Source organism: Vombatus ursinus, unplaced genomic scaffold (genome assembly GCF_900497805.2).
Source record: "Vombatus ursinus unplaced genomic scaffold, bare-nosed wombat genome assembly UNPS02014778.1, whole genome shotgun sequence".
In the NCBI taxonomy this organism is placed as follows: domain Eukaryota; kingdom Metazoa; phylum Chordata; class Mammalia; order Diprotodontia; family Vombatidae; genus Vombatus; species Vombatus ursinus.
This window is the reverse complement of record NW_020954556.1, coordinates 6,473,055-6,545,143: the sequence shown is the minus strand read 5'-3', so window position 1 is coordinate 6,545,143 and position 72,089 is coordinate 6,473,055. Positions and strand designations below refer to the sequence as shown.

The 72,089-nt window shown below is 38.8% G+C and overlaps 3 protein-coding genes and 1 pseudogene across 6 annotated transcripts in view; 3 read left to right on the top strand and 1 right to left on the bottom strand.

The window, feature by feature from the left end:
• GOLGA7 (golgin A7) overlaps positions 1-4,468 on the top strand; it is an 18,360-nt gene extending 13,892 nt beyond the window's left edge. The window contains exons 5-6 of one of the 2 annotated variants that reach the window (XM_027865526.1): positions 537-599; positions 3,431-4,468. In XM_027865526.1, the coding sequence (XP_027721327.1) occupies positions 537-584 (48 nt within the window). In that variant the 3' untranslated portion in view covers positions 585-599; positions 3,431-4,468. Of the gene's footprint in view, positions 1-536; positions 600-3,032 lie in introns of both variants that reach the window. The other variant, XM_027865525.1, reaches the window with a different exon arrangement.
• A 26,670-nt stretch (positions 4,469-31,138) lies between these two features.
• GINS4 (GINS complex subunit 4) lies at positions 31,139-50,096 on the top strand. 3 transcript variants are annotated; one of them, XM_027865357.1, is made up of 9 exons: positions 31,139-31,203; positions 31,498-31,619; positions 33,726-33,831; positions 39,212-39,298; positions 39,768-39,881; positions 40,504-40,601; positions 44,024-44,112; positions 48,040-48,130; positions 48,239-50,096. In XM_027865357.1, the coding sequence occupies exons 3-9, from the start codon at positions 33,736-33,738 to the stop codon at positions 48,333-48,335; spliced, it is 672 nt and encodes a 223-aa protein (XP_027721158.1). In that variant the 5' UTR covers positions 31,139-31,203; positions 31,498-31,619; positions 33,726-33,735; the 3' UTR covers positions 48,336-50,096. The 3 variants fall into 3 exon arrangements, with proteins under 3 accessions (XP_027721158.1, XP_027721160.1, XP_027721159.1); XM_027865358.1 differs by having other exon boundaries at positions 31,154-31,198; XM_027865359.1 differs by lacking the exon at positions 39,768-39,881.
• Positions 50,097-63,652: 13,556 nt separating this feature from the next.
• On the bottom strand, positions 63,653-68,041 carry LOC114045329 (annotated as a pseudogene).
• Positions 68,042-71,496: 3,455 nt separating this feature from the next.
• LOC114045549 (protein phosphatase 1 regulatory subunit 3C-like) overlaps positions 71,497-72,089 on the top strand; it is a 1,569-nt gene continuing 976 nt past the window's right edge. Inside the window, exons 1-2 of the mRNA XM_027865634.1 lie at positions 71,497-71,583; positions 71,842-72,089. The exon at positions 71,842-72,089 is cut by the window's right edge and continues 976 nt beyond it. Coding sequence (XP_027721435.1) covers positions 71,884-72,089 — 206 coding nt within the window. The 5' untranslated portion in view covers positions 71,497-71,583; positions 71,842-71,883. The remainder of the gene's footprint in view (positions 71,584-71,841) is intronic.

The window sequence follows — 72,089 nt, the reverse complement described above, 5'->3', positions numbered from 1 at the left end:
ATAGGTACACTTTACAGATGACAAAACTTGAGGCAGACAAAGGTTAAGTAATTTACCCAGACTCACACAGCTAGTGTCTGAGGTTAACATTTGAACTCAGCCTTCTTGACTCAAAGTAAATCCAGCACTTTGTCCATTGCGCCATCCAGCTGCCTCTATCCATTATTCTCCCACTGCCTTTGAAAAAAAATCCCAACCCTTTTTTGTTAACCATTGCAGACATTTCACTATACTCTAGAGTTTAAGTCTTATTTTTAATCATGATGTTTTGATACTTTATAGGAAATAAAATTTAGAGAAATAAGTCCAATTCTCAAAGTAATCAGTAAGTGTGAATATTTAAGTTAAGTAGAAATTATCTCAAAGAACATTTAATAAGTAAATTTTATAAAGACAAAAATAAAGCAGAGAGTGTAGAACTAATGCATTTTTTTTTAAATCAACAATAGTGCTGACACAGGGAAGTGAATTCAACTCATCTTTTATATCATTTAGTCTCCAGTGGTATGTTTTCTTAACAGCTACCCTATATATAGATTGAAATTACCATTTATGAAGACAGAGGCATGAGCAGTGGAAGATAAACCATGGAGTCCAAGGTAAATAACAAACTAGAGTTCCATTTTTAGGTATTTTCTATACATTCAAAATATGTAGGATTCTTCTTTCCTACTCAATAGGCATTTCCACTGCATGGAAACAAAACTTTTAAACCTTGTATGGGAGGTGGTGGATAGTTGATGCATATAGTTGAATGGTGTTTTCTTTAAATGATTGATTATATTGGTATAATATGTAAAAGCTGGCTTAATCAACATTTGATTTGGTTAGATAGAAATCTAAATCTAATTTTGTCTATATTGTGTCAGATTATTTTTATATATTAGACTAGCCTCCTCACATGACTGCTCAGGCCCTGCCATCAATCAGTTCACATAGAAATGTGAGTACCAGCACTTCAATTCAACAAACATTTATTAAGGACTTACTATATGCAGGGCTTTTGGGATATAAAGAAAAAACGATCCTAAGGGCTTTGGGATATGTGTATGTTGCGGGAAACATGCACTTTATTATTTTTTTTTATCTAATATTTATGAATAGATTTAGAGAAGTCACTTGACCTGGTTGGGTAGCAATACATTGACCTAGAGAAGAGGGGCAGAGTGGGTAAAGAGCTGATTCTACTTGGGGAGACCTGGGTTTATATCCTGACTCTGCCACATATTGGCTGTGACCCCGAGCAAGGCACCAAACCTCCTGTGCCCACGGCAGCTCTCAAACCATTGCGGTGAAGGTCCTAACCTGTCTTCGGAGAGAGTTCTCTTAAGTGAAGTCACAGGGCCAGTCTCTGACCTAATCTGCCAATGACATATCACTGTCTGCTCTCCACAAATATCATTAAATAAATGGGTTAATGCTACAAAAAGATCCATAGACCCATTTGTGTTGTGGTTTTCCTGGTATTCTTTTTCTGAGTTCTCCAAAACACTGAGACTGCTCCAGCTGGCCACAGTGCAGCAGTACCAGCTTCAGAGCAGGAGGTGCTGGTATTCCTTCCCTTCTGCCAGTTTCTCAAAGTTATGTCAGATATTTCAGGAGGTTGAAGTCTCATTTCTCCTGGACATCTACTCTTTATGACTTTCTCAACTGGTTTCTGTCACAGACTAGTGCCCTGCACAGTGGCAGAATGTAGCAAAGATAGACAACTTCTCCCAGATGTGGGAGGGACCACATAGAAAGCAGAAACTTTCATGGAGTAAAAATGAGAACTTTTTCCGTCCTTTGCTTCAGGATCTTGTCAGCACTTTTGAAGAACAAAGCTGTTAGTGGCTTCTGTCCAGTTTATTTGCAACTCCTGACAAAGTTAGCCTCACTATTCTTAAACGCTGTCTACTCTGGCACTGGGAAATGTAACCTGAATTTTTCTTAAAACTCAAAGATGTAAATAATGATGCCTGTGCCATATGTTTAGTTCCTATAAAAAGCCTTAGATAGCAGAGTATTTTGGAATATGTAGTGTTACTTGTCCATATAGTTTCTGGATTTGCAATTTCCTAACTGATATTTCTAAAAATGAGCAATCAGAAACCTTGTGTGGCTTTTGTTACATGCCATTGGAATAAATTTGTTTTATCAATTGCAGCTGCGTTGACTTGGCACAAGTCATTTGTCATGACTCATTTTGCAGCTATTATTGCTAAACAATGTTTTTCTGAGGTAGTGTAGGGTTTTGAGCAATTATACACAAGAGGCTAATCTATCAATGTTCAAACAACTGTGAAATTTTTGAGATGGGAAAGATTTACATTAGGAACTTCTGGATAGTTTCATGAATTGCAAATGTTTTTGTTCAGCACAATTGTGTTTTTAGAGCTGTATGTTCATCAGGAGCAGAACCCAGGAAGGGCTGGGAGCTTGTCAAACAGCTGTATGAATGTGTGTGAGGGCATGTGAAAGTGCACTTCATGCTTAACCAATCCCCATACACACACCACCCCAAGCTCCACACCTCAAATCTGCAAGTTGGCTGGAGATTAAAGTTAGTGTTTGGGGATTAAATGTATATTTTAATGAAGGAATATACAAAAGGAAGGTGACCTTCATAAAAAGAACTTTCAGTAAAGTAGCATTTTGTCATTTTTTTGTTAACCTTTTTGTAAAACACTTTGGAAAAGTGGAAAGCATTTTGTAAATGGGCCAATGCTCTCTCTATCCCTCACAGCCCTGTGAGGTACCTGATGTTATGTCTGTCAGGCTTCTCATGTGAATAAGAGAAGCGATTTGCTCAATGTCAGAATAAAATAATGGCTTTTTAAAAATTTTGAGTTCACACTGCTTGATTTCTAGGTCATTGATCTAGATGACATATAAGCTCTTGCAAATCCAGAAAACCTACTGGGTAAAACTCTCTAACAAAATAAAACCACTCTCTTATGTGTGAATGAATGTCAGTTGTTTCAGGAGAGATAAATGTACACTTTAGTATTTCTTTATGGCTTTCTAAGACCTCATGTTGATTCCTTTTTCAGAGTCCATCTCAGAATGGGACTCTCTTCTGTCCACCGGCCAACTGCAGAGTGTCCCCTACCTCCTCTCCAAGCATCATTCCTTTGTATCTGCTGCCAGAGCCATGGTGCCATTCTACTCCAAGGACTAACTTTCTAAAATTCCGCTCCTGGGGTGACATCTTGTCACTCAGCATCCACTTTGTGTCTTTAAACTATGTAGGACTCTGTAATCTTTGTAGTTATTTCTGAGAAAATATAATGAAGCATTTCACTTTTTTAATTCAAAACAATTTAATAAAATGAGCTGTGTAAATCAGCCCAATCCAAAATCCATTTCTTATCTGCCACCAGGACTATTGATTCTGCTCAGTATTTATGCTGTCCTCTCTACCAGGTGGTTTTTTTTTTTTTTATTTCAGCAAGTCATATCCAGGTTTGGTTTCATTTCCCCTGAATTGAAGAATGTTTTTTTTCTTCCGGACATGGTTTTTGATGAGGGGTAAGCTGTGCCTGTGGCCTGCTGACACATTTCCTAGACCTCAAGGAACTCACACGATTGCCAGAAGATCTGTCTCTACTGTTAGTTTCTCATACTGAAGCTCATTGGAAAGATAATGTATAATGCTTTTTGTTTTCAATGTAGCACTTATTTACTAAGTGAACCAGTATTTCATGTGATTTCCAGTTACCTTGATTCTCCTTGGAGAATTTTATCATTACTGCATTGCCATGAACGTTGGGAGGATGTAGTATGTGTTGCTTGTTTTATTCAAACTATGTAAGCACAATAAAGTGGATGCTAAATCAGACCTGTAGACATCCTTGCTCTGTCCCTGAATGTGTAATAAGCAAGTGTAATGAACATTTTCCTTATGGCTTTATTATAAATATAACTTATGGGGAAAATAATTTGGTAGGAATAATACTGTATGTGCTCATTTTTCTTTAACTGTTTCCACTGGCAAAACTTATGAATCATAAACCTTTCTTGAATTCAGTATTCAGGATGCACATAAATCTTGTAATTAGTTCAGGTAAAATAATGTGAATGTTTCCTGAGTAAAATTCCCAAAAATCTAATTTGATACTTGTTTCTCTTCTACCTACATTCTTCATGACAGTGTTTTCCAAGACCTTGAAATTAAGTTAATCATTATGGTTTGAGAGCATTATTCTTTGGAAAGAGCTAAGGGATTTACTAGAAAAGAATGAAAGAATTAAAGTTCTACTCCCAGTGATATTGTAGGTGCTAATACTGGATCTAATCTTCCAGATTTAATTTCTGTTATGGATTTGTTAGTCATTCATCTAAACCCCAGAGGCTTGTTAATATTTTAATTGTATAAAACCCTTTTTGTTTTTCTATAGCCTGTAACGGTATGTCTGTCTGCCTTTCACACCCATTGCAATAACTTTGCCCAAATATTAATGCATTAGTAAAACTTTTCTTAAATAAATTGTCTCTCTGTTATGTTTGCTTGATAGTTTGGTGGGAAATCTCATTCAATAATGTTTGTTGTATATCTTCCTAATTGTTTTTAAGGTATTCTATGACTCCTGAGTTTCCTATTTTAATTTTTTTTAAATAGTTCTTCATGTTTATTTAGCACTTTATACTTGTAAGTCAGCGTATCAAGCTTTCTGTCGGCCAAAAATGCTGGCAATAGAGGAGCATCTTAATGATTTGGTTGCTTTCATTAAGGTGGACAAGGAGAGAGATCTTGTAATATTTGATAGCCCCTGCTTTGATAGGTTGATAGGCAATATTATGTGTATTAATCCTCTTTCACTTAAGGAACCTTATCACCCTAAGTTTCAAGCTTCCAATTCACCTGAAATATCAGGTTATTTAGACAGAAGACATTAGGTAAATGCCCTTCAACATGACGAGTTTAGAATTAGAATTTCTCTGGATTTAAGCCCTAGTTGGAGCCATAGTTTATATCAATGCTAACACTGATTTTTCAGCTGTGTAAATATAGCTTCCAAATAAGTCCTACTTTGTTACCTCATCTGGCATGAAAGTGAACTTAGATCCTTGAAAGTTATGCCATCAGAGGTGTAATCTCTAGCAGGTCCTAATTAATTAGAAAGGTTCTGAGTACCATACCAAAGATGAGCTCTGTTGTCCGAGGACCAGTGTAGCTGTAGTTAAGTTTTAAAGTATCATCACCAGAAAGTTGGCTACAGGTGGCGCTTTTTTTGGCCACAGATACTCGAGGTGTGTCTGCTAATGGGTGGATAAGTTGCACTGGTTGGTGGCAAGCCCACATTAATGAAATTGCCAATCTTTGAAGTGAAATTGCCAATCAATGTAGGGGGAAAGTGCAATAATGCTTGAAATAAACTTCAGGGGAGAAAGGTGTGATGCCATTGTCTAGTACTGACCAGATGTTTGGGGATTAGACCTCTCTCTAATAGTATATCTTTTGCTAGACATAGGATCTTCGTTCAGAATTCTGAGACCCTAAATGTTTGCACACCCAAAAGAAATTTCTAATGCTGAGTGTGTGAGAGGAGAAAATATTTCTGTGGTTTATATTCATTTTTTTTTTCTGGCTAGGCAATGGGGTTAAGTGACTTGCCCAAGGTCACACAGCTAGTAAGTGTTATGTGTCTAAGGCAGAATTTGAACTCAGGTCCTCCTGAATCCAGGGCCAGTGCTCTATCCACTGTGCCACCTAGCTGCCCCTATATTCATTTTAATGAGCTTGGTAGCAAAGGCACTAGAGAGAGAACTATTCCTCAGCCTCTTCAGGGATGAAGTAACCTTAGGTTATAGAGCAGAGGTTCCCAAACTTATTTACCCTACCACCCCCTTTTCAAAAAAATTAACTAGCACCTCTGCCCAAAATCTACTTTCTTTAACCCTTTAACTTTTTTCTTTAATTTGTGTCAATTCCAGTTTAAAATTTTTTTTAAATGATGCATCTTAAATTTAGTAATTTTAAATTTGTGGGGTTTTTCCTGCATTGAAATTTTGATGACACAATATTGTCATGTAAGTGTGTAGTATCGTATTGTAAACAAGTCATTACATGCACATACTCCTGCCATTGCATGCTGGACTTACTGACAATGCACGATGTGCTTGCCTACCAACACTTGCTTGTTAAGACCTGTCAATGAACTTGACCACTGAGCAGTTATAACTTACATTTTGTGTGTTTATTTGGAAAAGGATGTAATCACTACAATTTTAACTGTTAACATAGGTGAAATATGTATGAATGGTTTTTCAAAATTTTCTTATCTTTCCTTATGCTTCCACCACTCTTATTTTTATTTAATGTCCCCCCAATTGTACCCAAGGCTACTACCACCCCCCTGAATTATTCCAGCATACCCCCACCCCTGGAGGCAGTATCACCCACTTTGGGAACCAGTGCCTAGAGCAAGGAAAACGAGTACATTGCTTTTCATTTCTGTAAAGAAATTTGAAATTATGTGAAGAGGAGCTAAAAGGGTCACTGTTAGGCATATACCCCAAAATCAATAATAGGAGAGGCAGGTGTTCTATGCAACAAAATATGTATAGCAGCACTTTGTGATCGAAAAGAATTTGAAATAAAGATACCTGTCAACTGGAGAATGGCTTTGAAGTTCTGTGCTACGTCCATGCTGGGGTTACAAATAGAAAACCTATATAGTTCCTCACATTGTCATAGGAGGACAAAACAGGAGGTTTCAACTGCCTGTCAAGTGGATAGCAGTCTTCAACGTTTTTCCACCGTTACAATTCTATCCACCTCTAATGTTGAACCATTTGGTGATGCCAGTGATCTTGATGGCAGCATTTTGCATTTCTATGGATTGATTTCCTGGATGGTGGTGTCAGGGCCTTTGGTCTGCGGAGACAATACTGTTCCCAAGGTACTTGGGTTTACAGTGCTGGATTGTCTCCATTAAGATCTGAGAAGAGGTGATGGTTGAAGGGATGGGGGTAGCGATTTCTTGGTACACTACACAGGAATATGATGAATATGTTGAAGTTTAGTGTCGTATACTGTCAAACTTCTTTAATGTATTGGTTAGTTTTACTGAACTCATTTTTTACCCTTTTTAACAATTTTTTATTATGAAGGATGGCTCAGATAGGGAAGTAGTAGGAAATGATGTAAAAGCAAAAGAGGAACAAAAAATGTATCTTAAAATATGTAAAATACTACTTGACCTAGAAAGAAATAGTACACTGTTTACTGGAACCCAGTCACCTAAGATTTGAGGATTTAACTGATGTAGTAAGTGAGACAAAGGGACAGGAGATGGATTACATTCACAACTACCTAAGTGGTAACTTGGGAAAATAATGAGCTACCCTCCAACTCACACTTTTCCTTTTTTATGACACCATAAAATCCATTGACATAGCTAATTCATTGTGTTAATAAATCTTGGCTATGATTGAAAGTGAAAATATTTTTCAAGATGTTTATTTCTTTTTTTGGATCTCAAATTGCCTTTTTGTATTTGGCTTTCTGATAGACCTCCATTTTTTTAGAAAGTTTCCACTTTTCAAAATTCTCTAAGGAGCCAATAAAAGCATGACTGATACTTTGTGCATAACAGAGGCCTGTGCTACTTCTTTCCTCTGTGTACAATTGAAATAAAGAGCAGTGTGGAAAAAGTACTGGTTACCCCTTAGAAATAGATCACATGAACAAAACAAGCTTTTAACCTAAACTAAAAAAAAAAATCCTAATCCATGAGAATTAATAGTGAATAAAATGGGGCAAGAAATATTCCTCCCTTAAAGTTTTGCCCCATTTCCAGGCACACAGAAATTTTGTGCTCAAGTTATTAGGGAAAGAGCTCATATAGAGAAGCATGTTTTCTTTAGGGATTGTTAGACCTTTCATCCTTCATGCTTATTAGAGAGGATGAAATGACAACCAATTTCAATTATTCCTGACTTGGCCTTAGTTTGAGAAAATGAAGTAGATGTGAAAGGTTCCATTCTTCCCTTCTGAAGAGCTCCAGTGGGTGCCTCAGATGGACATTGAAAGGATTGCTGATAACTACTTTATTAGACATTTTGCTCCAGTGCACAGAAAGTTGAAATTGCATGGGCTACCAAACATCTGACAGATACTTTATTTTCCATGAATTACTGGTAGAAGCCTTGAGTAGACAGCATGAGTTTTGGAATAACTTGTGAAATCAGTATGTTTTACCATTAAAAGTAATAGGCTAAAGATTGATTAAATTATAAAAATGTAAGTGCTAATTTAGTCTCCCCATGCTAGTCTCATACATCTCTTTTACACGGGAAGTATGAACTACAAATGTGATTTTTTTGGTATAGAGAACCACCAGGCGAGGGACCTCCTTCTCTAATGCAAGTTGACACCTTCTCTGCAACTTATGATCTTAGAGTTGTCTAGAATACTGGGAAGTTAAGTTATGGGCCCAGAGTCACACAGTCAATATGTGTCAGAGACGGAAGTAGAACCCAAGCCTTCCTGGCTTCCAAGTCACCTCTTTATCCACTATGCCGAGCTATCTTTCTTATCCAAAAGGTGCAAGGTTTGAAACAGTAAAATTAAAATTCTGCCCAATAGATTTACTGATACAAATAAATCTCATAAACTAAACCTCCTAGCACCACCACCCCCAAAAAGCAGATGTTTTTCAGAGGGCAGGGAGTGTTACTTTTGACAGTACTGAGGAAAAATTACAACATTAGGAAGCAATGGGGCAAGTTTGGATTTATTTGTGTAGTCCAGTCTCCACCCTACAAAAGGATAGACTAGACCAAGGAATTCAGGAGCCATTACCAAACAGAACACAAGTTTATACTAGCAGGGCTTTTGTATTGATGGGCTATATGAGTAGACTTAGCCTGCAAGTGGGAACTCACTTAACTTAGGCAGTCACTTTGTTACCCTGGTGGTAGGATCTTTAATGTTCAGGTTCATAAATCATTTTGTCTTTGAAGAATTTCTTTTCCTTTCTCCTTACAAAGCTTTTAAAAAAAAAAAAATCCAAATGCCTTAAAAATAAGAAATCTGAAGCCACAGGCCCCCAGAGCTAACTTCCTTGATCTTAATGTTTCTGTTCATGTACATGCTGCCTTACCTCGTGTTTTCACAGACCAGTTTATTGCCAGGAAATGAATGTAATAATTTGTACTGAAAATGTTTTTGCAATTACACTTCTGGGGGCAACTAAGTGCTGAACAACATGACTGTATAACCTCAGATCCTGTGGTATATAGGGGGCTTAGAAACATGGATGTCATTTGGCATTTTCTTTCCAATTAAAGGAATGATGTGTATAGCCTTTGCACATCTGTGTGTCTCATACAGTGTGCAAGTGTTTCATTTACTCTAATGCCTGTGTTCTCAAATACTTAAAGGATTTGTGTTGGAAAAAGGTGTATGTCAAAGTAAGAAATGAGAAGTGATTGAATTACTCAGGTAGCAAAAGAAGGAAAAGGCCAGACTTGGTACATTTAAGAAATTACTATAAAAATTTCATTTTACATTCACATGTGAATGTAAATTAGAGGTAGGTCAATAACTAAGGCAAATTTCAATTTATCGTGCCTATTATTTACTTATAATGTACTGCATGCCCTCATTACTGTGTGTGAATATAATAGAACTCGTAGTTTGCATAATAGAAAATTGGCAACATTCTTCATGTTTCAGGGGAAAAAATAGAGTATTTTATCTAAATGTACCTCAATTATTGACGTACCCTTGGAATATGGTGAGATTACTTGAGTGTGTTAACAAACAAAATCTAACTTTCGCAAATCTTGGCTAAGAAGGCAATACTCCAAAAGGGGGGGGGGGGAGAAGAAATTAAACCACTTGCCATAGGACCATTAACAAACCTAGACTACAAAGATTGTAGAGATGCAAGTGAAAAAGACCTATGATCACTATCAGATTTTCTGAAGGAAAGTTTCTATAAAAACAAGAGTGAAAAGCTTGCTAATGTGGCATAGGCTCTGAGGTAACTACCCCACCCCCACTTGCACTGATAAATCTAATCCCCAGAGTATGACTGTCAAGGGCACTGTATCCTTTCAAGGCTCAAAGGGTAACCCTGAGGGGATTGAGTTTTTTTTAATGCTATATAGTTCATGACCCAGACTGTGCCCTTCCCCCAGGATTATCAGTAAAATAAATTATTCAGTCAGACTTCATTAGTTTTTAGAAAGGACTGTATACCAAAGTGACATAGTAATAACTATTGGCACAAACCTTCCCAACAAAAGTCTGTGACACACTCTCACAAGTATATTACAGAGTCCAGGGGAAGGTGGGCCCAAGCTTAGAGCTTGTTTGGGAAAGGATGCAATTCATAGCTCCTGGAAGTCTTTCTGCTAATATCCTCAAGGTGTTCTCCTTTTGGTAAGGTGTAGCTTTTTTGCTGGGCTCTTTGTAGGACGTGTAGTCTGCGCATGGGGACTCAGGGAAGACATTACTGCAAGCCATTGCTGTTCTGGGAATGCCACTAGGACTCCAAATGAAAAGTCCAAATCCTCCAACCTTCTGATGTTCACAAGGTCATCTTGGAGACCAGGGTAAGGCTAAGACTAAAATATTCTCCTCCAGGGTGGATCCTTCACCTCTCTGTTGCCGCATGTTCAAATTCCCTATTCCAGCTAGCTCAGTGGTTTTTTACAGGCTCCAGAGAGAATGACCAAGTTCCTCAATCAGCCAGACTTCCTTTAGTCTTCGGGGATGTATCCAGGCCATGTTCATATCTAGTGAACCAATTCCAACATGTCCTCACCTAATAAATGTTTTGAAGTTTAGCATCTTATCACTTACTTTAAGGTGGTGTGAGGTAATTTTCTATGCTGATCCCCACCTTTATACTTGTATGTAGTTTTTTTTGATGTCCCAAGTGATCCCAAATGTGACCCAAATGGTTTTACTCACTAGGGAAATATAGTGCTATCTTTAATCTTATACAAAAACTTAAGATGTCCTTAAAACTGCAGAGATTTCAACATTCAAGGTGGGAATTCGCTCAGAACAATTGATTTAATAGGGAACTCCAATTAGGAAATCGATGAATCATTTGTGCAAAAGACCAGAATCCAAGTTCTGTGTTTAAGTGAAATCTTCAGTAGATCGCTGTGCACAGAATTACCAAATTAGGCAATTGGAAATGATTGATTACCCAATGCACTAATTCCTACTGAATTGGGATTCCCACTTATGTCTCCCACTGTCATTACTTGATCATGGTGGTGGGCCCAAGGAGAAAATACCTGTAGGCTTGTACAAGTTTATTATTAATCACAGGGAAATAACTTGTGGACTCAAACAGGTACCAGAAAAGGAGGGAAACAAATGACAATTCCTTGTTTAGAAGACGGGATGATCCTCAAATTTGCAGCCTCAAAAGCAGCCTCTAAGGGCAAAGTTGAAAATCAAACTGCATTTTGGACAAAAGTAAATATGTTTAACAGCTAAGATAAATCCAAAGACAGAATCTCTGTGACATCTTACATTCTTGTCTCTTCAAGAAGGGAGAAACCCAATTTGATTTCAACCCTTACTGAGCTCCATGGCTCCTGTGCAAATTTTGCAGACTGCAGCTGGTTAGCAGCTCACAAAAATGGCAGCTGCAACTAGCAAGGCCATGACAGACCAAGTGACTCAATGCTCTGGTTCTCGTTTCAAAAAATACCAACTTCAGGGGACAATTAACACAATTTCATGACCACAATGTAAAAGTATTTTCAGCTGAAAAGCTGGTCTAAAACATAATCTGAAAAGCTAACAGTTTCCATCACTTTGGGATGCCCTTGAGGTGGAATTGTAACATCTGCCTTAAACTGACTTGAGGTTCACACAATAATCAGATACCCATATGTGACAGAGAGTGTAATTAATCACTCCATCTTTCATATGCCTTCTGATCAGAAGAAAGGAGAATTACAGACTTCATTAATTAACTATGATCTTTAGTTTCACTGATGGAAAAGCTGTAACTGTTCCAAAGAATTTACTGGAGAACTATTCAATTGTGTAAAATTGAACCAAGTGCCAGGAAGTTTTTAGGATTTCGTTTGTGCTTGAAATGGAAAAACTATCCCATGTCAACTCAGGTCATCCATATCTCATTAGAGTTGCTTTTTTTTTTATATTTGAGAAGATATATATTCCCTAGAAGTTCCCTGTAGGAAAGAAAATGTTCATGTTTGTAGATTATAGTACAGGTATCCGTTCCATATCACTGGCTCTAACTAGAATCTTTGGAGCAACAACATTTTGTAGAATGAAGTTTATTGTGTCTTATGAAGTTGAACTATTGGATGCCAGAATAGGAAACCACTGATTACGCCAAAATGTGCCTGAATTCAGTTCAATGTATTTCTTCTAAGAGGAGAAAGAATTTATGATTTCCAGCAAAAAGAGAGAAGCATTGTACTTGTCCACCTCTTCATTTTCCAATTCAGCAAACATTTATTAGGGCATATAGGGCACTAGGAGAACAAAGATAAAAATAAAACAATCTCTGCCCTCATCAAACTTACGTGCAATTTATCCTGTGTATAGCTTAGTTTTACATTGTTGTTTGTATGTTGTCTTCTGCCATTAGACTATGAGCTTCTTGAGAGTAGGGACCATCTTTTGCCTTTTGTTGTTTCAAGTGTTTAGCACCATACCTTAATAAATGTTTATTGACTGACACATATACTGATAATAAATGATAATCAAAGGAGAGAGGGAGCCTTAACAACTGGGGGATAGGAAAAGTTTCTATAGGAGGAAGCACCTGAGCTGAACCTTGCAGAAAGAGAGATGTCAAGGGGTGCATGCCAAGCATGGAAAATAGTTTTGGCATATCCATGAAGGTGGGAAACGGAATGACAAGTTCAGACAATAGTTAGTAGTTCAGTTTGGCTAAAGCATAGGGCATGGAGAAATAAATAATATGAAATGAAACTGGAAAGGTAGGTGGAGCCAGATTGAGGAGGGCCTTAAATGCCAGATTGAGTTTGTTTTTTAGAAGCAATACTGAAGTTGGGGGATTTTGTTTGTTTTTGGTTTTGTTTTTAGCAAGAGAATGACATGGGTCAGACCTGTGACCAAGGAAGACTATTTTGATAATTGCATGAAGGTTAGATTAAGGATTCAGAAAGCTCAGAAGTAAGGAAATCAATTGGGAGCTTATTATAGTATTGCACATGAAAAGTGATGAGTCCCTGAACTAAGACTGGGAACCATAAGACTTAATGCAACTCTGCCATTTTGCAGATGAGGAAACTAAGGCCTAGAAATGTTAATTAAATTGCCTAAGCTATACAAGCAATAAGTTGTAACTGCAGATAGGGATTGAATCCAGAGCTTCTGATTTCAAATCGGGGAGGGGAATGCGGTTATCAGTGATGAGAAAGAATCAGATGCAAGAAATGTTGTGGCAATAAAATTAACAAGACTCGGTAATATATTGGATGAAGGGGGAGATAAAAAGACCCAGGATGGTGCTGAGGTTATGAGCTTGGATGATTGGGAAAATGGTTCACCCTCAACAGAAACAGGGAAGCTCCATTAAGGTGATTGAGTTTGGGAGAGATCCATTCCATTTTAGAAATGTTAAGTATATGAGGCAAAGTGAAATACTAGAACCAGGAGAACATTGTACATAGCAACAGCAATATTGTGTGATGATCATCTATGATTGACTCAGCTCTCATCAGCATTACAATGATCTAAGACAATTCCAAAGACTCATGATGGAAAATGCTATCCACATCCAGAGAAAGAACTAATGGAGTCTGAATGCAGATCAAAGCATACTATTTTCACTTTATTTTTTTCATGGTTTTTCCCTTTTGCAAACTATAATTGTTATGCAAACTGTTTCTTCTTTCACAATGTAACTAACAGAAAAATAGGTTTTACCTGATTGCACGTATATAGCATGTATCAAATTGCTTACTATCTTAGGAAGGGGGGAAGAGAGGGAGGGAGGGAGAAAAGTTGAAACTCAAAATTTTATAAAAAATGAGTGTTAAAAATTGTCTCTACATGTAATTGGAACAATAAAATACTATAAAAAGAAATTTTAAATTTAAAATGCCAAAGGGACATCCAGGTCTAAATGTCCTTCAGACAGTTGGAAAGGCAAGATTGGTGTTCAAGTAATATAATGCAGCTGGATATATAGAGATGAAAGTTGATACATAGAAATTATGATTGACCCCATTGGAGCTGATGAAATCACTAAGGAAGAGTGATCCATGACAGAGCTTTGCTTAGGAAGTGGAAGAAGAATTATGAATGAGGGAAAGGAGACAGAGGAGGAGTGCTCATATAGGTAGGATAGCCAACGAGATGAGAGAACCTAGGAGAGAAGATGACAAAAAAATTGTGGAGAGTTCAAAAAAGATGAAGAATGAGAAAAGTTTGTTGGATTTAGCAAGTAAGACTTTCTTGGTAACCTTGGAAATAACAGTTTCACTACAGTGGTGAGGTCTAAAAATAGATTGCAAGGAGTTGAGAAGAGAGGTATGGGGAGAGGGAAGGAAGAAGAGGTAATCAAAGTAGATTTCTCTTTCTAAAAGATTGACGTGGAAAAGAAGTGTAGATTTTGGACACTAGCTTGATGGGACAGTAGAGTTAAGATGCGAGAGACCTGGGTATGTTTTAGGCAGTGGGAAATAGGGAGAAATTGAAGAAGAGAAGGAATTATTAGTGGGCCAAAAGCCTGAAGGACTAGGCAGGAATAGAATCTTGGACACAAGTAGAAAGGCTGACCTCATCCTGGTGAAGTACCAAGGGAGATCATATAGGTGAAGAGGAAGAGAGACTTTAAGGTACAAAGCAGGAGAGATGAAAGAGCTTACCATGGATCACCTCCGTTTTCTCAGGAAAATACAAGATGACTATCTGCTGAAAGAGGGGGATAACAGAATGGAATTGGAAACCTTTGGAGAGAGGAGAAAGTTCAGAATTCACACCTTGCTGCAAGGTGTGATAGAGTCCATTGAGAGAATAAGAGGATTGCTATACAGCAATGAGAAACTAATTGTGATCTGACAGAAGAGAATGGACCAGTTAGCAGGGTTGTGGGATTCACTCCAGAGTCACTCAACAGCTCTAGAAGAGGACTGAAGAAGGCAGATGGTGGGTGTGACTCAGGATTAATGACTGGCAGGATGTGAATGAAGAAAGGACAAGCAGAAAGTAATTCAGTGGTGAAGGATAATGTTTAGATGAAGTGATCAACCATAGGGTCAAGACTGTGAAGTAAGCAAAGTGAGACTAGGGCAGAGATGACGGATTTAGGGAATAGGGAAAGATTAGAGTCACTGAGGGTCATGGTGATTATGAAAGATAGATAAACAGATAATTTGTGAAGCCCTTACTATATGCCAGAAGAGGGCAGCTAGGTGGCACAGTGGATAGAGTCCCAGCCCTAGAGTCAGGAAAGTCTGAGTTCAAATGCAACTTCAGACACTAGCTGTGTGACCCTGGGCAAGTCACTTAACCCTGTCTACCTCAGTTTCCTAGTCTGTAAAATGAACTGGAGGAGGAAATGGCAAACCACTCCAGTATCTTTGCCAAGAAAACCCCAAATGGGGTCATGAAGAGTCTGACACGACTGAAACGACCGAACAAGAAAAATATGCCAGACCCTGTTCCAAGGGGATACAAATACAAAACAAGATAGTCCCTACCCTCGAGGAGCATACGTTTTAAGAGGGGAAGACAATATAATGGAAGGGTGGAGGAGGAGGTTAACCAAGAAAGCAAAAACGCAGCAGGTGAGGAGAAGGAGGAGAATTCCAAAGAGAGTTCAGTTATGACTGAGGTGAAGCATGACTGCGATACTTCCTAAAGTGGTGATTCCAAGGAAGGAGTCAACAGTGAAGACCAAAATGTTTCTTATGTGGCAATGGGGCAGGTGGGGAAGAGATAGAGATGATATACATACATATCCACACATCCACATGTGTAATATGTGCACATGCATATACATGTGTGTATACATATTTTTATATGTGTGTGTGTATGTGTATATATGTATGTATATATACACATATATATATATCTGTATATGTATATATAATTCGAGAGCTTCTCAGGGAAGATCTCTAGGGCTTATCTCCGGGAGTCAAAGAGTATTTATTTCCCATAATGATGAAATCACAGATCTTTCCTGTATTATTATAATAGTTACTATTCATTATTATTATTATTATTATTAATCTACACTTTTCTATAAGGAACTTTGAAATTACAACTCATTAAGTAAAACAGACAGGTTTGACTGCATCTGATGAGTTTCCTTATCACAAAAACTGGTACAACAGAAAGGAAGTGACTTCCCCAATGATACACAGAAAGTGACTGTCAGAATTCAGAAGGAAAACCAACTTTTCTGGTTCTCAGTAATCATTGTTCTAGCTAGAAGATCTTGAACCCTATCTCTATAGAATGTAGAATGCTTTTCTCAGGTTAATACTAGACAAAAAATACTGGACAAAAAAATGCTATGAGGTGGTAATGTAAAACAGCAGTTATAGAAAGAATTACATATGTTTTGTTATAGATGTTATGAGTGCAGATATCAGAGATTGTATCAAAGCTTCAAGTAAATGTCCTGCAGTCCCTTAAGTGCTTTCCACAGAACCAATAGGACTTAGTAGGACTGAGCTGTGATTTTCTCTTTATTTGAATAATGTAGTACTAAGTTGAAGCTATATCACCATCAATGAGATGAAAATCCATAAAAATATTGACATACTAAGAATCCATTCCTCTTTGACCACTAAAAATACTGAGCTCTAAAACAAAAAGCAGAGGTTTGAAAAGTGTATATATCCCTGATGGGAATGTCCATGACCCAAACGAGAAGGTGGCCAAGTTTAAGAAGAGAAGATTAAGGGATAAAGAGGAAACATTAAAGGGGAAACTAATTAAGGGATTGAGAATACCACAAACCAACCAGGTTTGACATTTATCCTGGAGGATTGGGGTCTGCCCCAATGTGTGCCCCATAGCCCTTAACCCCAAGAATTCTCCAGGCATCTCTGCAGATCTGATGAAGGAAAAATGTTTAATGTTTGGCAAAAGAATGTTGAAATAGCTCACCTTTGAATAGTCTTCTTTGGGGGGGGAGGGAATGAAGTGAAGTGTTATAAAGAACAGGTTTTTTTTTCCCTCCCTTGTTATGTAGTTCCCTTCCCACAATTTTTTATTCATTCAGAAATACTAGGGAATTCACTTAGCTCACATCCTCACTAGCACCTACTGCTTCGACTCTTTTAGGATGTCATGTGAAACTTGGCTTTAACTCACAACAAATTAGGTCCAGTGTGTGCTGGTGCCTTTCAGAAGAAGGAGCCGATGAGAAACAGCTGCTGACCACACCTTGCAAGCAGTGTAAGAGACTATAGCACCTTCCACTCACGGGGCTTTATAAACTAACAGGTCTTTCATCCTGTCAGATATAAAACTAGTCAAAGTTAATTATGCAGGTAGATTTCCTTCTTGCAAAAGTTAACATTCATTTCCTTTGATATCCACAGAAATTTTGGCTCTTTCAACTTATTATTTCTATACTGCTAACTTATTCATTTGTCTTCATTCATCAAGATTTTAACCTAAAACATTAAATGATATCTGGAAACTGCATTAAATCAGTGACTTGCCTTAGCTCCAGGGAGCTCTGGTTTACTTTTGACCTCTCCTCGGTACAGTAGCTTTCTTTTTTTTCTTTGCTATGTTTGTGACTTCATATTTTATTTGCTCTGAAAATAATTTTGGCATGTTCACCTCGTTCTTACAGTCTTTACTGCTGTGGTTATCTCTTTTAAAATCTGCTTTGGCTTTGAAAATTACATGTTGAATTTATTATGTGCTTAAAAGGAAAAGCAAACTGCATATAATAGAAATTCTCAATTTCATGTACGATCTTTTTCTACTCTACTTTGTATTTGGAAATGCTCTTTTTACTTGGTGTTTGTTAGTTTAAAATAGATAAAATAAAAAAAAATCTGCTTCATTGCATTTATGAATCTCAAAATTTATTGTGTTGTGTACAGACCCTGTACAGTTTTTCATATGACAAGTTGTTGATGAATGTCATTTACATTTTGACTTTATAATTGTTTTGTTTCTAAGAGTTTCTTACTAATGGTCTCTCATCAACTAGAAGTTCCTGGTTTTCTCTCCATTCCCCACAAATTGACCTCAACGTATCTTTTCTCCCACTTTCCTAAACTTCTCATCACCTTATCACCACCAATTACTCATTCTGGACCATCAGACCTTTGTCTCTACACGTCTTAGATGTAGTAGTAATTTTAATGTAATAGTAGTTAATGATTAATGTAGTTTTAATTTCTTGCTATTTCCTTAATCTTTTTTTCCTCATATCTTACGGCACCTAATTGTGAGCTGACTTTCCCTTCAAGTGATCTTTGTATGGTGACTTTTGGTTAGAGTTTTAAATCATCTTAGATTTGGACAGGACCTTAAGACAGCTCTAGCTGTCTGCCTCCCGACCTTATTATCCTTCTTATTATCCTTGTTTTGTAGATGAGACAGCTGAGGCTAAGGTAGATTATATGACTTGCCTGCATACAATTTAATAACCACGTGTTAGTGGTCTGAAGTATTAATTTAGCCACATCTTTCTTAATACCTCCCTCTATTGAGGTTAAATAGAAAAAATGAACACATAAAAGTGCATGGATAGCATGAAACTGAAAGCCTGTCTAAGCATTTCCCAAGCACTGCTACCTGACCCTTTGCTATGGTGTCCAAAGGTCTGTGGTCATGATTCAACAGATTGTTTCTGATGGAGAAGAAGTATGGAATATTGGCAAGAGCTATGACCTTGACATCAAATAGATCCTCAGTTTTAGTCCTGCTTCTTCCACTGACTTTTTATATGTGACTTTCAATATTCCTTTGGGCCTTAATGTTTTCCTCTGTAAATTTGGATGATCAGACTAGATAAACTTTTGGTTCCTATCAGCTCTAACATTTTATGGTTTTCAATTCCCTCTCCTTATTTGTTTTGTAATAAATAAGTTGTCATTTTATGAAGGTAGTTTTTCTATTCCAAACTATAATGAAGAATCATTTCTATAAGAAATTGAATTCTGTTGATTATCGTACTATTCAACAAAGGGGAAAAGGATTGAAAGCAAAGAAGGTGCCGTCTCTTATGGAGCAACATCTAGATCTTATACATTTCCATTTCTTTTCTTATGCTTTCTTGAGAGACAGTGTTGTATAATGGATATAGTTCTGAACCTGGAGTCGTGGAGACCAGAGCATAAATCCTGCCTCAGATATTTACTGTATGGAACTGGGCACATCAGTTATCTTTCCTGAGCCTCAGTTTCCTCATCTATAAAATGAGGATAATAATAGTATCTACCTCACAGAGTAGCTATGAGAATCAAATGTATACCGTATATGTGCTATCATTATCTTAATCTTCTAACTTACTTTCTGAATTTATTATGTTCATTTTTTCCTTCAGAATCTTCCCAGAAACTTCTTCAGTCCTTCTATTTTAATTTTTACCATAGAAAAAAGATTTGGAAAAAAAAGAAAAGAAAAAAGAAAAAAGACTTGGATAAAGAATTTTGGACCTCTGAAGAAACTTAGAACTCTAGAATTCCATGGCTTTATGATCAATTTTTCATTCAACAAGACTTTATTAAGTGCCTAGTTCATCTATCTATCCACCTCAACAGCTTGGCAGTGCAGTAGATAAATTGATGAATATTGAGTTGTGAAGACCTAAATTCAAATCTCACCTCAGATACTTAAGACGTAACTATGTGAACCTGAGCAAGTCACTTAACCCTCTTTGCCTCAGTTTCCTCATCTGTAAAATGAGCTGGAGAAGGAAATGGCAAACCACTCCAGTATCCCTGTCAAGAAAACTCCAAAATGGGGTCACAAAGAGTCAGCTAGGACTGACACCACTGGAAAACTATTATTATTCAACTAGCTATTACTATTCATATTCAGGTATTCAAATACTTGAATACCTATAATATGCAATGCACTGTAAAACTAAGGTGAGTAAGACTCATTCTTGTTCTTAAGGATATAATGAGTTAATAAGGGAGATGAGGCAAATAACCAATATAAGGCAGTATATGAAATCTACAAAGTGCTGTGGAAGTTCAGAAGAGAACTGGGCTAACCAGGAAAGATTTCATTTGTTCATTCAAAACGCATAAATTGAGCATAGCTTGATGAATTTCATAATGTCAGTCACTATGTAGGGAATAGAAAGGTGAATAACACATGGGCTCTGCTCTCATGGAGATTAAAATTTTGTAGGTGTTGTGGAGGAGGTAGCTTTTGAGAAAGCTCTTGAAAGATGGCTAGGATTTTAATGGGTGGAGAAGTAATAAACAGTATGATTGAAAAAATGGGTATGAATATTAGAAGGTGTTTGGGGAAAACCAAACACAGAGGTACCTTTATTTCACTGGGCTGAAGAATATGCTTACAGAAATTATGAGAGATATACTGTACTAGAAAGGTAGGTTGGAACTCTACCAGGTGTTAAGAGGATTGCAGGAATTCACATCTATAGTATTTTTACCAAGTATATTTTGATCAGCCTTGGGTTGAGAAGCCTGCATAATCTGGCTGCAATTGCCTTTCTGGGTTTACTGCATCATATTCCACTTCACAAACCAAGGTCCTGCCACAAAAGACTATTAATTGTTTTTCACTCCTGTTCTGTTCTCTCCTACCTGTCTGTATTTGGGTTTGCTTAAAATGTATTCTCTCCTCAAACACTTGCTGAATGATTGATTTTATGGGAGATATCCAGTACAAAGACATGGGGATGGGATCTAGAATTGTGTGTGTGAGAAAAAGCAAGGCCAGTTTGACTGAACCCTAGTGTGTGGGAAGGAAAGCATAACAAAGCTAGAAAGTCAGGGTCCAGTTTGTGAAGTACTTTAAATGCCAGGGGAGTTTATATGTTAAACTAGAGGCAACAAGGACCCAGACATACAGTATTTTCTTCCAAACAGTCTATGATTCAGTCATATTGATATTTGCTGTTTCTTGCATATAACAGTCAATCTCCTACTTCTGTGGCTTTATACTGACTGTTCCCCCAAGATTGAAAGGTTTTTCCTCCCGACTTTAAACTCTTAGAATGCCTGGTTTCCTTTAACACTCACCTCAAGAGCTACTTTCCCCAGGAAGCTTTTACTAGTATCCCCCTTTCCCCCAATGCTAGTCCCAGCCCTTATAAGGTTGTCTTCCATCTACTCCGTCACACACAAGTCAAGACATCATGCTCCTGGTGTCATTGATTCTCTTCAAGAATGAAGGACAAACAATGACAATAATAATTTATATTGTAATGTAATGGTTTATACATGTTTTCTCCCCCATTAGAATCTAAATTCCTTGAGGTCAGGGACAGTTTTTCCATTTCTTTTGTGACAGATACTGGCCAATAAATGGTCTAGCCCTTTGAGTATGAGTATTAGGCTCTGCCTAATGCCAGCCCACTTGAGGGCTTGGAGAGGCTGTATCTAGAAATATGTGATGGTATGTAATGCAGGACTCTGCCTTCCCCTTCAGAATACAAACCAGTATTTTGCGACTAATACTGTGTGACAATGAAAAGCCTTTTAATTGGCTGCTAAGCCAGAACTGACTGTGCATACAAAAGGCATGAATAGATGAATTCTCTGTCATTCTTCCTGGTGGTGTTCAACTGAAAAGGAAGAAATTTTGCAAACCTCTGAGTGGAGCCGGGAGTGGCAGTACAGAAAGAAATGATAAGAATTGGCAACTGGTTGGATATGGGATGATCCTAAGATTGTAGATGTGAGAGACAGGAAAGAGGGTGGTGCCCTCAACAGGAAGAAGGAAATTTGGAAGTTAATATTTTGTTGATAATCACACAATACTCAGGCTAGCTCTCTGCTATCCCTCACTGTCACTATGTGACCAGTCCATCCCCTTTCTTTTCTTCTTTTTAATAGGGTCCTGTTAGGCTCTAGTGTTCTTTGTTCTATGTGGCACTTATCATGCATTGCCTAATATTGTAGATATTTTTTCACGTGCCATCTCCCTTGGTAATATGTAAGCTCCTTAAGGGCAGTAGTGGCATCTCTTATCCTCCATAAGTGAAATTGTCTTAGAATTCTAATGTCTTAGAATTAGTTGGTGCTTCATAAATATCTGTTAATGAATGATATAGTTGATATTCAGAATTATTCATAAACTCATAGATTTAGAGCTGGAGAGGACCTTGGAAGCCATCTCATCTACCCCCTCGTTTTACAGATAAGGGAACTGAGGCACATGACTTGTCAGGGTCACAGAGGCAGTAGATGAAATCTGAGATGGAAACCCATGTTCTGTGGCTGCAATAAAACTCTTTCCATTCTACCCTAATATGTTCATCTTAAGCCACCAAATGACTATACCAACAAAAATAAAACCTGCCCATTTGCTAATGAATTTTGTCTGCTATTACTGCCTCTATTGAGCCAATGGTAATCACGTAAAATCAATTGTACATTCCATCTCATTTTCCAGTCATCTCTTTCACTCTACTTCTAACTGGGCAAGTTATTGCTGGCAATTACAGCTAATGGCACAGTAGAGTGTTGGGCCTGGAGTCAGGGAGACCTGAGTTCAAATTTGACCTCAGATATTTAACCTCTGGTTGCCTCAGTTTTCTTAACTGTAAAATGGGGCTAATAGTAGCACCTGTGTTCCAGGGTTGTTGTGAGGATCAAAGGAGATAAAATACAGTAAAGTACTTAGCATAGTGAGTACTATATAAATGTTAATTATTATTACAGTCAACTTCTTCTTATCAAGGACTTCTCCTTTGTCCTATCTCTCTTCCATTCTACTCCAATCTTCAGTCCTAATTCAGAATATTATCTCAGCATTCTTGTTTTCCTTTGAGGCTTGACTCAGATGCTACCTACTCTGGGAAGCTTTCCCTTAATCCCTCCTCTCCTACCTTCCTCAGATAAGGATAACAGATGATAACAAATAGAGGAGGTTAAGTAAGGTGGAAAGACCCCATGGTCCTTAGAGCGCAACAGCCAAGCAGATCTTAATGCATCTTCAATGTTATTTCCACTGAGAAAACCATATCCATTTCCAATGCTGGACATTTGACAGCACCAAGGACTTCAGTGGTGAGAATTTTCTTTTCTGGATCTTTACAAGCTGTGGCTGCTGAGAAGGGGGGAGCTGCACCAACTATAAAAGCAGCTTCTAGGTTGTACCTCCACAAAGACTAATGCCCTGGACGGTGGCCCTGAGGCCTGGGTCTGGAGGACTCTGTGAGGACAAGGAAACAGAGTGACCAAGAAGGAACCCTGACTTATGAGCCAAGACATCTGGATTCTATTCCCCGTGGCTTCGTCTGAGGAACATCACCTTTCTGGCTATCTGGGTTTCCATCCCAAATCTCATCTACTGCCTCTGTGACCCTGACAAGTCATCAGTATGTGCCTCAGTTCCCTTATCTGTAAAACTAGGGGGTAGATGAGATGGCTTTCAAGGTCTTTTCTAGCTCTAAATCTATGAGCGTATGTATAATTTTGAATATCAACTATATCATTCATTCAACAGATATCCTGTGAAATAAATGGACTGGATATAATTCAATTCAATTCAATTCAACAAATATTTAGTCAGCACCTATTCTGTGCAAAGCACTAGTGCTAAGCTCTGGGGATGCAGGAACAAAAATGGAAACTAAGTCTTGTTCTCCAAGAACCTGCACTCTACCATTTCGCAAGCCATTACAGAGGATACCCACAGAGCCCCCCTTCCTGCTTCTAGCGGGCCACCTGCACTAGCTTGGGCGTTTAGGGGATGATGAAACCCTGGCCGGTTTTGGCTGGATACGTGCATGTTCCATATGTGATTTATGCTATACATTGAGTACCTTTCTACTTCCCCCTTTTGGGAAGATTTTAGACATGAGGCAAAACCTAAGCTTTAAATAAATTGTCTCCAGGGCACTGGGGTGGAAGCATAATGAGCCAAAGAATGTGAGAAAAGGGAGCCTAATCCCTCTCATTAGAGGCCAAGATCCCCCAGGACTGAACCTGGTTAGGATCATGTGCCCAGGTCCAGCACAGAGAGGCCCCTTAGTGGAGCTGGGAAAGGAAAATTGCACCAGCTTCTGAGGGTTTGGGGGATGGGGTAGGGGGGCAGTGTTTGTAGAATCATAACGTATCTTTAAGATCTAACATTCCATGAATCTAGGAGGTAAAATTTTGCAATGGGGTGATCAGGGAAGGGTTTATGAAGTAAGTGACTAGAACTGGCAAATATGATGAAATTAGAGGAAACAGTACAATTCTGATCTCTCATATAACTACTCCAGAAAATATCAAGGAGGAGCACAAAACCTTTTTCCAGCCAAGGTCAGCTCAGAGAAATAGCCAAAAGCCTGAGAGACCCAGGGAGGGGGTTTAGCCAGGAAAGCCCAGGCAGAAGCATTCTGGCTATTGACTGAGGCTAGGGCCTGTACTTGTGCATCCAAGGTAGGGAGCACAAACTAGAAGTGAGCCTGCAGTTACTATGTAACTGTGTCACTATGACTCTGAACCAGAGGCTCGGGCCAGCACTTGTCTACTTTATCTTCAACTGGACTTTAGACTGTAGCTATGTTGCCCAGGCCCCCTGAACTGGGGTCAGAAGCTTTTAAAGCTAAGACCACAAGGGCAGAAATCAGACTGTAGCCTAGATCAGATCACTTATGATATTGAAAATTTTCATCTCACTGACCTGAGCCACCCCTGAGGTCTTTGAAGGACATAGAATTCAATGTACAGGGTAAGCAATAAAGAATTCTAGGTAATATCGACTATATCAGGACTAAACAAGACCTCACCATTCCCTCCAGAAGTATGCTAAGCCTGGCCTTAACACAGTCCCAATGTAGTACACAAGGCTAGGAAAAATGAGTAAACAAAAGAAATATTATGAATCGAGGCACCCTCAAGACACAAACCTAAGAGAAGAAAATAACTACAGCATTGGAAACAAAGAATCAAATAAAAAACTAAGCTTGGCCACAAGGTCATGAGGTTTCTTAAAAAATTATATTAAAAATTAATTGAAAGCTCTAAAAGAAATAATTGGAAAAGAAATGACACTTTTAGTGAAAAGATTTGAAAGGAATATTGTAATAGAGGAAGTACAAAACCTCACCTAAGTAAAAGACACCCCCAAAATTAGAATTAAGTAAGCAAAAATCAATGATGCTATGAGATAAAAACAAATCTTAAAACAAAGCCCAAAGATGGAAAAAAAATTCAGAAAGGATAAGGTTTGTTGTTATTCAGTTGCTCTTCATGGCCCCATTTGGGGTTTTCTTGGCAAAAATACTGGAGTGGTTTGCCATTTCCTTCTCCAGCTCATTTTACAGCTGGGGAAACTGAGGCAAATAGAATTAAGGAACTTGCCCAGGTTCACACAACTAGTAAGTGTCTGAGGCCAGATTTGAACTCGGGAGATGAGTTTTTCTGACTCTAGGCCCAGCACTCTGTGCACTGTGGCACCACCTAGTGGCCCACTGAAATAGTTACCAAAATGTATATATTTTTAAGTTCATCCCTTCTCTCTCACCACTTATTTCTTTGGGAAAAGGGGGCAAAAGATAAAGAGAGGGAAAAGTATAAAAGGATACAATGGAGGGAAATACACAATTAACAATCATAACCACAAAGGAAGTGGTTTTGAAGAATGTATAGTATTGGGGCAGCTAGGTGGCGAAGTGGATAGAACAGTGGCCCTGCAATCAGGAGGACCTGAGTTCAAACCCAGCCTCAGACAGTTGCCACTTAACTAGCTGTGTGACCCTGGGCAAATCACTTAACCCCATTGCCTACCCATTAAAAAATTTTTTTTAAAAAGAATGTGTAGTATCTAAAAAGACAAAAATGAGGAAAAGGGAAGAAAGAGACATCTTAAACACAGGGAATGAAGTGGGCAAAGTGACAGATGGAGGGAAATGAGAGATGCTTAGATAACAACGAGTAATTTGGTTTGGCTAGAGTGCAATATGCATACCAGGGAGTAATGGGAGATAAAACTAGGCATGTAGAATGCAGTCTGATTGTAGAGGACCTTAAATGCTAAACTAAGCAATTTGGATGTATGCAATGAGTAATGAATGGGGATCCTTTGGAGGTTTTCGAGCAAGAGTGATGTCCTCAGATCTATATATTATGTGGATTAGCCTAACAACATAAATGGAGACAAGGGCACTACTCTTGTAGCACAATTTTGATAGTTCTTCTAAGATATGAGCAGGGACTGAACTAAGGTGGGAACAGAAGAAATCAAAAGGAGGAATTGATTGAAAAGGCATTTGGAAGACTTGATAAGTGATGGGATCTGTTGAGGAGTGAGGGAGAAAAAGATCACTTGTAGAGGGTTCGAAGGAAGGGTGGAGAGATGAGACTGAGGAATGGGTATATGTGGGACTCTGTACAGAGGGGTGATCAGGGGAGGCAGCATTTGCCTAGGCAGTCTGCAGCTCAGAATCAAAGGGATTTGGAAGCCACAGGGTAGTAGATTCCCCCCCCCCTTTCATAGTAGGAAAGGTAAGGCTGATTTATCAGTCTCTGAGAAAGAGGTGGAAAGAAGTGTGTGGTGTGGTGTGTGTGCACAGGGGTGAGGGGTGCTGAGGTGGACAGGACCAAGAGGAGGAGTCCAGTCCTTGGTCTTGCCTGATAATAATAGGTAAGATTTATTTAGTGCCTACTTGTGTGCCAGGCACAGTGCTAAGCATCCTACAAGTATTATCTCATTCAGTCCTCACAACAATCCTGGGGAGGGTTTTGACTGTGAGGAAGTTAAGACGAACTACAGGTGTGGAGGAAAGTTGATGTTTCAAACATACTGTGCTTGATGCATGGTAAGTAGGCGTTTGCAAATTTGAGTCTGGAGCTAGGAAGAGAAGTAGGGGATGGAGAATCAATCATCTACACAGATGGGGCCATTGAGGTCATGGGAGTGGGAAAGGTTACCTGAGGAGAGAATATAAAGAGAGAAGAAAAGCCAGGGAAGGTGACAGAAAAGAACTGATCAGCAAAGCAAGAGGAAAACCAAAATGGTGCCCTGTCCTGAGAGCCAAAGAAAATATGAGTTTCAAGAAGGAATCGTCGGTCGACAGTGCCCCATGCTGCAGAGAGACTAAGGAGGATGAGGACTGAGAATAAGCCTTTGGATTTGTTGAGTAAGTCACCAGTGACTTAAAAGAACAATTTTTATAGAGTGGTTGGAATAGAAACCAGATTGTGAAGGATTAAAAAATTAGTAGAGAGATGAGATATAGTAGAAATGGCACAGGATTTGGGCTTGAGTCCCAGCCTCATCATTCGTTAGCCAGGTTACCAGTCATATACCCTCTTTGGGCCTGTTTCCTCATCTATAAAGTGGATTGTTGTAACCAAAGCAATTCATAAACCTTAAAGTCCTATATAAAAATGATTGTTGGGGAAGTGGAGTGTAATGCGGGTCTGGCCCATGTGCAGACCCCATCAGTTTGCTCAGCTGTTGTAATCTCTCCATATGGAGATGGCCTCAGAGAAGAAAAGCCCATGAGTCAGACTCTCATTAAAGGAGTGTAAATTATTTTTACTAGGAATTTGGTGGTGAAAGGAAGAGATGGGATCGTAACTTGAAGAGTATGCAGGTGGGAGGAAAGGTGGTTTAGGTTTGAGAAGACCTGAATATAGGATTATAGATCTAGGCAGCCAGATGGTACAGTGGATAGAGCTCTGGACGCAGAGTCAGGAAGACCTGAGTTCAAATACTGTCCTAGACACTTACTTGCTGTGTGACTCTGAACAAGTCACTTAATTTCTCTCAGCCTCAGCTTCTTCATCTGTATAATGGAAATAATAATGTTATGTACCTCCCAGGCTTGTTGTGAGGATCAAAAATCAAGCATTTTTCCGACCTTAAAGTTCTATATAAATGCTAGCTGTTATTATATTCCAATGCCCTAATTTCGTATATAAAGAAACAGAGATCCAGGAAGATTATGTGACTTACCCAGAGTCACAGAGGCAGGTAGCATTAGAGACAGAATCTGAACCCATGCCCTCTGAGTACAGAGTCAGTGCCCTTTCCACTCTACCTTGTGTTTGTGAGCAGTGGAGGGAAGGTGTCTATAGAGTAAGATTGAAAATGCTGGGAGATTGCAGGGAATCAGAGGGTCCTGGGTAACAGGATGAAAGATAAAAGCAGAGCAATCACATGCTGACTTCCCTCCTATGATGGAACCGCGTGCCCACCCCCGCTCCGAAGACAGAATCCATTCCCATTCGTGGCAGCACATGAGAAAAAGTCAACCTTGGTAGATGATATGGATGGCATGTAGGACTTGGGGAAAAGTCAGATGCCTACCTCAGGTGCTTACTTACTTTGAGAAGAGCAAGTTACTTCTAATAGGAAGGACCTTTTGTTAATAATAGAACAGGACTTTCAGAGGGCACAATGGAAGAGTAAGGAAAAGCAGGGTAGGGACACTGGAGAGATGAGACTGAGGAATGGGCACATGTTGGGCCCTGTACAGAGGGGTGGTCAGGGGAGGGAGCATTTGCCTAGGCGAAGTTTTCTGGGACCCAGAGTCAAAGGGATTTGGGAGTCACAGGGTAGTAGATTGCCCTCCTTTCACAATAGGAAAGGTAGTTTCATCAGAGACGTGAGAATACTAATAATGATCCTTGTATGCCCACTTCACAGTATTATTGTGAAAAGACTTCTTGGCAAACTTTAGAGAACTATAGAAATGGGAGTTGTTATGGCCCCAACAAAATAGAAATGCAGAATACTACTGCAGAATAGTCACGATTTTTATATATCATATATCTCTTAATAAAATAAGCTGGGGGAAGGATCATCTTTTTTTTTTTTAATTGGATCCTTGAAGTATTGAAACTCCACTAAAGTACAGCTCTGAAAGGTCCTACAAAAATATAAAGACAAACGGACTGTATCATCTGAAGACCAATAAGTGATGGGATTATTATTCCCACTTTATAGTTGAGGAAACTGAAACAAACAGGGGTTAAATGACTTGCCCAAGGTCACACAGCTAAGGAAGTATCTGAGGCTGGATTTGAACTCAAGTCTTCCTTACTTTAGCCTAGCACTTTATCTACTACACTACACTACTACATTGCTAAGTAAGGAAAGGCTCATCACCAGAATAACCAGGTAGAATGTAAACTCTTTGAGGGCAGTAAATGCCTGTTTTTTTTTTTTTTATCTTAGTATTCCCCTATGCCCAGGGCACTACATCATGCATTACCTACCTCGCAGGGCTGTTGTGAGGATCGAGTGCTTAGCAAAATGCCTGGCACATAGTAGGCACTAAATACATGTTAGTTATTATAATCAGGCAAGACCAAGGATTAGACTCCTACCTTTGGTCCTGTCCACGTCAGCACCCCCTGCACCACCACCCCACTCCCCTGCACACATACCACCGCCACACACCTCTTTCCACCTCTTTCTCAGAGACTGATAAATCAGTCCTTTTGTGAAAGGTAGGGAATCTACTACCCTGTGGCTCCCAAATCCCTTTGATTCTGAGCTGTAGAGTGCCTAGGCAAATGCTACCTCCCCTGACTACCCCTCTGTAAAGGGTCCCTCATATACCCATTCTTCAGTCTAATCTGTCCCACCCCTACTTTTTCTTACCTTTCCTTGCCCTCTGGAAGTCCTGTTCTATTATTAACAAAAAGTCCTTCCTGTTACATCTGCGCAGTCCCTTTCCAAATATAAAAATACATATATATGTATGTGTGTGTGTGTGTACACATGTATGCATATACACAATATATGTGTGCCTATATACATATATGTATACATGCATACAATTGTTTTTAACCATATTTGTGAAATGACATCATGACTGCCACTTGGTGCCATGATGAGAATTACTAGACTAGTTGACTTGGTTTCTTTTAGAAATTTTTACTAAAAAATTTAATCTTTGTGAATATTTATTGACGTAGGCATTGGTACAATGGGTTGGCCATTGACCCCAAATTATTTTGATGTAAATATGTGTCATTATGTAATTGTAATATGTCTCAATGTAATATGTTTATGACTTGTATATATATTAATTTTCCCTGTAGTTGTGATAAAAGTTAAAGATAGTGAAGTAACCAAAAAAAAAAAATTTCCCCCCCTTTCATGTATGCTCCTTGAAGGCAATAATTGTTTCCTTTGTCTTTGAATCCATCATTTGTCTGGCACATAGTAGGACTTAATGTTTATTGCACTGCATTGCTAGGGCTTGCCATAGAGGTGGCTCCTTGACCAGCAAATTAATTTTGTGCACATGGTCCCAGGTTATCATCTTCAATGGAGGCCCTTTCCCCCAGCCCCACTCCCATGAGAAAAGAGACTTTGGAAAATTTTGTTTGTTGTTCAGTGTGTCAGTCTTCTTGAGCCCATTTGGGGTTTCTTCTGTCAAAGATACTGTAGCGGACTGAGGCAATGAGGGTTAAGTGACTTGCCCAGGGTCACACAGTGTCTGAGGGCAGATTTGAACTCAGAAAGATGAGTCCTCCTGACTCCAAGCCCAACGCTCTGTGCACTATGGCGCCATCTAGCTGCACCTGGTAACTTTTACACACTGTCCAAGCCAGGGACAAATTGTTAAATGATGACTGGGAATAAAAACAAGGGAGGGGAGGCGTTTTGTAGACTTTAATAGAAATGACAAGAAACCATCTTCCTGAGAGAAAATTGCGTGCTATAAAACCGGATTCCAAAGGATTCCTTCCCCATCAGGACACAGTCCCATAGACAAAGCCCAGGCCCTCCCCTTCCCAGGCGCGGTGCCGGGGCGCCACCTCCAGGCCAGCCGAAGGGCAGCCTACCCAGGCCTCCCCCCACCCCCACCCTCACCTTCACCCCTATCCCGTGCGCTCCGCTTATTGGCAAGGGAAGAGAGGGAGTGAGGGGAGGGTGGGCTACGGAGAGGGCGGGGCTGACGTCAATGGACAGTGCGGAGCGCTGTAGCGGCTCCCCTCCTCCCCAGCCGAAGAACGCCGAGGGGGGTGGCCGAGTGAAGTCTGTGTTCGAGCTGTGATTGGTCCGCGCCCCGCTTTCACGTAGGCGTGGTAACGTCAGCTCCTGGGAGGGAAGTTTTGGAGGGAAAGGCGGGAAACGGAGCTGTCGGGAGAAGAGCCGGTAATGTAAGAGCCGCTGCGCCGCCCTCCCTCCCCGCCTTCTCACCATCTCCCCCGCTCCCCTCTACCCCATCATTGACCTCCCCGCCGCTTCTTTTTCTTCTCCCCTGGTCTCGGAATCAGGACCCAGGCCCTGAATGAAGCCCGGAGCCGGGGTCGGGGTGGGGGGGGGGGAAATGAGGCGAGGGCGGGGCCGGCGGGCGGAGGGAGGAGCGATCGGGGATTCCCCTCCCCCACCCCCAAGCCAGCCTGGGCTGACCCCTGGGGGCAGCACCCTTGATCCAGGTATTCTTGATCCAGGTGTTCCCCCGCCGGGCCCCTCACTGGAAAACAAGAGCGTCTGACGCCTCCTTAGCGCCTTCAAACTTTGCCCAGCCCTTCAGCCGTGGGATCTCCCTGGAACTTCCCCGAGACCCTGAGAGGTAGGTAACCCATTTTTCTGAGGGGGACCCGGGCAAGTGGAGGCGTCCGCGTGATGGCACAGCTAACGAGGGTCCAAGCCGGGCTTGGAGCCGGAGGCCCAAAGACCCTAAAACCCAGGCGCCTGCCCCTCCAAATGCACTTCCCTGAGCGGTCTGCGTCCAGTGTGGGTGCGCCCGAGTTGGGGTTCCCGGACTCTGTGACACCGTGAAGGTGGGTGGGGAAAAGTCGCCTCTTCATTTCGGTGTGGTTGGTTTGCGTTATGACCACATGCATTTTACTTAATGCATTTAAAAACCTTCTTCTGAAAAGGGGCTGTAGCCTTTGCCAGACTGCCACAGGGGACTGAGACACAAAAAAGCTTAAGAACGTCCTTTTGGTCTCGTGGAAAGAGCACGGACCTTGCAGGCAAATGTCCCGAACGTGGATTAAGTGGGCCAGCTGTGCCTGTTCTGCTGGGGAGGAGGAAGGATGGAGACCAGGGTTCCGCCCCGCATCCCCCCACCCGCCGCCACCGGGCTGAACCGCCCAGTGCTCCTAAGGAAGTAGGTTAAGCGCTCAGAGCCTGAGTTTACCCCTTTATTAAAGGCTTAACAATATTGGAACTACTTACTTCATATTTATTAAAAAGATCAAACGAAATTGTTTGACTTATAAAGACATGAATACAAGCTATCAAAATATTAACTACATGGCATACTGGGAAAAGTACTGGGTACTTGTAGAAAAATGCAAATTAAAGGAACTCCAAGGTTACACCTCACATCCATCAGACTGGCAAAGATGATTTTTTTTTTAAGTAGAAAGCAAATAGACACACCAGTGTTCTGTTGTTGGAACTGTGAATTGGTCCGGATGTTCTGGAAAGCAGTTTGGAATTTCACCTTATAAAGTAAACTATGCATAGGTAGGCAGCTAGATGGAGCTGTGAATAGGGCACTGGGCTTGAAATCAGGAAGACCTGAGTTCAATTTGGTCTCAGACACATTACTATGTGATGCTAGAGGTGTCAGTTTCTTCAGCTGCAAAATGAGGATAATAATAGCACCTACCTCTCAAGGTTGTTGTGAGGTTCAAATGAGATAATAATTGTAAAGTGCTTGGCACATAGTAAGGACTCTATAAATGTTAGCTATTATTATTACTCTTTGATCAAGTAATACCACTACTAGGCCTGTACCCCAAGTTTCTTTATAGCTAAACAAATTATAGTATATGAATATTATTATACTATAATGAAATAGTTTCAGAAAAAGCTGGAAAGACCTCTCTGATCTGATGGAGAGTGAAGTGAGCAGAACTAGGAGAGCAACTTATACAATGACAAAAATATTATAAAGAAAAACAATTTTGGGGGGCAGCTAGGTGACGAAGTAGATAGAACACCGGCCCTGGATCAGGAGGACCTGTGTTCAAATCTGGTCTCAGACCAGACACTTGACACTAGCTGTGTGACCCTGGGCAAGTCACTTAACCTCAATTGCCTTGCCGAAGGAAAAAAAGAAAAACAACTTTGAAAGACTTTAGAACTCTGATCAATGATACACCATGAGTTCAATGGACTGAAGATGAAAACACACCCCTACCTCCTTCCAGAAAAAAGGTGATGGACTTACAATGTAGAATGAAACACATTTTTGGACATGGGCAATATGGAAATTTCTGCGCTGGACTAGATATATTTACTACAAGGGATTTTAAAAATTGTACAGTAGGGCAGGTGGAGTGGTAGAGAAAGATAATAAGTGATTTTTAAAAAAATTGGGAGGGAAGGAAGCACAGGATTTGGGATCAGAGAATATGTGTTGAATTCCTTCTGTTATCTAATACCTGTGTGACCTTAGGAAAGTTTCACCTCTAAACCTCAGTTTGCTTATCTGTAAAGTGATGGGGTTGGGTGAAATTATCTCTGAGGTCTTTTTTAAATCTCCATACCCAATCATGCTAAGTCATTTCACCTCCCTGATGTTCAATTTTCTCATCTGGGGTAAGACCTCAAGGAGTAATAAGTGAGGAATGTGCTTTGTAAACTGGCTATGTAAATATGAGCTATCATTCTTATTATTATATGATGAAAGGCATACTTTAATGTGTTTATTGGGTTTCAGCTTTCAGAGAATGACAGAAGAGACAGATTTCACTGAGCAAGACTCTGATGGAGATAGTGAGGAGGTGGTACTAACTCCTGCAGAGCTTATTGGAAAACTGGAGCAGGTAAGCCTCTCAAAGGGAACTCTGCATTAAACCTTAGTTTTATCACATACTCTATTTGTGGAACCTAGAAATAACAGGAACAGAATCAAGGCTAATCTCAAGAGTACAAAGGACAGTCTAATCCAAGGAGTGTTCTAATATTTAACAAAATCTTTCAACTCCCCATTGCCCCACTAAAGGAAGTCTTACTCCCTACTAAAGGTAATAGTGAGGAACACCTTTGGACATATTTGATGAAACAGTTAAAGAGAAGCAAAAACCCAGAGTGTTTTGTTATTTGTGGTAAGTGCAGAGTTGGGGCTGTAGAGACCTTAAGAGCTCCCATGCCTTAGCCTTTAACCATCCAGCTTGCAGGTCTGTGAGCCAAATTTATTCAGCTCACCTGAGTTTTTTAGCAAAAACTTTTACCTGATTACCTAGCATATGTAAACTAAAAGGCTGGTAGGGTCTAACCATTCAGTTACTATTTATCTGACTGCTATCAAGCATCAGCTGCCAGGCTTGTGTTGATTAGTAATTGTAAAGCACTTATGAAGTCTATACACATGGATTTCTGATTATATGGTCTACTGTTGGAAAAACTTGGTCATCTTTTAACATCTATTGTCCTATTTTAACATCTATTGTGGCTTGCTAGAGAGAACTGAGGATAGGAAAACAGTGACAAATTGTATTTTTTTCTTTAAAAGAACATTGGCAGTTATATTCTTGGTTAGTCTTTTGTTTCCTCTCATGTTTTTCCCATAACCTTTTTTCCCCACTGTTCATCTTCTGGAACTATTTCTGTACCTCTTCCTCTTAACTTTTTAAAAACTTTGTCCTACTGCCTCCTTCTTTATCACATATCCCTTTCCTGAACACTCACTCTTTTCCTCTTCAGTGTCCTTTATCACTTCCTAATCTTTTTCTCCCTGTAAACCTAATCATGACTAGCAGATCACCACTTCTGTAATTTTATCTTTTATGATACTATTTGGTTCCCATACCTCTATCTTTAGCTCCAGCTTCTCTCCTAAGTTCTAGATCTGTATTTTCATCTGCCTAGTGCACACAGGGATCTTAAAGTTAGCATGTCCAATTAGTTTTGGCTCCTTCCCCCAAAATGTACAGTTCCTGCTGTCCTGAGTTCTATTAATGATACCATTACCTGAAATCTATCTTTGATGCCTTTTCCTTTGACATCTACATCAAATTAGTCAGGGAGTCCTGTTAATTCTGCCTCTGAAATGTCTCTAGCATCTTGCCATTACTGTAATTCAGACCCTCATTCTGTCTTGTCTTAATATTTCAAAGCAACACAGTGCAATGAAAAGAGCACTTGCACTGGAGTCAGAGAGCTTGGGTTCAAATCCACCTTCAACATCTATTATATACCTGTGACCTTAGACAAGTCACTCAATCTTCCTGGGCCCTTGGTCTCTTAATGTATATGAGGTTGCCTCTGAGGTTCCTTCCAACTCCTGAGCTATGATCCTATGAACCAGTGTCCTCACTTCCAATCCATTCTTCAACTGCTGCCACATTATTTTAATGTGGAGGTCTAATCATGTTATTCCCTTGATCAAAGGATTCCAGTAGCTCTCCATTGCCTTCCAACTAAAATTCATTCCCTTTAGTTTGGTATTTAAGCTTTTCTATAATCTGACTCTTTTTCCAATCCTGTCTTACCATTATTTCCCTTCACAATCAGTCCTTATCACTCCCAACATGCATGACATGCATTCCATGCTTTACCAACTCTATGACTTCATCTATGCTGTTCCCTAAGCTCAGAATAATAACATTCTTCTACACCATTTTGGAGAGCAGTTTGGAACCATGCCCAAAGGGCAATAAAAATATACATACCCTTTGACCCAGTAATAGCACTTCTAAGGCAGTGTCCCAAAGAGATCATAAAAATGGGAAAAGGACCCACATGTACAAAAATATTTATAGCAGCTCTGACTGTGGTGGCAAAGAACGGGAAATTGAGGGGATGCCCATCAGTTGGGGAATGGCTGAGCAAGTTGTGGTATATGAATGTGATGGAAAACTATTGTACTATAAGAAGTGATGAACAGGCTGACTTCAGAAAAACCTAGAAAGACTTGTATGGTCTGATGCTGAGTGAAGTGAACAGAACGAGGAGGATGTTTTACACAGTAACAGCCATGTTGTGCAATGACTGACTTTGATAGACTTAGATCTTCTCAGCAATGCAAAGATCTAAGACTTCTCCAAAAGTCTCATGCTGGAAAATGCTCTCCACATTCAGAGAAAGAACTATGGAATGTGAATGCAGATCAAAACATACTATTCCTCCCATTGGTTTTAATTCTTCTTTACAACATGACTAATGTGAAAATATGTTTAATAGGAATGTATATGTAGAGCCTACATCAGATTGCACACCATCTTAGGGAGGGAGGGGGAGAAAATTTAAAACTCAAAAAACTATGGAAGTGATTGTTGAAAACTAAAAATAAATTAATTAAAAAAAAAACAGAAAAAAAAAAATAACATTCTTCTACTTCCCTCATCCCATTTCTCTAGTTGAAAGCCTTCTATCCTTAAAGGCTTAGCTCAAATGCCATCTCTTTCATATAACTTTCTCTAATTCCTACCCTCCAAACCCCAAGCAGAAGTGATCCTTTCTTAGTATTTTATATTCCTCATATAATTGCATGCTTCATTGGCTGAGACTTAAGTCTTACTTGGCTTTGTTTATCCCTCCATGTCTATCATATACTGCATTGATATTCAGATCTCTTATTCTATCAGTGTGAGTGCCACCTCCATTAAATCAGATTGTAACTTCTACCCTTATAAGTTATAGTAGCCAAAATATTAGTTCATCATTGCCTGATAAAGTTTTCTGGTCATGAGCCTCGTTCACCCACATATTTGGGCCTGTCATTAAAATCTATGAAGCTTGGTCCAAGGCCTTCCAGATCTCGGACTTGGTGGCATAGTTTTCAAGAACCCAGGGTCATTTCTAGCCATGGTGAAGCAGAGAAGGGGGACTTCAGTTGAAGTTGCATATAGTAGAGCCTTCAGTATTTGTTGAATTGAATTTTTAAAAAAACTCTTATAGAAATAAGTCTTAAAATTATTTGATAAAAATCAGTTTTCTTTTTACTCTATCCTTGAGCGTATCTTCGTAGACTATAATCTATTTGTAGATAAATTTCATCTTTTTGCTTAATTTGATAAATTTGTAGTACTATTCTAGACTACCGCAAGTACTTGATAAATTCTTGGAGAATGTTGATAAGCATTTATGTACTTAATGTTTGTTAGTGGTATTGATTGGAAGACTAGAAATTCGGTTAAGAAAAAGGGAAGAGGGAGCCAAGATGGCGGAGTGAAAGCAGTGACTTGCTTGAGCTCTCCCCCAAACCCCTGCAAATACCTGTAAAAAAAATGGCTCTAAACAAATTCTAAAGCAGCAGAACCCACAAAAAGACAGAGTGAAGCAAATTTCCAGCCCAAGACAACCTGGATGGTTAATCGGAAAGGTATATCGTGTCAGGCTGGGAGAGGAGCACAGTTCGGCGTGGGCGTGCAGGCCACAGCGGCAAACCTGGAGCAGGCCTCAGAGGACCAAATCACGGGCAGCTGTGGTGGTTTCCAGACTTCTCAACCCACAAACACCAAAGACAACTTAGAAGGTCAGTGGGAAAAGTCTGTACTGCGGTGAGAGGAGCTAGGTCTTAGCTGCAAGTGCCAAGCTCAGCCTCTGGGGCAGCGGCTGCCTCCTGAGCTTCCAGCCCACAGACTGAGGGGGAATTGAGTGGCTGATCAGAGGGGGATTGCAGAGATCTCTTTGCCAGTGCTGAGGCAGGAATCTCTTGCTCTGCCCATGCTTAGATCTGGGTCACAGTTCTGAGGGGAGGTCCTAGGGTAAGGAGGAGTGCTGGCATGGTGGAGCTTGTTGTGGCAGTGGAGAGGAAACACCTTGCCCCTTATCATACCACCTTGGAAGAACTGAAAATTTACAGGTCCCTAGAAGTATCTCTGAAAACAGCTGTACAAACCCCCGAAGCTTGGGACAGTACATTCTCCACATTGGAAGCATACTCTTACCTTAACAAAAAGTTTAAAACTCAAGTAATTGGCCAGGATCATGAGTAAGCAGCGCAAAAAGAGTCAGACTATATTATCTTACTTTTGTGACAAAGAATATCAAAACATACAACCAGAAGAAGACAACAAAATCAAAGCTCCTACATCCAAAGCCTCCAAGAAGAATATGAATCAGTCCCAGGCCTTGGAAGAGCTCAAAAGGGATTTTGAGAAGCAAGTAAGAGAAGTAGAGGAAAAACTGAGAGTGTTGCAAGAAAATCATGAAAAACAAGTCAACAGCTTGCTAAAGGAGACCCAAAAAAATACTGAAGAAAATAACACCTTAAAAAATAGCCTAACCCAAATGGCAGAAGAGGTCCAAAAAGCCAGTGAGGAGAAGAATTCCCTAAAAAGCAAAATTGGCCAAATGGAAAAGGATGTCCAAAAGATTACTGAAGAAGAAAAAGGGAAGAAATTGGGTCTATTCTTCATATAATCCACAAGCTAAAATAAAATTTTAATCATTCTTTGTAATAGAAAAATCCATGTAGATATTCATAGTCAACTATGGATGGTCAAGTATATAAATGTAGACCAACCATGCTAAATGTCCCTTAGGACAGAGTTAAGACCTCTATCTTAATGAATGAATGAGCATATTTAGGGGATGAAATTTCCAATGTGGTCCCTGTCACATTCTTAGGCCTTTAAAAAATTGTTTAACCTTTCATTCTGTTTTCTTACGAGTAAGACCTGCTAATAATAGCCATTTCCTATTCACATGATAAGGATGTAGAGGAAGATGAATGAAGAAGTGTTTCTAAAATTCTTTGAGCTCTGTGGATGAAAAGATATGTAAATATACAAATTGTTATTTCAACTATGATAACAAGAGTAGTGCCACCACTTCATGATGGGATATGCCAGCTTATTAGGAAATGGGCCTAGTGCATAAATATCTAGAGGTAGAAGTTTTGTCACTACTACTTGGTGAGAGGTACTATTTGGACACAGGTGGCATTACTGTCAGAGTCAAAGGTAATGTCATTTTTGTGTATGCCAGATGTGAGATCTGTGAACATAGCTTTCAAGCCAAAACCAGGAGAAAAAGGAAAATCCATCCAAGGATTCTTAAACATAGTTTTGTCTTTATAGTATATCCAGTACTTTCAACTGCTAGGAAAATAATAGTTTTCTTGTGTAAGGACTCTATGATTTTCATGGCATGGGAGCAGACACACAGCTTCAAAGTTGCCTCTACTCCTTTGTGACTGTCACTCTCCCATGTCATGCTCTCTCAGGAGTACTCATGTTATTGTGCTTTCTTCCATAGGCCTGGTTAAATGAAAAATTTTCCCCTGAGCTACTGGAGAACAAGTGTGAAATTGTAGAATGTGTCATAGAGCAGCTGGATCATATGGTAAGAGCCTCCAGTTTCAGTTTGGTTAGTATAGGTAACCTTGGCCAGGATTGCTTTCAGAATATCATTGGCGAAAGGGCGGGATGACATCAGAGATCTGATATTTAGCTGTTTCCAAGCTAATGTTTACATCCTTCCAGTACTGCCCCTGTTTCCTCTATCATCATTTTTAAGATTGTTTGTTTGGGAATATCTGTGGCTAGCCATTGTTAATTATTAAAAGTGTGACTCATTTCTTTCTGTTGATGCTTGGGTTTCAGAATTTGTACAAATAAATACAATCCCAAAGCAAATACAAATTTGGGACATTTGCAATTCTCTGATTCTCTGCCTGAAAACAGCTTCCTGTGTCCTAGAATGCAGAGGTGTTTTAAATTTATTGCTGCTTTTCTTTGTAGACTACAAGTAGCCAAAAATATCTTTACACTTAGTAGCCAGAATGTTTTGATTAGAATTTGTTCTTCAATAGGAAAAGAATCTCAGACGAGCGAAGAAGGGTGATTTGAAGGTTAGCATCCACCATATGGAGGTAGAAAGAATCCGCTACGTCCTCAGCAGCTACTTGAGGTGTCGACTGATGAAGGTTAGACATTAAGATATCTTCATTAGGTCAATGTTGTGTATAGCAAAGGTCCCTAAGAAGTACATCATAGTCTGTGGAAGTCCTCAGGAGCAGAAAGTGCTGCTAATGGAAAAAATCAGGTTTTCTAGGAAGTAAGGAATCATACATGAAGATTTTATGAACAAAGTGGAATAGGAGGTCAGAGTTATTTGCACTAAAGGAAAGGGGAGTGGTTTGATTTATATGAGTAGAGGAGAAGCAGGCTTCAAAAATTAAATGGGATTCACTATACAATAGAGATCAAGTAGATCATGAGACAGTTTTGACTAGAGAATTAGACGTTTCAGATAGAAAAGAAATGTCTAATAGCATAGTCAATCTTCTGAGCCCTGTGATCATCTAGATTATATTGATGCCAATAAAAATAAATAAAACACTTTAAGAAGATTCTGATGTTACCAGTTATCCCTCTCAGTGACCAAAAAAGGCTTCGGTTGTTATAAGCGTGTGTATAGTTTATTGAAGGTTAATGTTGGCCATTTCATTTCTAATAGACGTGATAAATTGAGGTGTGCCTATTTTTGAAAAGAGATTATTTGATAGTGGAAGCTTGGTGAGTAATAACTTTTCTTCTCCATGGCAGATAGAGAAGTTTTTCCCTCATGTCCTCGAAAAGGAAAAGACACGTTCTAAAGGAGAACCTTCCATTCTCTCCCCAGAAGAATTTGCCTTTGCCAAAGAGTGAGTGACCAGTAAGTCATGTGATCTCAGAGTTGAAAGGAATTTTGGAGGTCATCCAGTCCAATCCTTACCCAGTGTGGGTCCTGACTAAAACATTACAGACAGATGGTTTTCCAGATTCTACTTGAAGAGGCACTTTCATTGATAAGAAAATACATAGTAATCAGGCTACTAGTAGACTCATTACTTTCCCAAGTCAACCTATTCTATTTTTGGAAGTTTTTTTTTCTTCTGTTGAATTGAAATCTACGCCCCTTTAACTTTTACTCATTTGGTTCTAGTAACTCACTGTGTAAACTGAACAGAACAAGTTCAATTCTTCTTTCACATGATAACCTTTCAAATTTTTGAATATAATCATCATCATGTTCCTAACTAAGTCATCTCTTCTCTAGGTTAAAAATCCTCATGCTTCAGCTCATTACTCAGTGATATGAGTTGAGTCAAAAAGTCGGAGTTCTCCTGTTATCCTCCTACTCTTGTCTATTTTTTGCTGCTTCAGTAGATTCTGTGTCCTTATAGTACTCCCCCTACTGGTATAGAATCTCAAGATTAGAAAGACCTCAGAGTCCACCTAGTTGGACCCATACCTGAAAAATGTCCCCTTTACAGTATACTTGACAGGTGACCTCCACTGAAGGGCAACTCACTACTTCCTAAGGTAGTCCATTCCATGTTTGGATAGATACAGTGGTTGGGAAATTTCTCCTGATGTTAAGCCTGAATTGGTGTCTGAAATTGGTTAGCTTTTAATTTAATTTTGCTTGCTATAGCTAAGCAGATTAAGACTAATTTTCTTTCCATTTGACAACTCTTTAAGTAATTGAAGGCAGTTCTCATGTCCGTTCTGTCTTCTCCAGGCTAATTGTATTAACTTAAAAAACTAACAATAGAATTTAGCTTTGTAGAGGCAGTTGATGGTTCAGTGATTAGAGGAATAGGCCTACATTCAGAAAGACCTGAGTACAAATCTGGCCTCTGACCACTTAATTATCTGTGTGACTCTGGGTAATTTCTGTCTCTGTTTCTTCATCTGTAAAATGGAGATAACAATAGCACTTAACCTCTTATGGTGGTTGTGGGGATCAAATGAGAAAGCATTTCTAAAAAGCACTTAGCACAGTGCTAAGTAGGCTTTATATAAATGTTTATTCCCTTCTCCCCTATCGTCTAAAAACATTGTCCTATTTGTCTGTCACTGTTGCTACAGAAACAGGCTATACAGGATGGAGTACCATTTTCTATTTTTTATGTTTCATGGGTTGCTGTGGTACCTGAAACTTTTTCATTCTGGCATAGCTTTTGAGAATCCAGTGTTCTTTTTTTTTTTTTTTTTTTTGACTGGCTCTCCTTGGCTACTTGTGGATTTATGTGGAAGGTTGACCTCAGTTTCCAACCTGGGAATCTATATTGACTTGTTAGGCAGACTGGAAGCCTCTTGCTCCCAGGGGCTTCACACATTGGTGCCAGACTTAGTGCAGACACCTAATTGGCAGCTTGGAACTCCCAGCACAAGTGATCCATCAGCCTCAGTCTCCTCAGGAGAATGTACCACCACATCCATCTCTCATACACGTCGTGAAGGACTTGTAGAGTATTTTATGCTTTATCTCTCCTGAAATTTGGTGCTCAGAGCTGTGTACAATATTTTAGATGTAATCTGAACAACAGAGATTAGGTTGAGCCTATCATCTCCCTTGTTCTGGAAACTATAATAATTCATATACCTGGTGAGCTTTACTCCCAGCAATCTTGTGAAATAAGTACTTCTATTAAAGCAGCCTAAGATCAAGTCAGTCACTTTTTCAGTCATCCCATAATACATTTGAGCTGGAAGTCTATTAAAACTCTGACTTGGTAGGGAGGGGTTTAAAAAATGAACTACTGGGGGCAGTTAGGTGGTACAGTGGATAGAGCACCGGCCCTGGAGTCAAGAGGATCTGAGTTCAAATCTGGCCTCAGAAACATAACACTCACTAGCTGTGTGACTCTGGGCAAGTCACTTACACCTAAATTGCCTCACCAAAAAAACAAAAAAAAACTACTTTTTAGCCAGCTCTCCTCCATCTTGTACTGTTGATATTTTGAGCCCCAGTGCTAAATTGCATGTTATTAGTTTGATTCTCTATTCCAAACTACCAAGATATTTTCAGACCTCACATCTGTCATCCATTATATTACATATCTCCCTCAGATTCATGTCACTTAGACATTTAATAAACTTGCCATCTATGTCTCCATACAAATTGCTGGTCAGAACATTGAACAGAACCAGACTGAAGACATAGGTTATCATTGCCCCTTTGGTCATCTACACACTTGAGGTCAAATCTGTTAACCTGTTCCAAGGCCACCTTACTGTTCTATAATCTAGTTGAACTCTCTATGCAAAGATATTATGAGTGTCTGTTAAATGCTTTGTTGAAATTCAGATATACAGTGAGTATAGCATTTCTCTGATCTCCCAGTCCAGTGATGAAGTCAAGAAAGAAAATGAGTTTGTTTTAGGATAGCTTGTTTTTGAGTCAGCACGCATATATGTACTCAGTGATAGGCATGATGCTGAATCCTAGGGACACAAAGAAAGGAGTGCACATTTTAGTAGGGGAGACAACATGCCAACAAGCTTATACATTAAGGATATATATAGTGTAAATACTGAGGAGTCCACACTGATTAGTAGTGATCACTATTCCCCAAGTCCTTGTAACCCACTCCTGTACTGCTGGAATTTCACCGGATGTGAATTCTAGCTCACAGTTCTATAGTTTGAAATAATCACTTTCCATTTTTCCATCTCTTTTGTTTTCCACATTTTCTCAGAAGTCATTGACAAGAGTGTAGCAATTATATATGTACAAGTTCTTTGGATATTCTAGGATATATTGCAGTTTATCTTGGCCAGCTAAATGACTTGAACTTGCTAAAGGCAGGTGCTCCCCTCATCTTCCTCAGTCTTAAGATTCATTTTCTCATTGACCTTTTAAATTTTGTCCTTCTTGTTTTGAGGATCATTCTTATTACTGAAAACGAACAAAATACGTGTTCAGTTCTACCTTATCTCCAAAATTGTCATCTTATCAGTTCTAAGAAGTAATCCATTTCCTTTTACCTTTTTGTTCTCTATATTGCTAAAAACTCCTTTTTGTTCTTAACAATCATTGTTTGATTTGACTGGATTTTATCCTTCCCTAAAGCTATCTTTTTAGAATGATGTCACTGTATTGTATTATAGTCTTCAGTTACCTGCCCTTCCAACCCTGATGCTAGATGTGTCAGAAGATAACCTGGCTAATCAGACTAAGGTTTTGTGGAACTCTGAAGCCCTGTTAAGTACCCAGGGAGTACATTGCTTATAAATTTGGTAAATGGCAATTCTTTCCTACTACCTACATCATAAGAGTCAAACTTACACATTTCAGGTACATGGCCAACATGGAAACCTATCTGAAAAATGTGGCCTTAAGGCACATGCCTCCTAATCTGCAGAAGGTGGATCTCCTAAGGTCAGGTAAGTGAAATCGCCCTTTTCAAGAATAAACAGTGAAAAATACTTGTTTCTCAGATCTCTTTTTTTTTTAACTTCACAGCAAAAGCAAAAAAAAAAAAAATCAAGGAAATTATTAGAAACTTTTGTTTAACTATATTTCAATAAAACTGAAAACTGAAAACTTAGTTAGAAAAATATATAAAATGCCCAGATTGATGGAACAAGAAATAGAGAATTTAAATAACCTAATTGCAGAAACTGAGTAAATCACAAATGAAGTTCCAAATAAAAAAAATCCTCTCCCTATTCTCTCCTGTTTCTCTGTTGAGTTTAATATATTTATATACCAAACCCTCTGTGTGTTCTACCTTCCTTTGACCAGTTCAGATGAAAGTGAGGTTCAAGTGATGCCTCCTCCCCCACCCATCCTTAAAGATCCATTTTTTCTGATCAAGTTATTCTTGCTTAAATTCCTCTTTTGCTTTTTGTAGTGTTTTATTCCAATTCCTCTTCTCCTTTATGGTGGTAATTGCCAAATCTTACATGATCCTAACTGTGCCTTTGTACTTGAAATCTTGCTTTCTAGCTACTTGCAGTGTTTTGTTTTGTTTTTCTTTAACCAGGTTTTACTTATGATACTCCTGGGAGTTTTCACTGTAGGATTCCTTTCAATAGGTATCCAATGGATTTGAAATATGATATGCATGTTCCTTTTTTCTCATGGTTTTTAGGGAGTGCATCTCCTTAACCTGTTTTTCAGGTTGTTTTAGTAGGCAGGGAAGGGGAAGGAGCCCCGCATTTATTAAGCACTGAGAGTGTGCTATGCATTTTACAAATATCCTATTTGATGCTCACAGCAACCCTAGGAGGTAGGTGCTATTATTATCCCCATTTTACAGCTGAGAAAACTGAAGCATGCAGATTAAGCAACTTGCCCATTGTCACACAGCTAGTAAATGTCTGAAGATTTTAACTCTGGTCTTCCTAATTCTAGGCAACATGCTACTACACTGCTTTGCTGCTGCCCCCAACCCATAGCTGGAAGGCTATGCAGGTTCCAAGGGACAGAATTGTAGGCTTGTCCTTGGTTAACTCTTTGCCCACATTATTTAGCTAGATATGCCTGCCTAAGTCTATGGGCTGAGTCCATGATCTTGCCCCAAGACTACAGTGTCAGAACTGTAAGCCCAGCCCAGATACTTATTATCTTTCCAAAAAAGCCTGGTAATCCTAACTTTCTCTCTCAATAGCCTATCATCAAGATTTGAATAGGCAGAGAGGAGTAGAATAGAACAGAGGGGGCATTCTAGGCAGAGGAATGGTGCAGAGGCAAGAATGCACGTGGTACATGGGGCTAGGATTGATTGGTAATTCTTGTGGTTAATTATGAGACAAGGTAATGTTCACCTCTATCTGCCTAGTCATGTTTTTAAAATAAGAAAAATTTTATACATTTTTTTGCATAATTTTATATTTTTGAAGTCATTGGACTAATTCTCACTTATACCAGCTCTTTTCCCAAATCTGGCAAAACTGAGTATTTTCATATTTTACCATCATTGCCAATTTGGATGTGAAATGCTGTCTCATAAATGTTTTAATTTGGACTTCTATGATTATTAGTGATTTTGAGCATAATTCTGGGCTGGACCTGACTCAAGCTCTTTAATAATGTGGGGGGGGGGTGTACACACACACACACACACACACACACACATATACACATATGTACATATATATTTATATGCACACATGTGTATGTATACACCCTTGTTCTGCTCTTTAGAGTATCCAATGTTTTATGGATATTTTCCTCATCAAATTTCTACAAAGTTGCTTTTCACATATATATATATATTTTTTTCTTGAATTCTTTATTCAGCCATCTTTTCTATGACAGATCTTCCTTTAGTCATTCTGAACCATTCTGAAGGTTCTTTGAGAATGTCCATTCTCTGTTTTAGAGGTGTAGTTATTGTAGTCTTATTTCCTTCTGGTTGTTTCTCCTGCTTTTACCCTATACCATTTTCTTCATTGTATTTAGGACATTTTTGCTTATTCATTACTTTGATTCTTTTTTCTCTTATTTTTCTTGGAAATTGTTTCATGTGAGGGTTTCTTTTCCCTTTTAATTTTTTATTTGGCATTGCTTTCAGGGTAGTGCAAGGGGACTGGAGTCTCAACCATTTGCTCATATCTTTTATAGAACCTAGTCCCATCAGTGCTCGGTAAATATTTTTTTGTTTTTTGGGGTTTTTTAATAGTATTTTTTCCCCAATTATATGTCAGAACAATTTTGAGCATTCATTTTTACCAGATTTTGAGTTGCTGATTTTTCTCCTTCCATCCCCCTCTTCCTAATATGGTAGGCAAATTTGATATAGGTTATATATGTGCAATTATGTAAAACATATTTCTATATTAGTCACAGTTGTGAAAGAAGAAATGAATCAAAAGGGGAAAAAAAACCATGCAAAAATAAAGTAAGTGAGAAAAGTACGCTTTGATCTCTCAGAATCCATCAGTTCTTTATCTGGATGTGGATAGCATTTTCCATCATGAGATTTTTGGAGATGTCTTAGATCCTTGCATTGCTGAGAAGGGCTAAGTCTATCAAAGTTAGTCATCGCACAACATGGCTGTTATTGTATACAGTATTCTCCTGGTTCTGCTCACTTCACTCAGTATCAATCCATACAAATCTTTCCAGGTTTTTCTGAAGTCAGCCCGCTCATCATTTCTTATAGCACAATAGTATTTCATTACGTTCATATACAGCAGCTTATTCAGCCATTGCCTGGTTGATGGGCACCCTTTCAGTTTCCAATATTTTGCCACCACAGAAAGAGCTGTTATAAATATTTTTGCATATATAGGTTCTTTTCCATTTTTTATGATCTCTTTGGGATGTAGATCTAGTAGTGGTAGTGCTTGGGCATAGTTCCAAATTGCCCTCCAGAATGGTTGGATTAGTTCACAACTCCAACAGTCCATTAGTGTCCCAATTTTCCCACATCCTCTCCAACATTTATCATTTTCTTTTTCTGTCATATTAGCCAATCTGATAGGTGTGAAGTGGTACCTCAGAGTTGTTTTAATTTGCATTTCTCTAATCAAAAGTGATTTAGAGCACTTCTTTATATGGATATAACCAGCTTTGATTTCTTCATCTGAAAATTGCCTGTTCATATCCTTTGACCATTTATCAGCTGTAGCTTATGTTCTTATAAATTTGACTCAGTTCTCTAAATATTTGAGAAATGAGGTCTTTATCAGACACTTGCTGTAAAAATTGCTTCCCAGTTTTCTGCTTTCCTTCTAATCCTTTTTTTTGTTTTTGTTTTTGTTTTTGTTTTTGCTAGGCAATGGGGTTAAGTGACTTGCCCAGGGTCACACAGCTAGTAAGTGTCACGTGTCTAAGGCTGGCACTGCGCCACCTAGCTGCCCCCTTTCCTTCTAATCTTGATCGTATTGGTTTTGTTTGTGCAAAAACTTTTTACTGTAATATAATCAAAATTACTTGTTTTACGTTTTGTAGTGCTCTCTATCTCTTGTTTGTTCACAGACTCTCTCCTCTCCCATAGATCTGACAGGTAGACTACTTCTGGCTTTTTTGGATTTGCTCACCTTGTCATCATGTATGTCGAAATCATGTACCCTTTTTGACCTTATCTTGGTACACAGTGCGAGATGTTGGTCTATACCTAGTTTATGCCCTGTTGTTTTCCAGTTTTCCCAGCAGTTTTTGTGGAGTAGTTCTTATCCTAGAAACTGTGGTCTTTGGGTTTATTAAACACTAGGTTACTGTGGTTGTTTACTTCAGTAAATACTTGTTGAATGAGTGTGTGAGCTGTATATGGAATATGGGAAGGATGTTTGTTCATGTTGTCTTCATTAGGCTTTGTCTCCTCTTTTCCTACCATTAATCATTCATTGTTTTTCTGACAGTTCCCAAACCTGATTTAGATTCATATGTGTTTCTGAGAGTGAAAGAAAGGCAAGAAAACATTTTGGTAGAGCCAGAGACAGATGAACAAAGGTAGGTAACTTAGTTATCACAGTAACAAAGTTCTATTCTTAAGAACAACAGCTGTGTTCTATTCTTGCTACAAATCTGTATTGTTTTTGTTTGTTTGTTTTTTTCCAGTGAATATGTGATTGACTTGGAAGAAGGCTCTCAACACTTGATCAGATACAAAACCATTGCTCCTTTAGTGGCTTCTGGAGCTGTACAACTGATTTAAAACTAAAAAGAATTGGTGATAAAGCTATGTGGTCATTGAAGAGATCATTGGAATATCTTGGAGAACTCTGATCTGTTTTTGCTAATGATAATTATGACATTTATGCATATATCTCAAACTTTTTTCAATAGGGCTAATGGACTCTATGAGACTAAAACAGGAAGGTAGAAATTCTAATGTTGTAAATCTCCTCCTGCTATTTTATCCCTTTGTCAGCAGGTGGGGCCATTGCTCTCTTTATTCTGAATGTAAAACCAATTCTTTCCTGTGGACTATCAGGGACTGTTTACCAAATGTGTGTTAAGTGGTAGTGTTTACACCTGTACAAAAGAGCTATTACTAGTAGATAGGGAGAATAAGATTATGAGGCTAGTAGGATTGTTTTATTTTGTATTACTTACTGGACTAGCACAATATAACTAGATGTACGTAGGCATTATGGTGCTTATTTTAGAGTACAGGATCCTTATGGGAACAAGTCCATTTTTTTGTGAAGCTCTCTTTTATAAGCTACAATAATGTATCTACAATCAAAAATATCTCTCACATGCTCAACTAAGAACCTTAGCAAAACTAATAGAGTATTATATGTTACATTTCTGTAAAAGAAGTCTCTGGAAAATTCGTAGCCTTGAGTCTTAAAAGGCGTAATTATTTTATTGCAAAACTAACACCCTCAGTCTTGAGCAACTTTGGCTATGCTCTAATTTAGGAAGCCTGGCTACATTTTATTGATGCTTCACTGTCATAGGATATCAATTTATGGATATCAAGTAACAGCTTTTTAAGCCAGTTCTGCTGTTACATTTATTCCCGTGGGAAATAGCTCAAGATGAACCTAATGTTGGTTGAGAAAGAATGAGAGTGCTGCATCACCAGCTTCATCTATTTCTGACATTTTAAAAAGTATATTTATTAACTAACGCTTGAAGTTTTAATAGAAGTTTATCTTTTCAAAGTGCTGTGACATTTAATTTGGCCTTCACAGCCACCTTTTGAGGTAGCTAGGACAGGCATCGCCATATTAGAGATGAGTTAACCAGAGAGGTTGACATGCCTATTACAGCTAGTTAGTAATAAACTTGTATCTACAGTCCATGTCTCATGACTCTTACTAGTTGTAGGCTCTGCTAATTAGCCAAGTCAGTACTCTTAGATCTAAATGTCATCAATTTCTCTCATGCTCCTGACAGACTGCATGTAGCTGTGGTTTCCACTAAAGTGGATTGCCTAATTTCCTGGGGTAGTTCCGAAGATGATGATTTAGAAACACAAATTAAAAGTAAAAAGGAAGTTGCATTTCAAAATGAAGTTGGATAGGAAATGATGTAGCATAGCTTAGTTGGTGCTTTAAAGTGGGACGGAAGGGAGGAAGAGTTGGGGTGGATTTTTCAATCACTCTGTTATAACCAGTGGAGGTACAATAAGGTTCACTGCGTCATTTTCTCAACAATCAATCACCACAAATTTCTTCCTGGAAAGAGTACATTTGATATGATTCAGAACCAGAAGCTTTGACAATCTCATGTACACATAGTCTGTCACAAGGGAAGGAGGGGTTTTCAAGGAAGGCATTTTGGTTATTTCCTAAGTGCTGGGTAACTTGTAGTGAAACTCATACCGCTTTTTACGTGATTTGTCTTGGCTGCCAGCCATGACTTAATGTTGAACGTTTGTAAAATTCTGTGATATATGAAAATGTAATGATGAGGTAATGAGTGATTTTTTTAAAAAAGAAATATACCAAGTCTTACACATCCACATGAGTGTTTTCATTCCAAGTAGTCACCATGAAAAGCTATCTATTTTAATGTTGCTATTGTTGTTCTGTCATTTCAGTCATGTCCAACTCTTTGTGACCCCATTTGGGGTTTTCTTGGAAAAGATACTGGAGTGGTTTGCCATTTCCTCTAGCTCATTTTACAGATGAGGAAACTGAGGCAACCAGGGGTAAATGACTTGCCAAGGGTCACGCAGCTAGTAAGTATCTGAAGCCATATTTGAATTCAGAATGATGTGTCTTCCTGATTCCAAACCTAGTTCTCCTAGCTGCCTCTTTTTTTTTTTTTTTTGTTTGTTTGTTAGGCCATTGGGATTAAGTGACTTGCCCAGGGTCACACATCTAGTAAGTGTCAAGTGTTTGGTCTGAGGCCAGAGTTGAACTCATCCTCCTGACTTCAGGGCCAGTGCTTTATCCACTGCACCACCTAGCTGCCCCTAGTTGCCTCTTAATGTTGCTGCTATTGGACAAAACATTTTTGGAATTGTGTTCATTGACAGTTTATGAGCTACCTTTAGCATCCCATTTATAGCCATTTCTCATAAGCTTTATAGCTAGAAGCAACCTTTGAGGCCTTCTAGTCAAGTTCATTTTACTAAGACCAAATAAATTAAGTCACTTGCTCAGAGTGACACAGGTAGTTTGAAACTCAGGTTTTTTTTTTTTTTACTTCAAATCCCATGTTTCTGATATGCAGACTACTACCCCTTCATCATGTCATTTATCAGAAACCTGTATTATACAACTAAGTCATCATTCAACTAGCATTTCTTTCTACAAAGTTACCAGCGATCTCTTAATTGCCACATCTAATGGCCTTTTTTCCATCTTGGTCTTCCTTGGCCTCTTGTCAGCATTTGATACTATAATTCACCTTCTAAATACTTCTGTGAGTTTTTGTGACACTGCCTTCTTCTGGTTCTCCTGTCGAGCTAACCACTCTTTAGCTTCCTTTGTTAGTTCATTAATGCCGTGCCCACTATCCATGGGTGCTCACAAAGGTTCTGTCCTGGGTCTTCTTCCTTTCTCTTTATATCTGGTTCTTAATCTGGAGTCCATGGACCCTTCAAGGTAGATAGGATAGATTTCAAGGCATTTATGAACTTGGGTGGGAAAATTATTTCTGTATTTTCACCAGCCTCTAACTGAAGTTTAGCATTTCCTTCATTTATTTAAAAACATTCTAAGAGGTGGTCCATGACACACAGAAGATAAGAACCTCTGCTTTATAGAATCTCACTATTACCTCATCAGCTCCCATCAACTCAGTTATCATTTCTGTACAGATGATTAGCAGCTTTATATAGCTATCCTTGGTCTCTATGCTAAGCTACAGTCACATATCTCTAAATGCCTCTTAGATATCTTGAACTAAATATCTCATAAGCACCTCAAAAATGTCCAGAGTAGAACTTTTTCCTCCCTCCCTTCTGAACTTCCCTATTACTGTCAAAGGCACCACCTCCCTTTCAGCCAGGCCTGTGACCTCAGTGTCATCCTTGACTCCCCACTGACCCCACATATGCAATCCATTGCCAAATCTTATAGTTTCTACTTTCATAGCAGCTCATGTTTGTCCCCCTTCTCTCCACTCACAAAGCCACCATGCTGGTGCAGGCTTTTATCACCTCATGCCTAGACTATTGCAATGGCCTCAATTGGTCTTCCTCAAGTCTCCCTACACCAATCCATCTTCCACTCAACTGTAAAGAGTATAGGTCTGACCATTTAACTTCACTTTCTGTGCCATGCTCACCTCCCCCCCCCCACTATTGATTTCTAGTGGTTCCCTATTATCACCCAGGATCAAATATGAAGTCCCTTGGCATTAAGAGTTCTTTATAATCTACTCTTTCCTACCTTTCCAGTCTTCTTACATTTTATTCCATTACCCCTTCAATCCAGCTACACTGGTCTACTTGCAGTTCCTCAAATTTGACACTCATCTCCCATTTCTATGCTTCAGCACTGACGGTCCCTAGCACTTGGAATGCTCTGCACCCTCACCTCCACCTCTTAGTTTCACTGACTTCCTTTAGGATGACTCAGATCCGAACCTTTCCCCCTTCATCTTCCAGATGCTAATGCCGTCTATGTATCTAGTGATTTACATGCCACCTCCCCTACTAGAATGTATGCCCCTTGAAGACAGATGTGTTGTTTTTAACTTTATATCCCTGGTGCCTGGCTCATAGTAAGTGCTTAGTAAATGCTTATTGACTAACTTAATCACCCTAAGAAGATAAGCTTTTGCTGTCATTGAAGTTATTCAGTAGAGAACTGAAGGCAGTGTCAAAAGAGGGGTTCTTAAAAATGCCAGTGGTCCCAGAATTCACAAAAGCTAAAAGGTCATCTAAGCTGACCCCTGACTTGAACTGGAACCCTCACTGCAACATACCCCATGTTAGTATCTAGTCTCCACTTGAAGATGTGTTCTTCAAGTGGCTATGTAGCCTCTACCTGAAGATGTCAAGTGATGAGGAGCTCACTACCTTGTGAAGCCTACTGTTCTACTCTCAGGTAGTTAGGAGGATTAGCAAAATTTTTCTTATTAAGTTGGAATCTGCCTCTGCAACCTCTGTCCTTTGCTCCTGCCTTTGTATGTTCTAATGCCCCTTAGAACACATCTAGTTCCTCTGTCTTACAAATGACAAACCTTACGATATTTGATAATAGCTGTCATGTAGGGATCATAATACCTTACGCTGCTACTTACCTTGCACAGTTAAGGAAAGTGCTTAATAAACCAATATTATCTCTAACCATTTTGAGCCTATTTCTTTAGATGACCCCCCCCAAGAGAGTCATGAGAGTTTTTTTTCTTAGATCTGCATATATTCTACAAAAGATAAGAGTTAAACTAACAGCAGTCCTGACATCAGTGAACACCTGATAAACCTGATGAAGCTTCCTTATATTCACCACTTCATGCTGTACTTGCATAACTGCTTCTTCAAACGGGAATATGTTAACCACTGGGTTTCCTTAAATGACTTCTTGCTTTTCATTCAAGAAACCTGCAATTAGAGGCCACCTGGCTTTGCTCTTGATGGTAATCAAGAGAGCGTTTTTAGGCACTGGGTACATAAAGACAGGAAAAGTCCTTTCCCTCAAACTTATATCCTAGTGAGGGAAACAAAATGGGTGTTCCATTCTTTAAAAGGTTGGACGGTGTGGACTTCTTAGCAATGTCTGAGTTGGGAGCTGACAAGCTAGACTCACTGAAAAAAGGCAGTTTCATGGCTACAAGTTGTCCAGCAAAAATGTCTACGTCCACCGTGCCTTCGGGGAAGGGGAGAAAAGGACTTTCAGCAGTTATGGTTACCCTCTTTGCCATATCATGTACTCAAAGCTTGAGCCCACTTTCTCCTGGATTCTGTATGTACTTGTGGAGAAATGTGCCTCAAGGTTTGGAGTGGGGGAAGTGATGTCTTATCCTGTTCTTACAAGTAAATGCCTGGATTTTTTTAATATATTTGTAATTTTTTATTCATTTGAAACTTAAATACAAAACAAGAAAAAAAAGTTTCTGTGTACACAGCACAACATAAAGGATTCAATATAAAACCATAAATTTCCATTTCAAACTGTTTACTTTTTGAAAAACTATGTAATAAACACTACATAGTATTTTCAAAGCTACCTAGCTTCTCTGTTCTTCCTTCTAAGTTTTCTTTTGTTCTTTGCTGTTAACTATTTTTCCTCCCTCCCTACCCTGCCCTAGAGAAGGCTACAATTAAACATGAATATATGTACATATGTATACATATATATTTGTGTGTATATATTACAATTAAATACAAATACATATGTGTGTATAAACACATAATATATGTATATACATACATATATGTGTGTGTATATGCATATATATGTGTGTATATATATATATATATATACACACACACACATACATAAAACACCATACCATACTATTTATCAATTCTTTCTCTGGATTTTCCTTCATAAGTCCAAGTCTTTCCATGTTTTTCTTTTTTTTTTTTTTTAAAGTAAGGCAATTGGGGTTGTGACTTGCCCAGGGTCTTAGAGCTAGTGAGTGTTATGTGTCTGAGGCTGGATTTGAACTCAGGTCCTCCTGACTCTAAACCCAAAGCTCTATCCACTTCGCCACCTAGCTGCCCCTTCCATGTTTTTCTAATCAACCAAATCATCATTTCTTATAGCACAGTAGTATTCCATCACAATCATATACCACAACTTGTTTAACCATTCCTCAATTGAAAGGCATCTATCATTTTAGCCAATCTGATAGGTGCAAGATGATATCTCAAAGTTGATTTAATTTGCATTTCTCATATTAATAATGATTTTAGAGTATTTTTAATGTGACTATATGGTTTTGATTTCTTCATTGAAAAACTGCCTGTTCATATCCTTTGACCATTTATCAGTTGGGGAATAACATGTATTCTTATAAATTTGACAGAGTTCTTTATATATTTGAGAAATAAGACCTTTATCTGAGAGACTGTCTAATCTTGGCTACATTGGGTTTTATTTGTACATGAACTTTTTAATTTAATATGATCAAAATTATCCATTTTTAAGATTTTATTTTAATTTACTTTTAGTTTTCAACATTCACTTCCACAGGATTTTGAGTTCCAAATTTTCTCCCCATATCTCCCCTCCCGCACCCCATGACAGTATGCATTCTGATTACCCCTTCCCCCAATCTGCCCTCCCTTCTATCACCCCACCTCTTATCTTTTCCTCTTCCCCTTCTATTTCCTTGTAGGGTGAGCTAGATTTCTATACCCCATTGTTGTGTATCTTATTTTCCAGTTGCATGTAAAAACAACTTTTAACATTCATTTTTAAAACTTTGAGTTCCAAATTCTCTCCCTTCTTCTCTCCCTACCCTGCCTCATTGAGAAGGCAAGCAATCCAATATAGGTTATACATGTTTAGTCATGCAAAACACTTCCATAATAGTCATGTTGTGAAAGATGACCTACATTTCCCTCTATCCTATCCCACCCCATTTATTCTATTCTCTCCTTTGACCCTGTCCCTCCTCAAAAGTGTTTGCTTCTGATTACCCCCTCCCCCAACCTGCCTCCCTTCTATCACCCCCCCTCTCTTATTCCCTTCCCCTTACTTTCTTATAGGGTAAGATAGATTTTCAAACCCAATTGAGTGTGTGTGTTATTCCCTCCTTAAGCCAAATCTGATGAGAGTAAGATTCACTTATTCCCTCTCACCTCCCCCTTCTTCCCCTCCACTGTAAAAGCTTTTCTTGTCTCTTTTATGTGAGATAATTTGCCCCATTCTACCTCTCCCTTTCTCCTCCCAGTACATTCCTTTCTCTCACGCCTTATTTTTATTTTTTAGATATCATCCCTTCATATCCAATTCACCCTGTCCCTCTGTCTATATATATTATATATATTATACCCTCCAACTACCCTAATAATGAAAGATCTTGAGTTACAAGTATCATCTTTACATGTAGGAATGTAAACAGTTAAATTTTAATAAGTCCCTTATGATTTCTCTTTCCTGTTTGCCTTTTCATGCTTCTCTTGAGTCTTATATTTGAAAGTCAATTTTTCTATTTAGCTCTGGCTTCTCAAGTACGCTTTAAATTCCTGTATGTCATTGAATATCAATTTTCTCCCCTCATTGATTACACTCAGTTTTGCTGGGTAGGTGATTCTTGGTTTTAATCCTAGCTCCTTTGACCTCCAGATTATCATATTCCAAGCCCTCTGATTCTTTAATGTAGAAGCTGCTAGATCTTGTGTTATCCTGATTGTGTTTCCACAATACTTGAATTGTTTGTTTCTGGCTACTTGAAATATTTTCTCCTTGACCTGGGAACTCTGGAATTTGACTATAATATTCCTGGGAGTTTTCCTTTTGAAATCTCTTTCAGGAGGAAATAGGTGGATTCTTTCATTTTCTATTTTACCCTCTGGTTCTAGAATATCAGGGCAGTTTTCTTTGATAATTTCTTGAAAGATGATGTCTAGGCTCTTTTTTTGATCATGGCTTTCAGATAGTCCAATAATTTTTAAATTACCTCTACTGGATCTATTTTCCATGTCAGTTATTTTTCTTTTTTCTTTCTTTGTTTTTTTTGTTCTAAAAAATTGATTTTATTTATTTTTTTGATTAATTTATTTTTAGTTTTCAGCAATCACTTCAATAAGCTTTTGAGTTTTAAATTTCTTTCCCTCGTTTCCCACCTCTCTCCCCAAGATGGCTTACAATCTGTTATAGGTTCTATATATACATTCTTATTAAATATATTTTCATATTAGTCATATTGTAAAGAAGAATTAGAACCAATAGGAGGAACCACAAGAAAGAGAAAACAAAACAAAACAAAATAGAAGAAAAAAAAAGAGCAAATAGTAGCTTCAATCTGCATTCAAACTCCATGGTTCTTTCTCTGGATTTGGATAGCATTTTCCATCATGAAATTTTTGGAGATGTCTTAGATCCTTGCATTGCTGAGAAGGGCTAAATCTATCAATATTAGTCATCACACAACATGGCTGTTACTATGTACAATATTCTCCTGGTTCTGCTCACTTCACTCAGCATCAGTCCTTGCAAATCTTTCCAGGTTTTTCTGAGGTCTGCTTGCTCATCATTTCTTATAGCACAATAGTATTCCATTACATTCACATACCACAACTTGTTCAGCCATTCTCCAATTGATGGGCATTACCTCAATTTCTAATTCTTTGCCACCACAGAGCTGCTATAAATAGTTTTGTACATGTGGGTCCTTTTCCCATTTTTATGATTTCTTTGGGATACAGCCTTAGAAGTGCTATTGCTGGGTCAAACAGTATGCACATTTTTATAGCCCTTTGGGCATAGTTCCAAATTGCTCCCCAAAATGGTTGGATCATTTCACAACTCCACCAACAATGCATTAGTGTTCCAACTTTCCCACATCTTCTCCAACATTTATCACTTTCCTATTTTGTCACATTAGCCTATCTGATAGGTGTGATGTGGTATCTCAGAGTTGTTTTGATTTGCATTTCTCTAATCAATAGTGATTTAGAGCATTTTTTCATATAACTATAGAGAGCTTTAATTTCTTCATCTGAAAACTGCCTGTTCATAACCTTCAGGTCAGTTATTTTTCCAATGAGATATTTCACATTGTCTTCTATTTTTTTGGTTCTTTTGGTTTTGTTTTATAATTTCTTGATCTCTCATAATAGAGTCTTTAGCTTCTGTTTGCTCCACTCTAATTTTTAAGGAATTATTTTCTTCAATGACCTTTTCCATTTGGACAATTCTGCTTTTTAAGACATTCTTCTCCTCATTGGCTTTTTGGACCTCTTTTGCCATTTGGTCTAGTCTATTTTTTAAAATGTTTTATTAATTTATTTTGATTTATCAACAATCACTTTGATAAGCTTTTGAGTTCTAAACTTTTCTCCCCCTCTCTTCCCCCCCCCCAAGATGGTGCACAATCTGATATAGGCTAACATATATATTCCTATTAAACATATTTTCACTTTAGTCATGTTGCAAGGAAGAATTAATACCAACAGGAGGAACCACAAGAAAGAGGAAACAAAACAAAACAGAAAAAAAATAGCAAATAGTATGCTTCAATCTCCATTCAAACTCCATAGTACTTTCTTTGGATGTGGATAGCATTTTCCATCATGAGATTTTTGGAGATCTAAATCTGAAGCAGCTCTTTTTGTGGTGGTAAAGAATTAGAAATTGAGGGGATGCCCGTTAATTGGGGAATGGATGGACAAGTTGTGATATGTGAATAATGGAATACCATTGTCCTATAAGGAATGATGATGTGGACTTTAGAAAAACCTGAAAAGACTTGTATGGACTGATGCTGAGTGAAGTGAGCAGAACCAGGAGAATGTTGTACACAGTAACAGCCACGTTGTGCAATGATTAACTCTGATAGTCTATTTTTTAAGGTCTTATTTTCTTCAGTATTTTTTTGGATCTCCTTTAGCAAGCTGTTGACTCATTTTTCAATATTTTTTTGCATCACTCTCATTTCTCTTCCCAATTTTCCCCCTACTTCTCTTAGTTGCTTTTCAAAATCCTTTTTGACCTCTTCCATGGCCTGAGACCAATTCATATTTTTCTTGGAGGCTTTGGATGTAGGAGCTTTGACTTGGTTGTCTTCTTCTGATTGTATGTTTTATCTTCCTTGTCACCAAAGTAAGATTCTATAGTCTGAGTTTTCTCCTGCTGTTTGCTCATTTTCCTAGCCCCTTATTTGACTTTTTTAACTCTTCGTTAAGGTAAGGGTCTGTTTCCAGTGTGGAGGGTATAGAGTCCCAAGCTTCAGGAGTTTTGTGCAGCTGTTTTCAGAGATACTTCTAGGGACTTGTAAGTTTTCAGTTTTTCCAAGGTACTATGATCTAAGGAGAGGTGTTTACTCCTTCCCTGGCCTGCACTCTGGTCTGTGAGTGACCACAAGCACTCTTCTGCCCTGGAACTGTGAGGAGGGTTCCCTCTGCACTGCTGCCACAAGCTCTGTTGTGCCAGTGCTCCTCCTCACCCCAGGACTGCCACTCAGGACTGTGATGCAAATCCAATTATGGGCAAAGCAACAGAATCCTGCCTCAGTGCCAGCAAAGAGACTCCTGTAATCTTCTGATCAGTTGTCCAATCACCTTACCATCTGTGGGCTGAGATCCCCAGAAGGAGCCACTGCTGCTGCTGCTGCCACTACCACCCCAGAGCTATGCTGGGGCCAGGGGTGGCCTTCACTCCTTTCTTACCCAGATCTGACAGACCTTTCCTACTGACCTTCTAAGTTGTCTGTGGCATTTGTGAGTTGAGAAGTCTGGAAACTGCCACAACTGCCAATGATTCAGTCCCCTAAGGCCTGCTTGGAATTTACTGGGACCCAATCTGTGCTGGATCAGTTTGCACTGGTGCTCTGCTCCTCTCCCAGCCTGGTACAACAGACCTTTCCCATCAACCATCCAGGTTGTCTTGGGCTGGAAATTTGTTTCACTCTGTCTTTTTGTGTGTTCTGCTGCTGTAGAATTTTAGATTCATTTTTTACAGGTATTTGGAAAGGTTTGGGGAAGAGCTTTAACTCCGCCATCTTGGCTCTGCCCCCAAATTATCCATTTTACACCTCACAATGCTCTCTTTTTTTTATATTCATAAATTGTTTTCCTATCCCAAGAGTCTGATAGATAATATGTTCCATGTTCTTCTAATTTTTTTGTGATAGCTCCCTTTGTATTTAGGTCATGTATCCATTTGAACCTTATCTTGGTACACAGTTTAAGACATTGGTCTATGTCCAATTTCTGCCAGACTACTTTCCAGCTTTCCCAGCAATTTTTACCAAATAATGAATTCTTATCCCCAAAACTTAAATCTTTATATTTGTCAAACACAAAGTTACAACTGTGTATTTTGTGTCGACTCTGTTCCACTGATCTACCTTTCTTTTTCTTAGTGAGTACCAGATAGTTTTGATATTTACTGCCTTATAATATGGTTTGAGGTCTGGTGCTGATGCACCTCCTTCGTTTACATTTTTTATTGGTTTCTTTGAAATTCTTGACCTTTTGTTCTTCCAAATGAATTTTGTTATTATTTTTCTAACTCAGTAAAATAATTTTTTAGTAATTTAATTGGAATGGTATTGAATAAATAGATTAGGTAAAATTGTCATTTTTATTATATTGACTTTGCCTACCCATGAATAATCAATATTTCTCCAATTATTTAAATCTGATTTTATTTGTATAAAGAATGTTTTATAATTATATTCATGTAGTTCCTGGGTCTATTTTGGCAGGTGTCCTCTCAGGTATTTCATATTGTCTACAGATATTTTAAATGGGATATCTCTTGCTATCTCTTCTTGCAGGATTTTGTTGGTGATATATAAAAATGCTGATGATTTATATGGGTTTATTTCGCCTCCTACTACTTTGCTAAAATTATTGTTTCAACTTGTTAAAAATACTTGAATCTTTAGTATTTTCCAAACATGCCATCATATTTTCTGCAAAAAAAGATAGTTTATTACCTCATTCCCATCCTGATTCCTTTAATTTCTTTTTCTTCTCATTATTATTGTTAGCATTTCTAAAACAATATTGAATAATATTCGTGACACATAGTGTAGTTTCTCTGTTTATCTTGTTAACAAAAGACCCCGGGGACCTTACAAAGGGACCTTAAATAAAACAGAGTTTGATCCCAGATTACAAAAGTGTTTACTGTCTGAGAAGAAGTTTGAAGAGGAGAAAACACCTGCAAGGGAGCAGACAGGGAGAAAGAGTGCTCAGCTGCTCAAACAGGAGTGGGAAAAGGGGGAGATAATATGGTATCTAGAGGCTTTCAGGTGGGGAAGGGGTAGGGAGAGTGTGGGGGAGGAGTGTTTGAGGGAGAAGACATCCGTAGACACAATAAACCAGGCAGCAGGATGTTTAGAAGGTCCCCAGCAAGGTCTTGAGTCTGCAGCTTCTGCTCAAGGTTGCCCTCGAGCTGGTCAAGGCTAGTGCTGTGGTTTCCAGCAGCTACAGTCATCTCCAAATTTGGCTAGAGTTCACTTGCGAAGGATCACTGGTATATCAAGCAACTCTGAGCCTCAGAAATCCTTCTAATTGGCTGATTGATGTGTAACTCCATTGTCCTGCCCTCCTGTGAAGAATGGAAATTCTAACCTAGAGTATAGTCATTACAGAGCCCATGTTAACAATCTCTTTTAATTAAATCTATTTTAGCTTTAACTTTGTCTGAGATCATGCTTGCTACCCCTGCTTTTTTTTAACATCAGGTGAAGCATAATAAATTCTATTCCAGCCCTTTATTTTAACTCTGTGTGCATCTCTCATTTTTAATTGTGTTTCTTGTAAACAACATATAGTCAGATTCTGACTTTTAATCCTTTCTGCCATTCTCCTTTTATGGATAAATTCATCCTGTTTACATTCAAAGTTGTAATTATAAGTTATGTGTTTCCCTCCATCCTATTTTTCCTCACTATTTATCCTTCTCACACTGTTTACCTTATCCCTCCTGAGGAGTCTAATTTACTTCTAACCACTACCTTGCCCTCTTATTGCTTAATCTACCCATCCTTCTAAAAGTCCCTCCCTTATCCTCTCCCCCCACCCTCCTAATTCTTAATCTAGGCAATCTTCTAAAAGTCCCTTCCTTATCCTATCCCCTCATCCTCTTATTTATTTATACATTTAGAAAACTTATATACCCTTCTAGATGCATATGTTGTTCCCCCTTTAACCCAGTTCCAATGAGAGTAAGGTTCCAGCACTACCAGCTACCAGCCCTCCACCCCAACTTGCTTCTTCTATATGTCAGTCCTTCCTTTTATACCCCATTTGTATGAGATTTCTCCTTTTTACTTCTCCCTACCCAGCTTTATTTTTTAGAATTAACCCATCATACTCAGCTCAGCCCAAGCCTTTTTTTCACACTACCCAAGTAATGATGACAGTCTTAAGAGTACTTATAATATTTTCACATTTAAGAATTAGACAGTTTGACCTTATTGAGTCCCTTATAATTGGTCTTTAATGTTTACCTTATGTTTCTCCTGAATCTTATATGTCAAATTTTCCATTGAGCTCTGGTCTTTTTGTCACAAATACCTGAAAGCCTTTCAGTTCAATGAATGTCCTTGTTTTTTTTTAATTCAGGATTATACTCAACTTTGATGGGTAAGTTAATTTTGGTCACAACCCTGGCTCTTTTCCTCTTCAAAATATTATGTTGCAACACCTATGGTCTTATAATGTAGAAGCTGCTATATCTTGTGTGATCCTGATTGTAGCTCCAAGGTATTTAAGTTCTTTTTTTCTTGTTGCTTGTAGTATTTTCTTCTCAACCTGGTAGCTTTAAAACTTGGCTATGATATTCCTGTAACTTTTCATCCTGGGATGTCTTTCAGGTAGTAATTGGTGGATTTTTTTTGGATTATAATGGAACAATAAGAGAGCCAGTTTTACCAGGATAAGACTAGGTAAAATAAAAGCCTAAGAGGCATAGTATAGTAAAGCAGGCTGCTGTTTAAAAAAAAAAAAATCTAGTATTGGGAGAGGCAGCATGGTATAGGAGATAAATGGAGTAAGGAAGACTTGGTTTCAAATCATGCCTATGACCACGGACAAGTGACTTAGCCTCTGGGCTTCATTTTCTTCATCTGTATAATTGTGAGAATGATTACCTACCTCATAGGATTGTTGTGAGGCTTAAATGAAATATATGTAAAGTTCTATGTAAACTTTGAAGTGCTATGTAAATAATGGGTATTATTATTCTTCAATGTAAACAAACTTAGAAATTACTGAAAAGCCAGAAGGGTAAGGAGAGAGAAAGTTAGCTAAACCCAGAATTCTTTCTAGATTTAAAAGGCAAATAGGGAAGCTATATGAAATAGAAGTTAGACAAGATTGCTGCAAGTGTGATTGCTTAAAATTCTTCAAATATATTAAGCAATGGCGGATTGCAGAAAAATTCATTTTCTTGATAAGAAAAACAGAATGATCTTGAGATAGGATTTTAATGTCTTGTCTTTTCCAAAAAGCAAAAACAAAAAATGCTTTACTCTTCAAGATGTGACTTACAGATAAAAGGCCAAAATAAAATAAATATCGCTCATAGAATCATAAGATTTAGAGCTCTACAAATTCTTAGAGATCAGTTAGTCCAACACCTTCATTTTGCAGATAAGGAAACTAAGGCTTGAAGAGTTCCTAGAAAAATTCAAGACAATCATATTGACAGGGCCTGATAACATCGCACTGAAGAACTATTTAAGGAGTTATAAGATAAAACTGCAGAAAATCAGTTATCAGTCAGTCAATAAATATTTATTAAGAACCTACTATCTGCCAGGCATTATGTTAAACATACTAAGAATGTTTAAAGAATGATAAAAGCAGGTGAAAAAATGGTTTTAAAAAATTGTATCCTTGCTCAAGGCTCAAAGTCTTTTGCTGGAGATAATAAACAAATAACTACGTATGTAAAAACGAGGTATATACAGAAGAAATTAGAACTAACCAACAAAGAGAAGGCACTAGCATTAAGAGAGATCAGGAAAGGCATCCTGTAGAAGGTAGGATATTAGCTGGAATGAGAAAAATACAACTGGAGGAGACCTTAGAGATACAACCTTTTCATGAAGCTGTAAGGATTCAAGTACTAAGGCCAAATGATTCACTATGGTTGCACAGATAGTGACAGAGCTCTGGCCTGGACCCAGAAGTCTTGACTCATACTCCATTTCTATTTCCACCAGACCACAGTAGTTTTCAATGATAACCAATTGTTTTAGTGTATGTCCTATATAGTATGACTTTTATATGTTGTCTTGCATCCTATATTATCCTATGCCCATCAATACATTATTCTTAGTCGTGGATTTAATCACAGTGATGGAAAAGAAGATTTTTTTTTACTTATGACTTGCCATTTCCTTTATTTGTACAAAATAGTGAATAATTATACCCTGGCTAGGAAAAGACAGTGGTTTAGGGTTTAAACAAGTCCTTCTGCCCTGAAGCATCTATTTTGAAGGCTTGGGACTAGCAGCTTTAGCCCCAGCATCTTTGAATTTGGACTTGGCAGGCTTGGAATCACTGGATTTTGTGGCCTTAGAATCAGATTTGGCTGCCTTGGGATCAGACTTGATGACCTTGGTGTCAGATTTAGTGGCCTTGGGGCCAGATTTGGTAGCCTTGGGATCAGACTTAATGACCTTGGCATCAGATTTGGTGACCTTGGGGTCAGTAGGCTTTGTAGCCTTGGAGTCAATGGATCTAGCAACTTTAGAGTTAGGCATCATGATCCTGGGGCCTGGACACTTGGTAGCCATCTTGTGGCCAGCACACCAGCCACTGGCCTTGGAGATCTTGGGCCTAAGGAGTTTGGTCTTGGAGTCTTGGTGCTCAGGGCCTTGATGGTCTCTGCTCGGGTCGTGATGGCTTTGGTGTTGTTGGCCTGCATCTTCTTCAGTCCCTTATATTTCTTTTTTTTTAAATTTTTAATTAATTCGTTTTGAATTATCAACAATCACTTCCATAAGCTTTTGAGTTTTAAATTTTTCTCCCCCTCACTCCCTATCTCCTTCCTCAAGATAGCACACAATCTAATATAGGCTATACATATATATTCCTATTAAACATTTTCACATTGGTGATGTTGCGGGTAAGAATTAGAACCAATAGGAGGAACCACCAAAGAGAGGAAACAAAATACAACAAAAGAAAGAAGAATAGCAAATAGTATGCTTCGATCTGCATTCAAATTCCATAGTTCTTTCTTTGGTTGTGGATAGCATTTTTCATCATGACCCTTCTTATATTTCTTGGCAAAACATATGTTTCTCAGAAACTTGGGATCAACCCCTTTTAGAAACATGTATCTCTGTGACCTAGGTTTCTTGATGCCATTTCTGCACCATCTTTGTGATTGGTTGTGGGTGATATGGTTCCTAGACTTAGCCACCTTTACACTCTACCAACCTGACATCTGTTACCTAATATGAGACCACAGTGCATGTAGCTATGCCATTACCCATTAATTTTGATAAATCATAGACTAACAAAGTTCCTGCAGATTGGAACAGGGCAGATCTGCCCATCTTATAAAAATGAAATATGTTCAGTCTCTTGACCTTAGAAAATATAGTGAGATACTGAAAAAATACTAGGGAAAAAAATCATCAATCAATTTGCAATTACTTCTAAGAGCTTGTTAGTGGGTAGTAATCAACATGTCTTTGAGTTAAGCAAATTGTGCCAAACCAATTTAACTTCTGGGATGACATGTTAGGGAACATCTATTACTTTCCTTCTAAGTGGCCTTTTTTTTTTTTTTTCCAGCTAGGCAATGGGGTTAAGTGATTTGCCCAGGGTCATACACCTAGTAAGTATCAAATGTCTGATGCCGGATTTGAAGTCAGGTCCTCCAGACTCCAGGGCCAGTGCTCTATTAAGTGGCCTCTTTTAATTTCACTAAGGTTTTTTATTCTATCCCATATTCACATTGACAACCATGTAGTCTTATCACTATTAATAGTGGCTGTGTGTTCTGTCATTTGGTCATGTCCAACTCTTTGTGGCCTTATGGACCATACATGCCAATACTATCCATGAAGCTTTTTTGGCAAAGATACTGGAGTGGTTTGCCATTTCCTTCTCCAATGGATTAGAGTCACAGCTAGTAAGTATCTGAGGCTAGATCTGAACTCAGGTCTTCCTAATTCTAGGTCCAGTGCTGTCTCCATTGTGCCAGCCACCTAGCTGCCTCCAGTGTTGGCTATACAAAAACACAAAAGAAAAAGACCTGGGAATGATTGTTGACCACAAGCTGAATGGGAATTGCTAGTATAAGATAGAGCTGTTATGAAAAACAAATGATAGCATAAAATATTAAAATAATATAACATCTAGGAGTTATAAATCATTTTTGTTCCATACACAAGCATTTACTAGAATATTCTGTCACCACATTTTGAAAAGCAGAAACTGAAGACAGAATAGTCGCAAAGATCATAAAGAGCAGGCAATTACATGGCTCTTGTATGAATGATTAAAAGGATGGAAAATGGATCTTCTAAATTACAGTAGTTTAGCCTAGGATCATAGATATGTATTTGAAAAGGACCTCAAAGATCATCTATTCCAACTACCTTATTTTGTAGATAAGGAAACTGAGTCCCAGAGGTTAAGTGACTTGTCCAGGGCAATAAAGGGAAGGCTGAGGCAAGAAGATCACTAGCCTTCCATGTAAGAACTGTTACAGGATGTGAATTGTTCTTTATGTGTACTAAGAAATAAACCAGAAAAAAGAGTGGAAAAATAGCTACATCTGTAGTCCTGTATTTAATTGTGGGCACCACATTTTAGAAAAGACTTTGAAAAATTGGAGTGCATCCAGTATGATTATGATCATAAAATTTAGAGCTGGAAGGGAACTCTGTAGTCATCTAATTCATCTCTCTGTAGAAATGAGAGATGGTGAAGGGGACTGGAGACCAAGCTATATAAGGATAAGTTGAGCAACAGAGGATACTTAACCCAGAAAAGAGAAGACTTAGGGACAATGATGCTGTGTTCAAGTGTTTGAAGGGCTGTCATATGAAAGACATATTAGAGCTGTTCTTCTTGCCTCGTAGAGTAGGATTAGAAAGAAGAAATGGGTAAAAGTTGCAGAGAAACAGGTTTTGTCTCTTTGTAAGAAAAAGCTTCCTACTAAGTAGAACTATTTAAAAGGAATGATCTTGGTATATGATTGTGATGGAATACTATTGTGTTGTAATAAATGATGAGCAAATTGATTTTAGAAAAACATGGAAAGCCTTGCATGAAATAAATGCAGAGTGAAATGAGCAGAACCAAGAGAACATTGTATATAGCAACAGCAATATTGTTTGAAGGATAACTGTGAACAAATAAGCTATTCTGAGTATTATAAATATTCAAATCAACAACAAAGGACCTATGAAGGAAGATGCTATCTACCTCCAGAGAAAGAACTGATAAATAGAAGTATGCATAGTAGGTGTGTGTGTGTATCTATGTCAAATGATGATCTTCTCTAGTGTGAGGTGGGGAGAGAGGGAGGGAGGGAGTTCAGAACTTAAAATATAACAAAAAATTAAATTAAATTTTTTAAAAATAAAATAAAAGGAAGGAGCTGTGCCTTTGAAAATACTAAGTTCTCCCATCACTGGACATATTCAAATAGAAGATGAATAACTACTTGTCTGAGATGATGTTGAGGGAGATTCCTATTCAGATACAGGTTGGACCAGGTGAGCTCTGAGATCCCTTCTAATTCTTATTCAAATCGGGAGAGCAGAAAGACGAGTCATCTTCACTATCAAGGTAATGGAAAAATGGAATGGACTCTTGAGGAAAAATAATAAGATTCTCTGTTTCTGATGTTCTTCAAAAAAAAAAAAGAAAAAGAAAAGGACAGGTCCTGTCAACTGTCCCTGGATGGCCTTTCATATTCCAGTCAAATATTATTATTTGACCTTTAATGCAAAAAATCCCTTTCCATAAGGCAAGGGGCTAGATCATAACTTTGTAATTCTCTGATATGCTGACACTTTTTTTGGATTGGATTGATGGGACATAGCAAACAAAGCCTCACAGGCAGGCACTATCTTACAAATGCTATTGTACCTTTGGGTCTCCATATTGTATTTTGTAATTCAATTACCCTTACACCACATTTTACAACACATTCTAAATGGATATATGACCTTAATATTAAAGATCATATTATTAAACATTTTGAAGAGAAGCAGATCACATATACCTCTCACAGCTATGAGTAGGAAATATATTCTTAATCCAAACAACAGATAGAAGAAATTACAAGATAGAACATAAATAACTTTGATTACAAGAAACTGAAAACCTTCTGTACAAACAAAACTAATGCACCTAAAAGAAGAGAAGCAGTTGAATATGGGGGAAAAACTTTGTATGAAGGTTTGGTATATTCAATACATATAAACAGTTAACATTTATATAGAACTAAAAGCCATTCCTCAATAGATAAGTAGTCAAAGGATATGGGGCAGCTAGGTGGTACTATGAATAAAGTCCCAGGCCAGGAGTCAGGAAAACTCATCTTCCTGAGTTAAAATCTGGCCTCAGACACTTCTTACCTGGACATAGTCAATCTAGTTGGTTGGCTGTAGTCCTTCATTCCTGAAGAGGACCAAAATGACTACGCTAGAGTCAAGTTTCAGTGTGTCCAACTGTGGCTGATCAGATCAATACAAGCTCAGAATGTTCTACCATGGATCAGGCACAAATACTCTGTTGAACATTTGGGGTGGATTCACTACATTTGTGCATCCTGTGTTTCCTTTGAGTTGTTTTAATTCTACTTTGCTCACAGAGCACGGCACCTGCTCTAATGTGGGCGTACCCATGCTGAGCAGTCCTGTGCCGGTGTCTTACATGTCACACAATTCCAAAGTTCTTAAGAGAGACCTTGAGAGTGTCCTTGTATTACTTCTTCTAACCACCATGTGAACGCCTGCCCTGTGTGAGTTCTTCATAAAATAGTTTTTTGGCAAGCATACGTTTTGCATTCGAAAAACATGGCCAGCCCATTGGAGTTGTGCTCTCTGAAGTAGAGTTTGAATGCTTGGCAGTTTAGTTCAAGAAAGGACCTCAGTGTCTGGTATCTTATCCTGCCAGCTGATCTTCAGAATCTTCCTAAGACAATTCAAATGGAAGTGATTAAGTTTCTTGGCGTGGTACTGGTATACTGTCCACATTTCACAGGTATACAACGAGGTCAGCACAACGGCTCTGTAGACCTTCAGTTTGGTAGTCAGTCTAATACCACTTCTCTCCCACAGTTTCCTTTAGAACCTCCCAAACACTGAGCTAGCTCTGGCAATACCTGAGTCAACTTCATCATCAATGTGTACATCCCTGGAAAGTACATTGCCAAGGTAAGTGAATTGATCCACAGCATTCAAAACCTCTCTATTTGCTGTATGTTTGGATGATAAGGTGCTGGCTGATGGAGCACCTGTGTTTTCTCAGTGTTAAATATTAGGCCAAAATTAGCACAAATAGCAGAGAATTGATCCATACTTTGTTGCATCTCAGCTTCAAAGGCTGCATTGAGTGCACAATCATCTGTAAACAGAAAATCACGAACCAACACTCCTTCCACTTTGGTCTTGGCTTGTAGCCTTTTCAAGTTGAAGAATTTACCATCCGTGTGGTGGCTGACCTTGATGCTGTTTTCATCCTCATTGCAAGCATTTGACAACATGGCTGAAAACATCATGCTAAAAAGCATGGGAGCAAGAACACAGCCTTGTTTCACTCCATTGGTGACTAGTAAATCTAGTAGCTCCACTTGAAACACAGTGGGTTGGTCCAGAGAAAATATACTGAGTTAGCTCAGGAAATTGTCCCAGCTTTTATAAAACACCTAGCCCCTCCAAACCTGTAATAGCTTACCAAAAAAAGTGGTCAAATATATTCCTATGGACAGAGCACCCCTGTGTAGCTACAGAATGAGGCATGTATATAGAGAGAGGCCCACACACGGTGAAAAGCCTGTCACTATGTTGTTTGATGGGAGGCAGAATAGACATTTCTAGCCTCTTCTCGTCCCGCCCTTCCTCAAGAGAGGTTTTCATTCTTGTTGGGGGCCATCTCCAGTTCCTGATCCATATCTTGCCACTGGTCCCAGATGACTCTGGAGGAGAAAGTGAAGCTGGTGACTTTGCACAGCCCTCCCTCACTTAAATCCAACTCACTTGCATGTCATAGCATCACCTCCCTGATGTCATGGTCCTCTTGGAGAACAAAAGAAAAACAACAACATTCCTGTCAGGAGAAGAAGCAGGAAGTTGGTACTGAAAGCCACCACTCTGCTTTTCTCAGAAAGAATGAGTGCCAGGTTAGAAGTCTATCTACTCCCTTAAATAGTATTAACTTAAGGAATGTAATCAGGTTTGAGCTAACTTTTGATTGCTTTATCATTTCTGGGCGGCAGGGTGACCCCAAGCTCTAACAATGAACACAAACAGCAATAGCAAAGAAGTCCATTTATCCAAATTGTAGCAAAGCAGAAATCGGAGAAGGTATACATAGGAGCGTATATGCTAGACAATCCAGAGTGAAGGAAGGAGTTTTCCCATTGGGAATAATAATAACTCAGCTCAAGCAAGAGAGAGGGCCTTGGACCTCACCCAAGGGGAAATATACCAAAGTCTAAAGTAGCAAGCTGGAAATTGGAACATGATGGAGACTGCCTGCTCTCATGTCTTCCCAAGAGTCTCTTCCTTCAGCAATCTGAAATAGGGTTGGATTCTTCCATCTTTTATCTCAAAGCTCGAAGAAGACTCACTTAGAAAGTCCTGAAGGGAAACTCCTATTTGAAGAGTCACCAAAGGGGCGACTGGCTGAGTACTGAAGCTCTTGCCTCTCACCAACTCCTCTGCCCCACCTTTACAAAAGACAGGGCATTCATCTCCACGAATAAGGAGAGAGTTCCATACCAATGGCCTTTGGGACAGGGGTTACCCACAGGTTAGGTGACTTACTCAGGATCATACAGCTAAGAAGCAACTGAAGCTGAATGTGAGCTCAGGTCTTCCTGACTTCAAGCCCAACTCTGTATCCACTGCACTACCTAAAAGAATTTATGTTGGGTAATATGAGTTACTGGAAAGAGTTATTCTTTTGAAAGAAATTGGCTCCTAAAATCAACTAATTTCCTTTCTCTGTAATTCCATGATCACCAAATAATCTTTTGCTTGGTCAGTTATCTGGCTTTTCCAGATAAGCTCTTTGATCCTGGAAAAGCAGATGATCTGGCTAGAGAACTTGAATATTTAGAAAATGAAAAGATAATACTAACCACCCTCCTGTCCTTTTTATTTTTTTTAAATTTTTAAAAAAATTTTTAGGCAGTTGGGGTTAACTGACTTGCCCAGGGTCACACAGCTAGTAAGTGTCAAGTGTTTGGTCTGAGGCCAGATTTGAACTCAGGTCCTCCTGACTTCAGGGCTGGTGCTCTATCCACTGCGCTGCCTAGCTGCCCCTTGTCCTTTTTATTAATTAATAAATTGGCATTCCTGTTTACAAATCAATTTCTTGTGGGTTTGGTTATTGCAAATCAATGATGGGTCCTGATCTCCACTGGGTGAAATGATAAAATTAAGGTCTTAACCCTCTAAAGCAGCCCATTGTGCCAGAAAAATCACTGGAGTGTGAGTCAAAAGACCCAGGTTCTAATTTCACTTGTAACATTAACTCTTTCGGTGACTTTAGGCAAGTAATTTTGCCTGAATGAACCTCAGTTTTCTCCTTAATAAAATAAAATTTGAAATAAAGTTTGTTTGAAAGTTCCCTTTCAGTTCTAACAGGTAATGGATCCTAAACCTTATGGGCCTACATCAGACAGTAACTTTGGAGTTCATATTAAACTGACACAGCACAATACTAAATGGTACTGACTTGTAGAAATAAACTAAAGGTAGAACTAGTTAAATTCAATAAAGCACCTTACCTTTTTTGTGGCACTTCTAAAAGTAACCATCTCCACAGTCCTTGCTTTGCCCCTCGGTCTCTTGCCGAGTAGACAGACTCCGGTAATCTGAATACCAGAAGCAGCAGGAAAAGAAAATCCTCAGGGCAAGTTAGTTGGCAGATAAACCTGGAAACTAGACTGCGGGGTCAAGGTTAGAGTCAGCCTGAAGTTATCAGAACTAGCAGAGGCGTAAGGAGACACTTGGTTCACTTTTCTCCTTTAACTGATTGGCTAACTACAACAGTGGAGATTTTTGATTGGCTGAATCTAAAAGTAGTCTGAGTCATGACTGCAGCACTCTGTGGACGAGGCAGTCCCAGAGGATTTATACCTAGGTTTTTGACTACAACTCTCCTTTCTCCTAAGAGGGCACCGAACTTGCCGATCGTACCTGAGTCTGCGCTGCGCTAAGTGAGTCCTAAGGCTTGTGTATGAGCTCCAAATTTCTTTTTCCCTGTGAGACTCTAGTCCTAACCCACTCTCACCTCTTGTCTCGGTTCTCTTCTAATCCTTTCTCCGAGCCTCTTTCCTCAGTCTCCACCTCAAGGATGGGGAGATTTGGGTGCAATTGCCCAAAGGGACTTCGAGGGAGAGGCGATTGTAAAGCTAAAGACATCTCCCCACGCCACCTCCCAATTCCTCTAACTTCTTCCCTTCTTCCCCCTTCAGTCTTTTACAGGATTCCGCCCCTGGACCTTTTCCCTTCTAGAGATGCCTAGGATAGATCTCACATCATGCCTCTCCCTGAGTCAAAATTCACTCCTTCACGGATTCCTGGGCTCCTACGGAGCGGAGCTACGGCCTCACCTGCTCCTCCGCCCCTGCTGGGTTCGGCAGCCCAAACGCCAGCACCCGAAGAAACGGGTGGTATTCGCTGACAGGAAGGGACTGCCTCTGATCACCGTGCACAATTTTTC

Coding starts and splice junctions, on each gene's coding strand:
- GINS4 (XM_027865357.1), top strand. CDS start 33,736: ATGACAGAAGAGACAGATTTCACTGAGCAAGACTCTGATGGAGATAGT. Junction 44,113..48,039: donor GGTGGATCTCCTAAGGTCAG/GTAAGTGAAATC, acceptor TTTTTCTGACAG/TTCCCAAACCTGATTTAGAT. Junction 48,131..48,238: donor CCAGAGACAGATGAACAAAG/GTAGGTAACTTA, acceptor GTTTTTTTCCAG/TGAATATGTGATTGACTTGG.